Here is a 72,089-nt window from a genome sequence, read left to right as displayed (position 1 = left end):
ATTCGTACATACGTGGTTTCTTTACCGCACTTGTTTCGAAAATTCTTTCGCACTTAGTTATACATACTTATGTGTATGTGCATATATTTTGCATGTACATATGTACCGGTAAGTATTGATGTATGTATATATGTACGAATTTGTGCATTTGCCGAATGGAATTTTCCGCACTCCACTTCACTTATTTCTTTCTTTTTAATTTTTTAAATGTTAAACGTTCATATGCTGGATATTCTTTTCATCCCACTATCACTGCTTATGTACATGCACGTACATACATATATGCACATATGTATTTATATTTTCACTTTCACAGTAATAATTTGTTAAACGAATTTTTTTTGTAAATTTAAGCACGTTTAGTACACTTTTTATTTTAAGTTACTTTTTCTTTTTAAGTTACGTTTGTATGACGACAACCGACAACCGACAATCGTGAAACGAAACGCGCGCGCACAGGCAATTAAATTGAAACCGAAAATTGTATATGTATGTATACGGATATTTGATATCCACGAAAATTGTCTTAAAAATGTTAATAAAAACTTTGAACTTTTCTTTGTTAAACTTTCATCACGCACTATTGTCCCTGCTCGGGCGCCATGAAAAATTTCAAGCTTTTTTGAGAAAACTGATTAATTGGGAATGCGTGAACCGAAGGTACAAAATTGCCTGTGCCGAGAAAATGAAATAGCGACCGCTCGCGAATGTTCTTCTTACACAATTGAATTCTTTATTTCATAAATTTTATGACTTAGCCTAAACCTTAACCTAACGGCTTAAACTAACGGGACGCGTAAATATGTATTTATAAAAAAGGGGTAAGTAGAATTCAATTCGTTACATTATGGTAGAAAATTATGGTGAGTATATAAACAGTAGGATGGAGTCATATGTAGAAGTTCACGCAAGTGAGGAAAGTTCTCTGATCGCCATTCACTTGGGAGTGGCCAGAAACGATTCTTTTACATATGACTCAAGCAGCTCACGACTTCCGGTCTTTGACCAAGTATCCTCTGGGTAGCCTAAGAACATCCGTTTGAAGGCGAGCTAACGTGAGAAGGCGAAATATCCCCTACATAGGGTTGTGCGCTGGGTTTGGGACCCGCCACGTAAAAAAACAACCCCAGCGAATAGCAACAACCAGCCTCGGATGAGAGACCCCCCTTTTGATGACGACCATGGAAAACGAAATAAGGACTACGAATTGAGGGCATGCACCTGGAATGTCCGGTCCCTTAATTGGGAAGGTGCCGCTGCCCAGCTGGTTGATGTCCTCGTGAAAATAAAGGCTGACATCACCGCCGTCCAAGAAATGCGATGGACGGGACAAGGACAAAGACGAGTAGGTCCTTGTGGCATTTACTACAGTGGCCATATAAAGGAGCGCAAGTTTGGTGTTGGATTCGTGGTGGGAGAGAGACTCCGTCGCCGAGTACTATCATTCACTCCGGTGAATGAACGTCTAGCCACGATCCGCATCAAAGCGAGGTTCTTCAACATATCGCTGATTTGCGCCCACGCCCCGACGGAAGAGAAGGACGATGTGACCAAAGATGACTTTTATGAGCGCTTGGAGCTCGCTTATGAGAGCTGCCCCCGCCACGATTTCAAAATCGTGCTTGGCGACTTCAACGCCAGGGTGGGCAAAGAAGGTATCTTTGGCACTACGGTCGGTAAATTCAGCCTCCACGAGGAAACATCCCCAAATGGGTTGAGGCTGATCGACTTCGCCGGGGCCCGAAATATGGTTATCTGTAGTACTAGATTCCAGCATAAGAAGATTCATCAAGCTACCTGGCTGTCTCCGGATCGAAAAACCACCAACCAGATCGATCATGTTGTGATAGATGGAAGACACGTTTCCAGTGTTTTAGATGTGCGTGCGCTCCGAGGTCCTAACATCGACTCGGACCACTATATTGTTGCAGCTAGGATTCGCACCCGCCTCTGTGCAGCAAAAAACGCACGCCAACAAACACAAGGAAGGTTCGACGTCGAGAAGCTGCAATCACAACAGACAGCCGAGCGATTTTCTACTCGGCTTGCACTCCTGCTCTCTGAGAGCACTCGTCAACAACTCGGTATAAGGGAACTGTGGGACGGCATTTCAAACTCCTTACGTACAGCTGCAACCGAAACCATTGGTTTTCGGAAGGTGCAAAAGAACAGCTGGTACGACGAGGAGTGCCGTGTCGCAGCGGAGAGAAAACAGGCTGCCTACCTCGCAACGTTACGATCGACCACAACACGTGCGGGATGGGATAGATACCGAGAGTTGAAGAGGGAAGCGAGACGCATTTGTAGACAGAAAAAGAAAGAGGCCGAAATGCGTGAGTACGAAGAGCTTGATAAGCTGGCCGACAGGGGTAATGCTCGAAAATTCTACCAAAAGATGCGGCGGCTTACAGAAGGTTTCAAGACCGGAGCATACTCATGTAGAACCCCCCAAGGTGATCTAGTCACCGATGCCCAGAGCATACTTGAATTATGGAGGGAACACTTCTCCAGCCTGCTGAATGGCAGTGAACACACAACGCCAGGAGAAGACGAACCCGATTCCCCAATCGATGACGATGGAGCAGACGTTCCATTGCCCGACCAAGAAGAAGTTCGAATAGCAATTACCCGCCTGAAGAACAACAAAGCGGCGGGGGCGGATGGATTGCCAGCCGAGCTATTCAAACACGGCGGCGAAGAACTGATAAGGAGCATGCATCAGCTTCTTTGTAAAATATGGTCGGACGAAAGCATGCCCAACGATTGGAATTTAAGTGTGCTATGCCCAATCCATAAAAAAGGAGACCCCACAATCTGCGCCAACTACCGTGGGATTAGCCTCCTTAATATCGCGTATAAGGTTCTATCGAGCGTATTGTGTGAAAGATTAAAGCCCACCGTCAACAAACTGATTGGACCTTATCAGTGTGGCTTCAGACCTGGTAAATCAACAACCGACCAGATATTCACCATGCGCCAAATCTTGGAAAAGACCCGTGAAAGGAGAATCGACACACATCACCTCTTCGTCGATTTTAAAGCTGCTTTCGACAGTACGAAAAGGAGCTGCCTTTATGCCGCAATGTCTGAATTTGGTATCCCCGCAAAACTAATACGGCTGTGTAAACTGACATTGAGCGGGACCAAAAGCTCCGTCAGGATCGGGAAGGACCTCTCCGAGCCGTTCGATACCAAACGAGGTTTCAGACAAGGCGACTCCATATCGTGCGATTTCTTCAATCTGCTGCTGGAGAAAATAGTTCGAGCTGCAGAACTTAATCGAGCAGGTACAATCTTTTATAAGAGTGTACAGCTGCTGGCGTATGCCGATGGTATTGATATCATCGGTCTCAACACCCGCGCCGTTAGTTCTGCTTTCTCCAGACTGAACAAGGAAGCAACGCAAATGGGTCTGGCAGTGAACGAGGGCAAGACGAAATATCTCCTGTCATCAAACAAACAGTCGTCGCACTCGCGACTTGGCACTCACGTCACTGTTGACAGTCATAACTTTGAAGGTGTAGATAATTTCGTCTATCTTGGAACCAGCGTAAACACCACCAAAAATGTCAGCTTTGAAATCCAACGCAGGATAACTCTTGCCAACAGGTGCTACTTCGGACTAAGTAGGCAATTGAGAAGCAAAGTCCTCTCTCGACGAACAAAAACCAAACTCTATATGTCACTCATAATACCCGTCCTGTTATATGGTGCAGAGGCTTGGACGATGACAACATCTGATGAGTCGACGTTGCGAGTTTTCGAGAGAAAAGTTCTGCGAAAGATTTATGGTCCTTTGCGCGTTGGCCACGGCGAATATCGCATTCGATGGAACGATGAGCTGTACGAGATATACGGCGACATTGACATAGTTCAGCGAATTAAAAGACAGCGGCTACGCTGGCTAGGTCATGTTGTCCGAATGGACGAAAACACTCCAGCTCTGAAAGTATTCGACGCTGTACCCGCCGGGGGAAGCAGAGGAAGAGGAAGACCTCCACTCCGTTGGAAGGACCAAGTGGAGAAGGACCTGGCTTCGCTTGGAATATCCAATTGGCGCCACGTAGCGAAGAGAAGAAACGACTGGCGCGCTGTTGTTGACTCGGCTATAATCGCGTAAGCGGTGTCTACGCCAGTAAAGAAGAAGAAGATATAAACAGTATTATTAGGGTGAGTATAATATAATATAAAATAAACTTTAACATTTTAATTTAAATATTTAATATAAAATTAATTCATAAACATTCGTTTAGTATTATGTTTAAAAATAGTATATATGTTTAAAGGATGTCGCTTGACGCAACAGTTATATTTATGTATAAAATCGATTTTCTTATATATATACATTTAGCAGTCGATATTGAGTTGCTTCAAATCATTAATTTAATATATTTAAGTTAATTAACCTTCTTCATTTTACTAAAGTTGACATAAAGCCATAACGGCAGTGCATTTGGAAGAATTCCGTAATCTTATATTGTATTTAGGTATAAAATAGATTTTCTTGTATATACACATTTATCAATCGATATTGAGTTGCTTCAAATCATTAATTGAACATATTTAAGTTAATTAACCTTCTTCATTTTACTAAAGTTTACATAAAGCCATAACGGCAGTGCATTTGGAAGAATTCCATAATCTTATATTGCATTTAGGTATAAAATCGATTTTCTTGTATATACACATTTAGCAGTCGATATTGAGTTGCTTCAAATCATTAATTTAACATATTTAAGTTTGTTAACCTTCTTCATCTTACTAAAGTTGACATAAAGCCGTTACGGCAGCGAATTAGCAAGAATTCCATAATGTTACATTTAGGTATAAAAGCGTTCTTCTTGTATATACACATTTAGCAGTCGATATTGAGTTGCTTCAAATCATTAATTTAACATATTTAAGTTAATTAACCTTCTTCATCTTACTAAAGTTGACATAAAGCCGTAACGGCAGCGAATCTGCAAGAATTCTATAATGTTATATTTAGGTATAAAATCGATTTTCTTGTATATACACATTTAGCAGTCGATATTGAGTTGCTTCAAATCATTAATTTAACATATTTAAGTTAATTAACCTTCTTCATTTTACTAAAGTTGACATAAAGCCATAACGGCAGTGCATTTGAAGAATTCCATAATCTTATATTGCATTTAGGTATAAAATCCATTTTCTTATATATACACATTTATCAATCGATATTGAGTTGCTTCAAATCATTAATTTAACATATTTAAGTTAATTAACCTTCTTCATTTTACTAAAGTTGACATAAAGCCATAACGGCAGTGCATTTGGAAGAATTCCATAATCTTATATTGCATTTAGGTATGAAATCGATTTTCTTATATATACACATTTAGCAGTCGATATTGTGTTGCTTCAAATCATTAATTTAATATATTTATGTTATTTAACCTTCTTCATCTTACTAAAGTTGACATAAAGCCATAACGGCAGCGAATTTGCAAGAATTCCATAATGTTATATTTAGGTATAAAATCGATTTTCTTGTATATACACATTTATCAGTCGATATTGAGTTGCTTCAAATCATTAATTTAATATATTTATATTATTTAACCTTCTTCATTTTACTAAAGTTGACATAAAGCCATAACGGCAGCGAATTTGCAAGAATTCCGTAATGTTGTATTTAGATATAAAATCGATTTTCTTGTATATACACATTTATCAGTCGATATTGAGTCGCTTTAAATCATTAATTGAACATATTTAAGTTAATTAACCTTCTTCATCTTACTAAAGTTGACATAAAGCTATAACGGCAGTGCATTTGGAAGAATTTCACAATCTTATATTTAAGTATAAAATCGATTTTCTTGTATATACACATTTATCAGTCGATATTGAGTTGCTTCAAATCATTAATTTAATATATTAACGTTAATTAACCTTCTTCGTTTTAGTGAAGTTGACATAAAGTCATAACGGCAGTGCATTTGGAAGAATTCCGTAATCTTATATTGTTTTTAGGTATAAAATCGATTTTCTTGTATATACACATTTATCAATCGATATTGAGTTGCTTCAAATCATTAATTTAACATATTTAAGTTAACTAACCTTCTTTATCTTACTAAAGTTGACATAAAGCCATAACTGCAGCGAATTTGCAAGAATTCCATTATGTTATATTTAGGTATAAAGTCGATTTTCTTGTATATACATACATGTGGTGCTGTTGCATGCTAAATGTACTCTGTTGAGTGGCAAAATAGAGGTTTTCCGCACGCACACATTCTTCTTTGGATGATAGTTACACCAGATGAAATTGATGAAATCATTTTTGCGGAAATTCCTAATCAAGAGATAAATCCAGAATTATACGAAGTGGTGAAAACCAATGTGGTTCATAGACCTTGTGGACAACACAATCTCACTTCGGTTTTTATGTCTGACAATAAATGCACGAAACACTATCAACGCGCTTTTCTTTCGGAAACACAAACTGAAAATGATGGATATCAACTCTATCGGCGTCGCTCACCAGATAACAGAACATTCAGCTTAGAAGAATGAATATCGAAGTTGACAACACATGGATCGTACTATATTCGCCACTATTGTCTAATTCCCATTTAAAACTCATATCGATGTTGAGTATTGCTGTTTGGTAAAATCGATAAAATATGTTTGAAAGTACGTCACCAAAGGAAGCAACATGGCGATTATTGGTTTTGAACGATACGGTCGATACGTGAACTGCGATAAAGCGCTTTGTAGGATATTTACTTTTGCAATTCAAGAACGTTTTCCGACTGTTGTGCGTCTTGCAGTTAATTTGGAGAAAGGCCAAAGAGTGTATTTCACCCCAGAGAATACAGTATAGCCAGTGGAATCATCGCCAGCAACAAAATTAACCTTGACGAATTTTGTCTCAACTTTCATCAGCGATCCGTTTGTGAGAACATTGCTCTATTCAGAAATACCTTAATATTAAGGGTATTCAGACCGCAGCCCGTTAATTTGGTAATTCTTTAGTTAATACTTCGTTAAAAGGCTTAACTGTGAACATACTTTTTGCTCTACCTTGGTAATATGGTAAATTTTATTCCGAAACAGCTGATTCAATTTTATTATAGAGTAAAAATGCCTCAACAAAGTGCAAGATCAAAAATTGTCAGTCTTTTATTTGAAAATTATGTGGAGCAGCTCAAATTTATTACTGGTAAGTACTTTAAATTGATGTACAGAGGAACAGGAGAACGGCTGATGTGATATTACCGAGTAACGAAACAATTATCAAGCTTGCCAGATGGATAGATCGTTACTCGGTAGAACGATAGTCTGTTAATTTTACAAAAACAAAATACATGTAAAAAACTACCGAACAACGACTGATGAATTAACAAGGCTGGTCTGAATACCCCTATTATACATGGAATGCATCGTCTAAGAAATGGTTACGCAGAAAGCAAGGCCAACCATAGATTGATATCCAGTTGTCTTATCAACTTATGCATTAGGACGAATTTACACAATTCACCCGAAAAACGACGAATTACATTTCCTGGAACACGTTAATCGCTGGAATAAAAGTGAAGTTCGCATACTTTTCGATATAAACATCGACATTGCCAAAGACATTTTACATCGTCTTCGCTAAAAATTGGAAATGGTGCAATTTCGGTTGATACTTCCGTTGGTTCGGTATCAATTCCATCTTCACTTTATCAATTCACGAAAGATGAACTTATTACAAATGTTCAGACATTGGCCAAATTATCGTAACTACGATTCCTTAAGTGCACCCGCAATGTTAGCTGCCAAAAATAGCGATGTTGTTGACTTAAACTGGAAGATTCAAAGTCAAATTCAGGGAGACTTGCGCTCATACAAATCGATCAACCGTGCTGACAATGAAGACGACGCCGTGAATTATCCAGTGGTATTTCTAAATTCTTTGGACAGGCTTGGTATGCCACCGCATCATTTGCGTCTCAAAGTAGGATCCGTCGTTATTATGTTTCGCAATCTTCATGCGCCGAAAGTGTGTAATGGAACCTGACTGATTGTGACGCACCTATCGAATACAAGGGGCAGAATGCTTGATTCTACGAATTCCTTTGAGTTCTATCGATTTGCATTTTAGTTCAAACGAATTTCGTTTCTAGTGAAAATTGCATTTGAGATGTCAATCAAGAGGACCTAAAGATAGTCGCATAGTGTGAGGCATAAATTTGGAAATGCTATGGTTTTCACACGGTCGTGGCGTGCTCACGAGTTGGAAAACCATCTTTTCTGTACACCGGAACAGAAACCAAAAAATGTTGCTTATAAAGCTAAGTTACATTGAAAAAAAAAAAACAAAAAAAAAACAAAAAAGAATGAAAAATGTAACTTTTTTTCATTTCAAAATACATAATTTCACGCAGGACAACGACGGGGTCAGCTAGTTATAAACAATAAATAAATGTATATCAGTTCGAAAAAAATAGTGTATACCATATTTAGATATTTTAAGCAAATGAAAGTGCAAATATTTTTGTATGTAAATCTTCCGCAAACATACTTTTTACATTTTTGACAAATATTATTTGTTTTGTTATTGTGACAAAGTCGTATTTGACAAATTTTTCGTTTGGTCGAATCTGTTTTATTTGTAGATGTTGTAGTTGATATGTACTAGTGGGTCTTCCTGTTGTCTTCTCTTTTAGTTCCATAATCGGTGAAAAGCTATTTCTTTTATTATTCCAGGCACTTCGTTATAAAGTATCCAAGCATTTATTGCAGCGAAATCTAAAATATTAAAAAATATTTGGAGGTACCATCTACGAGAACCGGATTTCATAGTATATTTTCTGTAGATTTGATCTGTCATAGCAACTCAAAACTTTGTTTTAGTATAAACTGAATGTTATCAGATAACATTTTTCTATTAATTTTTTTTAATTTTTACACATTTATGCCTAGAACTTAGAATAGCCACTTTGGTTCGGATTGCTTGTATATATTGTAAGGGCAAAACAAAGCATTTTGTCCTTCGATTTTAAAGGGTGATTTTTTAAGAGCTTTTTTTTTTTTTCAAAAAATTATTTTATTTATTGTACCTGCTTTTTCTTAAAGCCTAACAATAAGTAATGAAATCTTAAATCTGTTTAAAAACTAGCCAGACTCAAGCAAGTGATAAAGCTGTTTTGGTGTTACGTCGCTCTTTAATTCGCAGGCATATCTCTTCTTTTAAGTCGTGTTTGATCGCAGGAATGTACCAAAGCATTAGCCAAAGGGTTTGGGTGATCTCGGAGTTTAGATATATATTTAATTATGCTGTCTTCTACTTCTTTTTTTACCATAGGAATACCAAGGCCTTTATGGATATTTTCGTTACGCATGTAACGGGTGATTTTTTTGAGGTTAGGATTTTCATGCATTAGTATTTGACAGATCACGTGGGATTTCAGACATGGTGTCAAAGAGAAAGATGCTCAGTATGCTTTGACATTTCATCATGAATAGACTTACTAACGAGCAACGCTTGCAAATCATTGAATTTTATTACCAAAATCAGTGTTCGGTTCGAAATGTGTTTCGCGACAAATTTTGTTCAGCGATGAGGCTCATTTCTGGTTGAATGGCTACGTAAATAAGCAAAATTGCCGCATTTGGGGTGAAGAGCAACCAGAAGCCGTTCAAGAACTGCCCATGCATCCCGAAAAATGCACTGTTTGGTGTGGTTTGTACGCTGGTGGAATCATTGGACCGTATTTTTTCAAAGATGCTATTGGACGCAACGTTACGGTGAATGGCGATCGCTATCGTTCGATGCTAACAAACTTTTTGTTGCCAAAAATGGAAGAACTGAACTTGGTTGACATGTGGTTTCAACAAGATGGCGCTACATGCCACACAGCTCGCGATTCTATGGCCATTTTGAGGGAAAACTTCGGACAACAATTCATCTCAAGAAATGGACCCGTAAGTTGGCCACCAAGATCATGCGATTTAACGCCTTTAGACTATTTTTTGTGGGGCTACGTCAAGTCTAAAGTCTACAGAAATAAGCCAGCAACTATTCCAGCTTTGGAAGACAACATTTCCGAAGAAATTCGGGCTATTCCGGCCGAAATGCTCGAAAAAGTTGCCCAAAATTGGACTTTCCGAATGGATCACCTAAGACGCAGCCGCGGTCAACATTTAAATGAAATTATCTTCAAAAAGTAAATGTCATGAACCAATCTAACGTTTCAAATAAAGAACCGATGAGATTTTGCAAATTTTATGCGTTTTTTTTTTTAAAAAAGTTATCAAGCTCTTAAAAAATCACCCTTTACCATGGTGAACACGTGATTGTTCTAAGCATTTTTGATTGGAACCTTTGTATTAGATCAATATTAGTTGCACAGGTCGTACCCCACAGTTGAATGCCATACATCCAAATCGGCTTTATGACCGCATTATATAAGAGCACTTTGTTGTCTAGGCTAAGTTTGGAGTTTTTATTTAAAAGCCAATTTAAATTCGCAGCTCTAATCTTCATACATGTTATTCTACTAGATACGTGTTTTCTCCACGTAAGTCTTCTATCTAGGTGAATACCAAGATATGTTACTTCGTTTGCTTGGGGAACTAAAATTTTGTTTATTTAAACTGCCGGGCACATCTTTGGTCTTAGCGAGAAAGTAATATGCTTACACTTCTGTTCATTCACATTTATACGCCAGTTCGCTAGCCATTCTTCGACAGAACTTAAATGCTCCGTTAATATTCTTGATGCTAAAATGTGGCATTTGTTACGGCTCACTATTGCTGTATCGTCCGCAAAAGTTGAAGTTAATACATTGTTAGCTGTTGGAAGATCTGCTGTATATATGATGTATAGTGTTGGGCCTAAAACACTGCCCTGGGGTACACCAGCCCTTATCTGACGTTCATCAGATATGAAATCTCCCACTTTTACCGTAAATTTTCTATTGCTTAAATAAGACTCCAATGTTTTCTACAATTCTAAAGGTAAACTTTTTTTAATCTTATATGAAAGACTTCGTGCCACACCTTATCAAGCGCCTTAGCTACATCTAGAAATATTGCTGAACAGTACTCTCTGTGCCCAAATGCTTTTCTTATCTCGTTAGTAATTCTATTTACTTGTTCTATTGTGCCATGTGTCGCACGAAATCCGAATTGATGCATTGGTATTGTGTTATTTTCGTGGAGGAAAGGAGACATCTTTGATAGTAATACTTTTTCAAATACTTTTGAAAGACAGGGTAGAAGACTGATTGGTCTGTATGAAGACGGCTGTGTTAAGTCTTTCCCAGGTTTATCTATCAAGATAATCTGCGACTTTTTCCATGAAATTGGATAGTATCCGAAACTAAGAATTGCATTGAAGAGCAAAGAGAGCACCTCTACAGCAATAATTGGTAACTCAATTAGCATTTTTGGGGAAATTTTATCATGTCCCGGCGACTTTTTTGGATTAAGTTCTTTGATGATACCAATGATTTCTGAAGGTGAAGTCATAAGAGGCTCGAGCGACTCTTTAGCTGTGTTGGGTAAGATTGACAGCTTAAAGTTGTTCTTTGGCAAATTGGGTTGAAATACCTTTTCTAGGTGATTTGCAAAGCAATTAGCCTTTTCCTCGTCACTTCGAGCCCAATTTCCTCCCAAGTCTCGTATAGGCATGTTGGAGTCAGTTGGTGGCTTCACGGACTTTTGGGCTTTCCAAAGGGAATTTTGCTTGTTTGAATTCGGACACAGCTTCTTTATATACATTTCGGTGTTCAATTCTTCCTCACGTTTAAGCGCGTTTTTTAATTTACGCACAGCAGATTTTAATTGAAGCTGAGTGGAAGGGGAACGATTTATCTGCCATTCACGTCTTGCACGCCTTTTTACATTTACAAGCATTTCTATTTCTCTATTAGAGATTTTTCTGAAACCAAGCGGCTTATAGCTTTTGTTTGGTGTTGCTAAGACAGCTGCGCTGGTTATTATATCATTGACTTCTCTTATACTTTCGTCAATATCTCTTCCTGTATTTATTTTGTACTCAATATTAATGTGGCTACTGACGTATTTTCTATATTTTAGCCAATTTGTTTTATAAGAAGTTAGACCCACTTTTGGATTAACGAATATGGGTTGTTCACATAATTTTATTAGTACCGGAGAGTGATCAGAAGATAGATCAGTACATGTATCTGCTGTTATGTGCGATTTATCTATATTTTTGATAACAGCAAAATCAATTAAATCTGGTATTTTCTTCCGATCACTAGGCCAATATGTCGGCTTACCAGGAGATATTATTTCAAGGTTATTGTGCCTATTTATAACAGTTTGATACAGCTGTCGTCCTTTCGGATTAATAAGACGTGAGCCCCAGTACGTGTGTTTTGCGTTGTAATCTCCACCTGCTAGAAATCTTTGGCCTAGAGTTCCAAAAAAGTCTTTAAATTCGATTTCTGTAATTTTAAAACGAGGTGGACAGTATATAGCCGTAAGGTTTAAGTCACAACCCCGATTTTTTAGTGATATTGTTGTAAAGGGTGATTTTTTAAGAGCTTGATAACTTTTTTAAAAAAAAAAACGCATAAAATTTGCAAAATCTCATCGGTTCTTTATTTGAAACGTTAGATTGGTTCATGACATTTACTTTTTGAAGATAATTTCATTTAAATGTTGACCGCGGCTGCGTCTTAGGTGGTCCATTCGGAAAGTCCAATTTTGGGCAACTTTTTCGAGCATTTCGGCCGGAATAGCCCGAATTTCTTCGGAAATGTTGTCTTCCAAAGCTGGAATAGTTGCTGGCTTATTTCTGTAGACTTTAGACTTGACGTAGCCCCACAAAAAATAGTCTAAAGGCGTTAAATCGCATGATCTTGGTGGCCAACTTACGGGTCCATTTCTTGAGATGAATTGTTGTCCGAAGTTTTCCCTCAAAATGGCCATAGAATCGCGAGCTGTGTGGCATGTAGCGCCATCTTGTTGAAACCACATGTCAACCAAGTTCAGTTCTTCCATTTTTGGCAACAAAAAGTTTGTTAGCATCGAACGATAGCGATCGCCATTCACCGTAACGTTGCGTCCAACAGCATCTTTGAAAAAATACGGTCCAATGATTCCACCAGCGTACAAACCACACCAAACAGTGCATTTTTCGGGATGCATGGGCAGTTCTTGAACGGCTTCTGGTTGCTCTTCACCCCAAATGCGGCAATTTTGCTTATTTACGTAGCCATTCAACCAGAAATGAGCCTCATCGCTGAACAAAACACGCGCGCGAAACACATTTCGAACCGAACACTGATTTTGGTAATAAAATTCAATGATTTGCAAGCGTTGCTCGTTAGTAAGTCTATTCATGATGAAATGTCAAAGCATACTGAGCATCTTTCTCTTTGACACCATGTCTGAAATCCCACGTGATCTGTCAAATACTAATGCATGAAAATCCTAACCTCAAAAAAATCACCCGTTAGCTTGTAACTGTATTGTAGCATGAGATTCTGGAGCATTGTGGTTTAAACGATTTCTAATCAACGCTGTCGTGCCACCATGTGCTTTTCCAACCGAATGATTTGTAATATAACTGTAACTAAATCCCGCTATATTGAAATTATTTTTATTTGTTAGGTGAGTTTCTGATATAAGCATTACATCTATATTTTTTCAGACAGAAATCTAATAATCTGAAATTTATGTTGGTTAACACCGTTAGCATTCTATATACAGACATTTAGTAAGCTCATTTTTTCATTAATAAATTTTGCAGCATTTGATTTTGTGATTTTATTAAATCTTGGATCATGTTTTGCATGGTAGACATAAATTGTGTCATACACTGTGTAAGATTTATAATCATAGTCTCAATACCTCCATTTGGAGGATTTTGCGGGAGTTGCATTTGCACAGTGTTGCCTTTTACTACATTTGCATAGCTTCCTTGCATATTATTATTGTTAGAAGTAATTGGATTTGTACTTTTTTCTGAGGTTGCTATAATTTCATTACGGGGCGTTTGTAACATTTGGTTACGACGTGCTTGAATTCCCTGTGACAACTTAGATTTCAGGTCTTTATATACAGGGCAACCTCTGTAGTTAGCAGTGTGATTCCCTCCGCAATTGCTGCATTTTTTATTTAACTCTTCTTTCTTAAGGGTGCATTTAGAAGTGGGATGTAAATCACCACATACCACACAAACACTGCGTAGAGTGCAGTATGATTTAGTATGCCCATATTCTTGGCAGTTAGTACATTGTACCGGACCGTTTCTTTTATGTGGTTCTTCCACAGTTACTCTACGATGCAGCAAATATTTCAAATTATAAATGGGATGGGTCTCATTTTTTTTAAGTTTATTCGAATTCGGCAACAGTTCAATTTTAAACATTGGCTGTGGTATTTTGTTTCTATTAAATATATTTACAACTGTTTTAATTCCAAAACCACATTCTTCCAATGCTTCTTTGACTTCACTAGAGTCTACGGCGGACTCTATACCCTTGATTACAACAACTAGGCCCTTAGAGCTCTTCAATTGATACGAATAATAATTTTTGTTTTTATTTGACAAAAATTTAACTATGTCCATAAAACTTTTTTCAGTGTAGGACTGAATTTTTGTTTCATCTATATTGCCTTTTTTCAAAGGCACTATATGGAAATTGTTAGTACCTACAATTTTAGTTATTTCAGCAACGAGAGCATTACTGCTACGTTCGCGCAAATATATTGGAGGTGGTTTGGCATTAACGACTGTGGTGGTACCCTTGGCATCGTCGTCTGTTCCATTGCTTAGTAAGGCAAACCTATTGCCATTTAAAACTTCTGTTTTATTCTTAATTGGTGTACCGCCTTGGAATTTCTTGGGATTGACCGCTGACTTTGAAGGACTTAATTTCCTTTTTATGTTAATGTAGCGGTCAATGCCAGTTTGTACAGACTGGCCTTTTTTTATTGGTACATTCTCACCTTGCTTTATGTTGTTCTTCGCTGCCTGCGAACTTGCTGGTACCTGTTTAGTTGGTGTGATCATGCTTGTTGCTGGCCGTTGTTGACTGCCGTTCTCTCCCGCTTTAGTTTTTTGTAAGCTCTGCTTATTTTGCTGCTCAGTTGGTCGCTGCGATGACTCATCCTTCTCACCGTTGCCTTGTTTGTTGGTAGGAGCTGAACTCGCAGGCTCGACAAAGCTGAAGTAGGCATTCAGAGAATGCCTACGGCCTTGTTGGTGGGGCTGCGCTGCGCTCATGCCTTTGTATTTTTTTTTTTTGTTTTTTTTTTTCCACTTATTATTTGTTATTTTGTTATGTTTTTTTGTTTACAAACAGTTTGTGGTTTTTTATGTTTTGATTTGTACTTTCGGCGTTATTGCCTAACGTTTGCACTGAATGCACTTTTTTAATATTTGTTTATTTTGTTTTATTTTAGTTTTTTTCGAAAGTTTCTACGGAGCGCATGAAAAACACGTCCGTATAGGTTGAAGTTCGAACTCAGATTTGATTTTAGGAGCTTGATAACTTTTAAAAAAAAAAAAAACGCATAAAATTTGCAAAATCTCATCGGTTCTTTATTTGAAACGTTAGATTGGTTCATGACATTTACTTTTTGAAGATAATTTCATTTAAATGTTGACCGCGGCTGCGTCTTAGGTGGTCCATTCGGAAAGTCCAATTTTGGGCAACTTTTTCGAGCATTTCGGCCGGAATAGCCCGAATTTCTTCGGAAATGTTGTCTTCCAAAGCTGGAATAGTTGCTGGCTTATTTCTGTAGACTTTAGACTTGACGTAGCCCCACAAAAAATAGTCTAAAGGCGTTAAATCGCATGATCTTGGTGGCCAACTTACGGGTCCATTTCTTGAGATGAATTGTTGTCCGAAGTTTTCCCTCAAAATGGCCATAGAATCGCGAGCTGTGTGGCATGTAGCGCCATCTTGTTGAAACCACATGTCAACCAAGTTCAGTTCTTCCATTTTTGGCAACAAAAAGTTTGTTAGCATCGAACGATAGCGATCGCCATTCACCGTAACGTTGCGTCCAACAGCATCTTTGAAAAAATACGGTCCAATGATTCCACCAGCGTACAAACCACACCAAACAGTGCATTTTTCGGGATGCATGGGCAGTTCTTGAACGGCTTCTGGTTGCTCTTCACCCCAAATGCGGCAATTTTGCTTATTTACGTAGCCATTCAACCAGAAATGAGCCTCATCGCTGAACAAAATTTGTCCGAAAAAAAAAAAAACCGAACACTGATTTTGGTAATAAAATTCAATGATTTGCAAGCGTTGCTCGTTAGTAAGTCTATTCATGATGAAATGTCAAAGCATACTGAGCATCTTTCTCTTTGACACCATGTCTGAAATCCCACGTGATCTGTCAAATACTAATGCATGAAAATCCTAACCTCAAAAAAATCACCCGTTATTTCCTCTAATAGTTCCAACTACTGTAGTTTTTTGGGCAATAATTTCGTCGAAGGCTGCCGAATAGATATCACGACCGACAATTTTTTTATCAGTAACATGCTGACACAGCTACAGTGAACCGTAACAAATTCCACATTATTTCATCAAAAATATTAGCGGAGCACTTGAGTTCTGTCGAAGAATGGCTAGCCAACTGGTGTATAAATGTGAATGAACAAAAGTTAAGTATGCCGGCAATAAAATCAATATTTAGTACCCCAAGCGAATGAAGTAATATTTCTTGGGATTCACCTAGATAGAAAACGTACGTGGAGAAAACAGATAGCGAGTAAAATAACTTGAATGAAAATAAGAGCTACAAATTTAAATTGGCTTTTAAATAAAAACTCCAAGAGCCAAGCTAGACAATAAAGTGCTTTTATATAATGCAGTCATAAAACCGATTTGAATGTATGGCATTCAACTTTGGATGTGCAACTAATAGTGATATAATACAAAGGTTCCAATCAAAGTTAATTAGAACAATCACGTGTTCACTATGGTACATGCGGAATGAAAATATCCATAAAGATCTTGGCATTCCTATGGTAAAGAAATAAGTAGATGACAGTACAATTAAATATATATCTAAACTGCGATATCACCCAAACCCTTTGGCTAATGCTTTTGGTTTCCTGCGATTAAACACGTCTAAAAAAGAGATATGCCTGCCTCCTGAAGAGCAACGTATCACTAAAACAGTTTAATCACTTGCTTGAGTTTGTCTGTTTTTTAAATAGATTTAAGATTTTATAACTTATTGTTAGGCTTTTAAAACAAAAAGCAGATTCAATAAATAAAGAAATATTGCAAACTAAAAACAAACTAACAAAAAACTTCAACACCTACCTGCTAGTAATGTCTGATGCAAATCAGAATTTGATGCCAAATTTATTCGATTTATTAGGCATATTTTGTACTTGCACGTAGCTTTTGTTCGAAATAATTGTTCGTCAACTGTTATGTTTTGCCCTGGTTGATATTTCCGAAGCCAAGGCAAATTTATTTTTTCGGATGCGTGCACTTCTTTCAGTCCATTTGTCAAAACGAATAAATCGTAGAATTTGCTTAAATACTGACAAGATTATTTACCATAACGTTTCTTTTTGCTTAGTTTATTGGCCCTGTCACACCCTTTAAAATTCACGTAGGTAGTAGCCTTCCGGGAATACCGCCTTTGTCAAATTTCGGTTTCCTGAGAGGTATTTCAGTTTCTTCTGGATTTCGCAATAAGATGAACTTTTGGCGCGATCAGCTCAGGAAATGCACAAAAAAAAAACCGCGGTCATCCCAAAACAACTCTGGCAGAGGAGAATGGATGTAGTCCATCTCCAACGACTTCTAGACAAAATCATGAAGCAACGCCACCTGTTTATTTGCGTTGTAATGGATTTTAACATTAGCTAGAACATACAAAAGACCAACGGAGATGTAAAACCAAAGACTTTAGGGATATTCGAGGTATTTGCGTTCAAAAAGCCAACGTTCATTCATGCACGCTCAATTGAAAAAGTGATTGCTTTAAAACCTATCACAGTCTTAATAAAGGGTTTGTCCGGAAAGTAATAAAACTAAGTCGATTTAAAAAAGTGTATTGAACCAGTCGTTACAATCCTTTAAAAACTTTTAAAATAGGCTCCCTCTGTGTCGATGCAGCGCTGACAGCGAGATTTCCAAGCATTGAGGGCGTCACAGAAGGCATTCTCCGGTATAGCCTAGAGAGCCGAGGTGCATGCTGCTTGGATACCCTCTGTCGTCTCAAAATGCTTGCCTTAAAGATACTCAAAATCAATGGCTCTTCACCTGTGATTACGTTATTCAAAAATTTGGGGTCATTTTCTTGGCACACTTCCACTTGCCGCAATTTCCGGTCGTCAGTGAGCACTTTTGGGATCATCTTCGCGCACACCTTGCGCATGTTTAAGTGCATGTCAAGAACCACAGATTTTGATAAATCTAACATCTGGGCAATTAAACAAATATTTAGTCGGCTGTCTGAGTTCAAAACTTTGCGCAAACGTGTCACACGATGGCTGCATTTTTGGCTTGCACTACTCATAGAAACACATCGCTCGAAAATGTTTGTTCTGACTCTCCAAGTGCTCGGAGACAACTGACCAGCCACACCAGTCGATGCGCGCACACTCCGAAGTACAGTCGCGGCGGAAGAAATTCAGTCCTATTACTTTCCGGACATACTCTGTAATTAAGTAGCAGAAACATGGAAGTAAGTAAGTGTCATAAATTTTTAAACAATGTGTTCTAATTTTATATAGCTTTATTAATATCTCCATATTTATTTTATATAATTTTGAATTTTTATATAAGTATTACTTATGTATGCATGTATGTGAACATAACTTTTAATCGATTTTGCTTAAGTATATTATTAACTGTTTATTTAAAACTGTAATGTAAACCTTAAACATGTCTTGTATTTCTACCACTTAAGGAAATTTACCATATAGCCACATTCTCTAAATCATTCGGAATAAAAAAAAACTAACATTTTAAATTTTTTGGAACTATTAAGATAAAAGTTGACAATTATATGACTAAATATGATTTTCAGATCTGAAAACGAAAAGGACGAAGCGAAAGGCTTAAATAAATATATGTTGAAAAAATAAAATTAATTATTTTTGTTGAAACTACGTATATATCTAACCTTTGAATAAACTCGTTGAAGGCTCTCATAAATTGTTTTTAAGACTTCGAGCAGGAATACACCCTAGAAATTCTTAAAAAAAAATAAAATTTCTGAATTCACTGTCGTCGTCATCCCACATCATATTGTTTAGTAAATGTTCCTCCAAATCGTGCTCCATCCTTTTAAATAAAAATATATAAAAATACATTTAAAAACAAATTTCGAACGATGTTAATGTGAAGTAAATTATCTTGTTATTAATAACGGTTTCATCCAATATTTTTGAAGTTATACTTCTTATACGACGCCGGAAAAGGTTGCAATAGATTCTGGTTGCGCAACCTTCCATATAAAAGTAACGCAAAGTTGCGCAACCTCGCTCCATCCATATGAATGTAACGCAACCTTGTCTGCGAAGATGTGCGAGCAGCAAGCGAAGCGGTGACAATCGGCGATCGTTTGTTCGTTTCTTTCGGCACAGCTCGGCCGACACAACAACACAACACAATGTTCCATGCCAAGAATGATAGAAACAAGATTGCGCAATGACGAGTTCAAATTTTGTTCGTTCTGCGCATCTACGTCACACGGCTCATAAATTTCGTGAAATAGCTTGAGTAGCAAGTAAACATTGCTTGTTAACAAGAATGTTAGAGTAGTATAGCTTATAGCTGTAAAATTTTTTACTGCGCCGTGTGACGTCAGAATTGTATGTTTAGTATAACGGACCTGCGCAATGCGTAATCTCTTTTCTATCATTCTTGGTTCCATGCTTATGCTGTTGTTGTTTTTGTAGAACAATGTTTCAATTTTTGGTTGGTGACATATTCACATGTGTGCGCATATGTATGTTTGTATGCTTGTGCATTATTGAAGTTATACTTCTTTTTCTTTCGTTTGTCTTTCATTTCTGCGAATTCTCAACTATTTTACGTATGTTTTGGTTGAAATACTCTGCGTTGGCCTTTCAGAATCACACAGAATCATTTCTGTGGTTTTTGAAACTGACCCACGAGGACGAGGTATATGGTTTTATCTGGAAGCGTGAGATTTAAGAAAATCGCTCGCTTACAAGGGATAAAATGACTTCTGAGTGGCGATTTTAATGAATAAATTCACAGAATCATTTCTGTGCTTTTGGAAATCTATACTAATAAATATTTTTTTCTTACTAATAGAAAATAAATTTATCACAGCAATATACATAAACATATACATAATATTGCTGTGATAAATTTAATTTCTATCAGTAAGCAAAAAATTAATAATAAATTTATTAAGACTATACTTCTCAGGGCATCACAGCAATGTTATGTATATGTATATACATGTGATAAATTTATTGCGAAAGCAAATGTTCTACAAAGTATGTATATTTCTATACTTAAACAAAATTATTAGAACCATCGTATGTTTCTTGCATTCATAACCACATCATACTTAAGTCAGCGCAACCTAATTGTCAATGGTGGTGTTGGTGGTAAGCGCTTGGAAGGTCAAGATGCTAACACAGATCCCAGGTTCGAATCCCGACAGAATAAATTTTTACTTTTTTGCTTTTAACATCGTATACTATACAAATTAATATTTTTCTTACTAATAGAAATTAAATTTATCACAGCAATATTATGTATATGTATATACATATTATGTATATGTATATTGCTGTGATAAATTTATTGCGAAAGCAAATGTTCTACAAAGTATGTATATTTCTATACTTAAACAAAATTATTAGAACCATCGTATGTTTCTTGCATTCATAACCACATCATACTTAAGTCAGCGCAACCTAATTGTCAATGGTGGTGTTGGTGGTAAGCGCTTGGAAGGTCAAGATGCTAACACAGGTCCCAGGTTCGAATCCCGACAGAATAAATTTTTAATTTTTTGCTTTTAACATCGTATACTATAAAAATAAATATAATTCTTTATTTTAATTTCTATTAGTAAGAAAAATATTTATTTGTATAGTATACGATGTTAAAAGGCATACATCTTCTATCCTATCTTGTGTATCTGCACATGCTCATATGAGTGTATGTATACGCATGTGCGCGCATTGACTTGCATGTTCATACATTCATATATACTTATATGTACATATATTTGCATACATTGCCGAACAAATAAATCACAAGCATACAAACATACATATGCGTACACATATGAATATGTCACCAACAAAAAATTGATCTTCACAAGTCAATCCGGCAGCCAAATTGGAGAAGAACAAAAGAGAGATGATTACGCTGCATATTCTCTTCCGCAACGAAGAGACGGAACTACTTTCTGAGTCAAAATTCATTCATTTAGACTTTGCTTTATTCTTCATTTTATGTGCATAATAAATTTATAAAATGTGAATTTAAGTTTTCTAGTTTTCTTTCATACAAAATGATATGCATTTCTGAATATCACTAAGAAGTATAACTTCATCCGCGCGTAGGGACTCCACGCACCTTTTTTTTTATACACTTTGTATCCTTTTCCATTAAATTATTGAAACTAAAATTGATTATCAAATACTTACAACCTAAGTCACGGCTTACAATTTTCATAATTTTGACGTGTGATCAACTTGAACTGCAGCGTTAACCATTTTCAGATATAGTCATTAAGAAAATTTATTTAAACGGAAGAAAGTGATCAAGCAATGAACTTGGTTTTGACAGTTACGGGGGTGAAGATACAAATTCACCGTTAAACGAATGAGGTAAATTAAAAATTTTACAGGTATTTTACTACTAAATTCAGGAAAATTATCTTTGTAATAAGTTATAATTTATTTATTGTATAATCTGTTGCTTTTCCATAATATACAAACAGAAGCCAAGAGTAGCTTAGCTAAATTATATGCGCTTTAAAAGTCGGATGTTGGAAACCTCTCATATACTTAAATACATCCATTGTACCCAAACCCTAACAAAAATAAATATGCAATATATGTATATGGGCGTAAAAAAGTCAAATTATTTAAAAAATAAATATAAAAAGAAAAAAACGATCACAAGATTTGAAAGATGTTAAAAAAATAAAAGTCAGAGGAAAATTGGAGAAATAATAAATAAACGTAATTCTACTAAATTCCCTAAAAATAATAGGGAATAAAAACAACAGGGGAATTCGAAAAATAAGGAGAAATATGGACGATAAAAAATGTTTGATAATATGGAGCAGCGTATTATCATACACAAGATATACTCGTAAGCTAACCAGAAGAAAAGTACAACAAAAGGGCGTACAGAAATTGAAAATAAAACTGGTAAAACCTGCGATCCTCAAACTATTCGCCGAGTGCTGTATGATGTGGTAACCAGTTCGTAAAAAGCCATTCTTAAGCAACACTAACAATAAAAAAAGATTGAGGTTTGTGAAAGGGCTATATGATGATGCTATGATGGACATTATGATCATAGCATCATCATATATAAAATGTCATTTATAGGCAAAACCAACAGACAAAAAAAGATTGAATAATGTGAATAAGCACAAAAGTAAAGATGAACTCAAATTTTGTTATTTTCTCGGATTAAAGTAAGTATAATATTTTTTGGCTCAGATGGACATGAAAAAGTATGGAGAAACGTAAATATAGAGTTTGATCCATGTAATATGGCTGCCATGGTGGTTGATCGCTCATTTGGCAATATTACGATTTTTCCGGCGCCGCGATTTGATGGTACGGATGGATAGAGGAGGTCCTCAGCATTAAAAAATGTATACTCATATACGGTCCTCAGACCCATAGTTTTCGAGATATTTCACTTTAAAGTTCAAAAATTTGTAAAAACAATGCTCGTTATTTCACTATGTTTAACCCACTTTTCACATATTTTTTAATTAATATATATTTAATTACACTGTACACATTCGTATTTATCAAAAATTTACACTAATTGTATATTTTTTAAGAAAATAAATATACTTTAAAAATTATTTTGCACATTCAAAGTTTCAAGTGATTTGCGTGTTTACATTTAAGACAAATAGCAGTGTTGCCATACTTTGTGTCCTGAAAATATAATCAAAAATGTGTATATTATATATTAAATAGAAAAAACGTATTATAGAATGGAAAGTTTTGCAGTTTTTCTCTCTTTTTGATTAAAATAGGTGTTCGATCGATGAGGGTTATTTTTTTTTCTTGAAGCGCGGCCGAAGGCCTCCAGTGCAGAAAGTAGTTCGACACAAAGGAACTATGAATACCCCGTTCGATCGATGAGGGTTATTTTTTTGAAGCGCGGCCGAAGGCCGCCAGTACAGAAAGTAGTTCGACACAAAGGAACTATGAATACCCCGTTCGATCGATGAGGGTTATTTTTTTGAAGCGCGGCCGAAGGCCGCCATTGCAGAAAGTAGTTCGACACAAAGGGATGTTATTTTTTATCTTTATTTATCAATTAACATAAGATACAAAAACCATTTGTACCATTTTCTTTATAAATGTTAAATAGAAAAAATTTTCATAGTTTCTTTAAAATACAATATGTGGTAACACTGGTACTTGTAATGACATGTGAAGAAAAACAAAACAAAACAAAATAGGACTAAATTGCATGTAAAGTTGTGGAACTTTAAAGTGAAATATCTCGGAAACTATGAGTCTGAGGACGGTATATGTGTATACATTTTTTAATCCTGAGGACCTCCTCTATCCATTAGTACCATCAAATCGCGGCGCCGGAAAAATCGTAATCCCACACATCGCATCAATCAATGGATTTATTGAGAGAACACTTCGGTGAGCAGAGGATTTCACGCATTGGCCGGTCGATTACCCACCAAAATAGTTGTTGTTTCTCCGTTAGACTTGAGTCAAAACGTCATTCGCAAGTTATCAATCGAAATGCTCGAACGAGTCAACGAAAGTTGGACTCAAAGGATGGACCATCTGAGACGTAGCAGCGGCCAACATTTGAAAGGTATAATCTTTAAAAGATAAATGTCATAGAATGTTCTATAGAATGATAATAAACATTCCCCATTAAAATTAAAATTTCTGTGTTTTTTTCTTTAAAAAAGAAGAGAACCTCGAAGTGGATCACCCAATTTCTCTGTATTCATTTAACGAAATATTTTTCTAACGTCGACTGTAATTTACCACTACATTTCAAATATAGGTTTTAACTATTTCATAAAAACAAATCATAATATTGGGATTCTTTTACGCCATTTATCTATACTACGTTTCTAATTCAAACCAAATAAAATAATTAAACAATTTGATTTATTAACAAGTAATATACAAGTCTAAAGCAATATATTTTATTTCCTTACTCCCCATTTTTACAACTTTTACGCCATAATATCATATTAAGATCATATGAATTTCTTCTGCAGCGCAACGTGAGTAATCCTTGTGTAAGATGCGGTGACCAAATAGTGTGGGGGTCATGACTAAATGAGTGGAAGCTTCAACGGAGCCACTCCGAGGCTATTCGACTTCGCAACGGCCTGAAATATGGTTTTTTGTAGAAATAGATTCCAGCGTAAGAAAATTCATTAAGCTTCCTAGCTATTTTCGGATCGAAAAGTTCGAAACCAGATCGATCATTTTGTAATAGATGGGCGAGATGTCTGCAGCGTCCATGATGGGCGGGCGCTTCGAAGACTTAACATCGACTTGAACCACTATCTTGTTGTAGCGAAAATATTCGCCTGCCTCTGTACAGGCAAATCCCGCCCGTCAACGAACACAGAGAACGTACGACGTTGATAATCTACTATCAGAACCGACAGCGAAACGGTTTTCTACTCGACTTGCACTCCTGTTGTCTGGGAGCACTCTTGAGAAACCCGATATAAGGGAACTACGGGGCTTCATTTCAAGCTCTTTACGTACAGCTGCAAGCGAAACCTTTGGGTTTTGTAAAGGTCGAAAGAACAGCTGGTACGATAAGAACTGTCGTATCGTAGTTGAAGGAAAGCCTACCTTGAAAAGTTGCGAATGACCATAGCACGAGCACAGTGAAAGTGTAAAATCTGGAGATGACGAACCCTATTCCCTAATCGATGACGATGGAATAGATGTTCCATTGTCCTAATATGGTTAGGTTAGGTAAGATGGCTTATCTAAGATCCCACGTAGACTAACAATTAGTCCTTTGTGATGCTATTGAAAAGGAACTCCCGTGTTCGGACTTACAGATTGGCGAAACGCTTTGTAGCCAATACATGCTTACACAGACGCTTAACATCAACACCCGCCAGTTCGGTGGGGTGTCCAAAGGTATGCGTCCCCAAGTGTCTGAGTCTTGACCTCCCAAAAGCGGGACAGTCTAGCAGGAAGTGCTGGTTTGTTTCTACCGCATCTTCTTCCAAACAGCTTCTGCAATCGGTATCCGGTAAGATTCCCATTCTTACCGCATGTAGGCCAATAGGCCAATAGGCCTGTTAAAAGACCCACTAACAATGAGAGGTTAGCCTTGCTGAGGGCTAAGAGATCATTGGATCTCCGACGATCTATCCTGGGCCAGAAGACTTTTGCAACCGCACAGGTGCCGGTGCTGGCCCAGCGTTGGACGAGCATCCGCGTGGCCCAACTATCTAGTAGTAGACCACAAGAAGAAACAGGAGCACCGATCCGTTCCCATTCTACCGATAATGATTCTAGGGTACCTTCCTTTGCTAACTCATCAGCTTTGCAATTGCCTACAATTCCGCTATGGCCCGGTACCCACACCAGTCTAATCGCAAAAAATCTAGCTGCTAGAGATAACGACGTTAGACATTCTTCGACCTGCCCTGAACGCACTGCGAATGAGTTCAAGGCTAGTATAGCCGCTCTACTATCTGAGTGAATAGTCACTTCTCTGAAGGTGGATGCACTCCGTAGCAGCAAATCAGCTGCTACCTTGATGGCTGCGACCTCAGCCTGGAATACACTACAGTAGTCGGGAAGTCTGAAACAGGAGTTGATGGAGAGCTCCCGACAGTAGACCCCCCCCACCAACCTTCCCCCCAAGCTTTGACCCATCCGTGAAGAAGCTTGCTGCCCCTCTCCTCCAACGGCTTCTTCCCACCCACATCTCCCTCGTCGGTATATGGGCAGAGAAGGAGCCGCCAGAGTTCGGTATGGCGACTCCATGATCCAGATGATCCGGTATGCAGTCAAAGTTTGTAAGGATATCCGAATGACCAGATGCACGTTCCTTTAAGAAACCAGATTCTCTGAGTCTGATAGCCACCTTCGCGGCTATGCACCTACCGGCAATGTCCACCGGCGTTATGTTCAAAATTGCATTAAGTGCAATGGTTGGGGTAGATCTTAATGCACCACATATGCTAATTAGCGCAGCCCGTTGAACGCTTTCGAGTTTCTTGGCCAGTGTGGTCTTCCCTAATGCCCTCGACCACATGAAGACACCACAGAACAAGATGGGCTTTACTATGGTGTCATAGAGCCAGAGGACCACTTTCGGTGAGAGACCCCATCTTTTGCCAATAGCTCCTCTGCAGCAGTATAAGGCTATAGATGCCTTCTTTGCTCTCTCCTCGATATTCGGCTTCCATGAAAGCTTCTTATCCAGGATGAGCCCTAAATATTTCACCGTATCCGCCGGTTGCAGGCGAATATCTCCCATCTGCGGCAACGGTGCCGCTGGGATTTTATAATTTCGGCTGAATAAAACCATTTCTGTTTTGTTTGGATTAATGGCGAGCCCACTTCCGACCGCCCACTTTGTTACACCGCTGAGATATCCCTGCGTTAACTCGTTTCCTTTGACCATAAGTGCTACATCGTCTGCGTAGGCAATCACCCGACAGCCGCGATCCTCTAGTTTTTTGAGCAATTCGTCAACGACTAGGATCCATAAAAGAGGAGAGTGAACCCCACCTTGTGGTGTTCCCCTACTCGCACTCGCGCTGCCCCATTCCGTTTCGATCACTCTGTCGCACAGAAGACTGAGAATGAGGCACTTGAGGTTCGATTCAACCCCAAGACCGTCAAGATCAGTTACTACTGCCTCAGGCAGGACGTTGTTGAAAGCTCCCTCGATATCGAGGAAGGTCCCAACAGCGAAGTCCTTGGCTTCAATGGCTTCTTCGAGCTATGACACGATAGTATGCAAGGCAGTGTCCACTGACCTGCCTTTTCGATAGGCATGTTGTGCTTTTGACAAATAGTCTCTCGGAATGCTCTTCCTTATATGCCAGTCCATCAGCCTCTCCAGAGTCTTTAACAAGAAGGAGGAGAGGCTGATTGGCCTGAAATCTTTGGCCGTGACATGGGAGCCCCTGCCAGCCTTCGGGATGAACGTAACCTTGACTCGTCTCCAGGCCCCCGGGATGTAACCTAATCTGATGCAGCTCGCATAGATAGGTGCCAACCAGCTGCATGACACCTTAACAGCCTGTTGCAGCTGCGCTGGTGTGATGCCGTCTGGTCCCGGGGACTTGAATGGTTTGAACGAGTTAATCGCCCACGTCAAGTGTCGCTCATCCAGGATGCTGACAAAGGCCGTGCAATCGTCATGCGGCACCCCGAGAGATCCCCTCACAGAGGACATGTTGCTCGGGAAGTGAGCGTCGAGAAGCATTTGAAGTGTTTCTTCACTACTCAGGGTCCACTTCCCATTTTCGTCCTTGAGATACCCCAGGGACACTGGGGTTTTTGCGAGAATACGCCTAAATCTCGAGGACTCGTGACAGGCTTCCACTTTTTCACAGAAGGACTTCCACGAGGTCCTCTTGGCCTTCCTTAACTCGGACTTATATATTGCAAGTCCTGCTTTATACAAAGTCCAGTCCTCAGATAACCCACTTCTGCGGGCCTTGTTGAAAAGCCGTCTAGAAGACGCCCTGATATCTGAGAGCTCCGTAGTCCACTATAGAGGTTTCTCTTTGCCTTTTAGCGATCTCAGTGGACAAGACCTCTCCAGCGCAGCCTTGCACGCCGAGCTGAAGACTTCAACCCACTCCTCCACCGCATCGGTAGTGGCCAACGAGTCCACCCCCGGTGCGCGTGGGAGAGTTTGCCGAAGCCTCCTGCGGTAACCCTCCCAGTCTGTGTTCCTAGGGTTCCTAAAAGATTTCCTAGGCGGACCTTCTCCAGCTAGACTAAACTCGATGTACCTGTGATCCGAAAAGGAGTGATCGTCGAGGACCCTCCAATTCGATATCAGCGGGGCAATTGCTTGTGAGGTTAGGGTGAGATCGAGAACCTCCTCCCTGCCTGCGGTCACAAAAGTAGGAGAGTTTCCTCTATTACAAATGCGAAGATCTTCGCCAATAATGAAATCAAAAAGCGACTCACCTCTACTGTTAGTATCCGAGCTTCCCCAGATCTGATGCCGCGAGTTAGCGTCGGAACCGATGATGACGTCAGTGCCAGTCTTAGACGCTTTGGCTAAGGTTCTCCTCAGTAGTAAGCGAGGTGGCTCCACCACATCATCGTGTGGCATGTATGCGGAGATAAGCCAGAAATCTCCGGTGTCGCACTCCAATTTCGCTGTCACTATGTCAGCGCTGCTGAAATTAGGTAAAAGAAGTACCGTTAATTCATTCCTTACCAGCATACAGGCTCTGTTCCTACCTGCATCCTTGGCCGTCAGGAGCCTATGGCGATTTCGCTAAAGGTTGGCGCCTTTCCTGTTCGCGGCTTCTTAACAAGGGAGGTTTCTCCCTCGTGCGTCCTCTGCCGCTTGACCGCCGGTTCTGTCCTGCTGGTTTCCGGTCCTTCCCTATTGTCTTCGCTCAGCACTTTCTTGGCCCACTCAAGTGTACTAGCATGTTGCTCAGAAACCTGGCCAACATGCTTGTCACCGTAGCGTTCCACGATTTTGGCCGTCAATCGACGGTCCGACTTTAGCTTTCTAGCTAAAGCTGCTTTGCTTTTGCCCCCTGTGGGTCCCTTCATAACTCTAGCTGAGCTTCCCCTGCTAGTGCTGCCGATTCCGCCGCGTATGAAGGATCCCCCCTTCGCTACTTCTGTTGCCGGCGGTTTAGCGCCGGTTACCCCCAGTCTGCTACCTGAGGAGACACCTACTGGTGTCTTTGTCGTGTTGCTGCCATTTCTCGGCGACGGTTTCGTCGCCATAGGAGCAGCATACCCGCCTGGGTTGGATCTAGGTGCCGATTTCGACAGCCCTTCACCTCCTTTCGTCGCTCTTCCGTCATTTTTTAAATTGTTTAAATTGTCCATGCAAGAAGGGTCTCCACTCAGAGCCGCTATCCGTCCTCGGAAAGGTAGTCGCCTTTTATGGTCCCAAGGTTGTCTCGATGATGAGGCCAAGGCGAGGGTTGACGTACGCCCTTATGAGGCAATACGTTCAAAGCCGACCAGCGCAAAGAAGGAGTCATCTCAACATACACCTACCACGTCAACTTAACGACGACGGGGGGGACCGTACTCTGAGGCCTGCCAGGGTTTTAACGGGACGGGGGCAGTTGCGACATTAGCCTGTCAGCTATTTCTGATGAGTGTCACCTCATCATACTCAGGTGTCAGAATGCCGCCACCACCAGCCCAGGGTTCTACGAAATCCAATAAAAAGTTTCTCAAAAACCAGTCCAAAGCCAAAGTCGTCCAGGGAGTTTGTTAGGCCGTGAAGGCCGCAGGTCATTTAGCGTTACCCAGGATGCACCAGCTTGGAGGCGACCTGCCTTACATCCCTTGTCCTACTATGGTAGAGTTTAAATAAAAATTACCCACCTAAAGAAAAACAGAACGCCAAGGGCCGATGGATTAACAACCCAGCTACTCAAATACGGCGGTGAAATATATCATCGGATGAAAGCATGCCCAACGATTGGAATTTGAGTGTGCTCTGCCCAATCCATAAAAAAGGAGACCCCACAATCTGCGCCAACTACCGTGGGTTAAGCCTCCTAAACATCGCATATGAGGTCTTATCGAGCATAGTGTGTTAAAGATTAAAGCCCACCGTCAACAAACTGATAGGACTTATGAATGAGGCTTTATATAATACCTGGAATTAATGAAATTTTATACCGGAATTTCACCATGCGCCAAGTCTTGGAAAAGACCCGTGAAAGGATGATCGACACACGCCAGCTAATCGTCGATTTCAAAACTGCTTTTGACAGCACGAAAAAGAGCTGTCTGTTGAGCCACAACAAAAGTTCCGTAAGTATCGGTAAGGACCTCTCCGAACCGTTCGATACCAAACGAGGTTTCAGACAAGGCTATTTCGCGTGACTTCTTCAACCTACTTCTAGAGAAAATTTTACTATCTTCTACAAGAGTGTATAACAGTTGGCGTATGCTGCTTATATTGATATCATTGACGTCAACAACTGCGCCTTCTCCAGACTGGATGAGGATGAGAAGCGCATGGGTCTGATTGTGAGCGAAAACAAGACAAAATACATCCTGTCACCAAACAAACGGACATCACATTTCGACTTGACTCGCACGTCATGGTTTTCAATCATAACTTTGAAGTCACAAAAAAATTCCATCTATCTCAGAACCAGTAACAACTCCAACCACAATATCAGCCTTGAAATCTGACGCAGATTCTTTCTTCCCAACAGGTGCTACTTTACACTGAGTAGGCAATTAAAAGTAAAGTCCTCTCTCGACAAACAAAGACCAAAGTCCAGCATAAAGAACGATGAGATATGAGGTCTGTATCCAGATCTTAAGTAATTGCTCAAAAAAATCCTTATTTCTTGAGCTGTAGTTATGTAATTTTGACAGCTGATTACGCATTGTGAATGATGCAGATTAGAAGAGCAAGAGAAAATAAATAAAAAAAAGGTGCGTGAAGGCCCCACGCGCGGATGAAGTTATACTTCTTAGTGATATTCAGAAATGAATATCATTTAGTATAAAAGAAAACTTAAATTCACATTTTATAAATTTATTATGTGTTTGTATGCTTGTGCATTATTTGCTCGGCAATGTATGCAAATATATGTACATATAAGTATATATGAATGTATGAACATGCAAGTCAATGCGCTCACATGTAATAAGTATATTGATAAATGATGAAAATATGATTTCAATTTCTGAACGCGCACATGCGTATACATACACTCGTATGAGCATGTGCAGATACACAAGATAGGATAGAAGATGTATGCCTTTTAACATCGTATACTATACAAATAAATATTTTTCTTACTAATAGAAATTAAATTTATCACAGCAATATTATGTATATGTATATTATGTATATGTATATTATGTATATAAATAAAATTAAAAATTTATTCTGTCGAGATTCGAACCTGTGGTACTCGTGGCATCTTGGCTTTCCAAGCGCTTACCACCAACACCACCATTGACACTTAGGTTGCACTGACTTAAGTATGGTTTGGTTATGCATGTAAGAAACATACATCTGGTTCTAATAATTTTGTTTAAGTTTTTGTTGATGACATATTCATATGTGTACGCATATGTATGTTTGTATGCTTGTGCATTATTTGTTCGGCAATGTATGCAAATATATCGCACTTGTTACGTTAAAGTGTAACAACTCAAAATTTGAACATTTTCAGTAGAGACGAAAAACTGTTTCCGTAAATATTAATAATATATTACAAAGAAAAAACAATGTAATTGCACGAAAATATCATTAAAAATAATATAACCGTTGTTTCGTTTTTATTTGTCTAGTATTTGCACGAAAATAACAAATTTTTGAGTTATTACTCTTTTCCTGAAATTTTTTTATATACATAGTGGTATTATTTTGAGTTGTCTCTGTATAACAATTCAAAATGTTACACTTTATGTGCTACACTAACGAACCAATTTGATAAAATACTTGGAGACAACTAAAAATGTAACTCTTTAGTTGAGTCGAAAGAAGTCATTCTGAAAACAAAGAGAGAGTCATAACGGTTTTTTTAACGAAAGACTAGACAAATCACTGAACGATTTTTACACTGGGTAGAGATGACCACTGCACATTATTTTCTTGCAAAAAACTAAAATTTGGAAATTTTGAGTTGTTACACTTTAACGTAATGTACATGGGGTATTCCATACCAAATCGACCACTTTTGAACCCGACCCCTTTAGATTTTGCTGAAACTTATCCATCCTTTTCTACCCTTTGAAAAACATTTATGAGAATTTTTTCAAAATTTTTTGTCCAACTTCAAAAAAGTTATGAATTTTGCTACGTTTTTGCTAAAAAATGGCTTTTTTATATTCAAATAGCCATAACCGTTGTAGAAATTGACTTTTGGGGACAATTTTTTATTTCATTTTTGTTTTTGAATGAACTTTTCGAAAAAATACTCGAAAAAAATTTAACACGATCAACTATATAAAATAATCGGTTTTTTTAAGTAAAATCATAATTTTTTTTTTGGAAGTTCGCCTTTTTTTCCCCCTCAAAAAAAACTTCAATTAAAATGACAACTATCCCTGCTAATCCCGGATTGGGCCGATTTTTTTTGTATTTTTTTTATTTAAAAAATTAAACAAATTTTTAAATAAATAAAAAAAATATTTAAAAAAAAGTACATATCTCGTAAACTACTAAAGCTATGTTAACCAAACTCTATCAGGCATTTCCGTATACAGTTCAAAAATGGAAGAAATCGGATAATAACCACACCCACCTCCGACAAACACTAACCGACAAACAAAAAACGTCTGAAACACTAAATTTTACGGAAGAAATGGCAGAAGGAAGTTGCACCCAGGCTTTTTTTAAAAATTGAAAATGGGCGTGGCGTCGCCCACTTATGGACCAAAAACCATATCTCAAGAACTACGAATCTAATTCATTTTACAGCAAAATAAAAAATATGTAAATGACGGATAATGAGATCTCGATTATCACTTTATCATGCGAGAGTATAAAATGTTCGGTGACAGCCGAACTTAGCCCTTCCTTACTTGTGAAGTCTCAATTTGTGACAAGTTACTATTCACAACACAGTTTCTAGTCTTTAGTCAAAATATTGTCTAAAATTTGTCACCTAGTAGTCAACAGGTCACAAAACTAAAAAGAACTTTTGTTTTCCATTTTGTATACATATACATACTGACAAGTCACTTTTAGAGATCATCATAGATATTAATCGATAGTCGTCTTTTTATATTTTGCAAGCAACTCCAACACGAAAAGTCAAAACTAAATATATGTATATCACATAAGTTTATTGGTAATTTTGCTTTTTGACTATGTTATACAAAATTTAATAATTGTTACTGACTTGTTTATTTTCAATCAAGTATAAATACATCTTTAAATAAAGAAATGTAGGGACTGACTTGACCTGTTAAGAAATTCTGATGTTTGTCACCTACTGAATTGCAGATTCGTCTCAAATCACAAAAATTGCCTTAAATTTAAAATCTCAATTTTAGAGACTTTTGACTGTATCACAGCACAGAATTAGTGATAGGTATTAGTTACTCCTAACCTTTAAAAATAGCATGTTTAAATTTGAAAGCTGTCAGGCCATTCGTTTGTGAATTATATCATTTTGAGTGAAGCAGCTTTTGTTATTGTGAAAAATTGGAATGCCGAGTGTTGATAAAATATTGCTTTTTGAGGGGAGAAATACGGTTGAAACTAAAACATAGCTAAATGACGAGTTTTCGGACACTGCCTCAGAAAAATTAACTATCAAGAAGGTAGGCTAAGTTTAAATGTAGCGATGCTCATCAAAAACGGAGAACGCAGGGGACGTCCAAAAGAGGTTGTTACCGACGAAAACATCAAAAAAGTCCACAAAACAATTTTGAAGTAGCGTAAAGTGAAGTTGTTTGAGATAGCAGGTACTCTAAGATATGTACGTGTACATCATATCATTCACGAATATTTGGGTATGAGAAAGCTCGGACAAAGTGTGTACCGCTCAAGCATGGGTGATTCGGAACAGTGTTTTAAGATATTCAAGCGTATTAAGTCCAAATTTTTGTATCGATGAAGCATGACTCAATCATTTCACTCCGATTTATGAATTGGAGTTCGAATTGCTTGCACAAAACCCCATTAAACGAAAACTTACAAAATCCCATAACCAAGCACTGAATTCAGATATAAAACTGTAATTTGGCAAAGGGGATTCTGTAGCAAGGGGCACTTGTGGCCTAAAAGTTTTGACAGCGTGGCCTCGCCCTCTAAGGAGCTTAAACCATTTAAAGCACTATAATTAAACTTTCTAAGTACAAATCTTTTAATCATCCGTAATGATAAACTGGAAATCGCTCTAGCAGCCGATACATCCCGGAATGACATCATATAATCATCAGTTGAGAATTGTTCGATTAATAATACATTCAGTGCAATTTCAATTCAACTCAATTAACACGATTGGTAATCAAAAAAATAGCTGGAAATATTATTGTAGCAACCATTTTTCTGTCCGTCTATTCACCCGTACACGCGATAACTTGGTAAAAATTAAAATATCTTTATCGAGCTTGGTTCACGAATTTCGTGGCAAAAAATTGAGAACGAATTCGTAAATGGGCACAATCGGACCACTGCCATGCTAACAAAACAAATCGAAAAACCTACAAGTATGACATACATTAGCACTAAATTAAGATATAAATCTGTAATTTTATACAGAGGATTGAAATAACAAGGAAAACCTATCGGCCATAAATTTTGAAAAAATGTGCATGGCCCTTTAACAGATTAAATGTACATATCTTCAAAGCCACTAAAACTACAATACCCAAATTCGCTCCTATAAGAACTCCTATCAAGAGTGTGAAAATGGATGAAATGGCGTTACAACCCTTCGTTCTCCTATATAACGGTTTTGTTAACTACTGTTACTTACGGGGGTATTCTACTGTAGAATATTTAAAAATTCGATTTTTTTTCATATATTTAAAGTTTAGACCCTTAAGAACATATCCTTCAAAGGATTTTTAAAAATTAAAATTATTTTAAGGGCTACAGTTACTTTAGTGACGCAGTACCTAGCCCGGTAGGTAGGTAGACTCACTTTTTTTAAACGCGTTTTTCTCGAAACTACTTTTTTCCACACGGTACCGGCATTGTCTCAAGTTCTATACAACCGATTTACTTGAAATTTTATGTGAACCTTCTTTATATAATCCTTTATCTTTATATAATCCTTAATCCTTTGTTTTTAATATTTTATAAAAATTCAGGAATTTCAAAAAAAGCGTAAAAAATTATTTTTATTTTCAGGCAGTCGCCATTTTTCAAAAAAAAAAATTTTCGTAACTATACAGCATCAGGATCAATGCCACCAGGATGCGCCATTTGCTTTTACACCTGTCTCTCCCGTCTCTAATTATTTTAATTTTTAATATTTTTTTATAAATTTTTTTTCTGTATTCTTAAGATATCAACAAAAAACACCATTAAAAATGGATAGTAAAAATATTTTTGGTTTTTTTTTAATAAAATTCAAAAAACTGCCCAAATATTTGATTTCTAGAGTAGAATACACCCTTAAAGCGAGAGAAATCCATAACCAATTGTGCCAGAGGCATTTTTATATGCAGGATGGTATAAAAAGACATTATGGAAGCCGAGGTCATATTAAAACGATGGGCGCCGCATCGTCCAAATTTATTTATATCATATTTAATTTTCGTATTTAATTTCATCTTGACATCCCTCGTGGGAAAATGGGTGAAATACGTCTACAATTACGCCTACTTCCCATATACCACAATTTTAAACTCCATATTATTCCTTCCCTTTCCAGTACACAAATCAAGCAACATTGAATATATTCGGATAAAACTTAATTCTAATCGCAGTGCGTATGGTAACTTTTTACCGAAAATATCGGACTATGTTATATCGGTTATGTTATTAAAATACGGGAAAAATGTTTCTTTGTTAATAATATATACATGTCCGTATGTCAATTAACTTAAGTTGACTTTATGCCAGATATATCGGCCAACAGGAATTGTTCGGTTCGGGTGTAACTTAGCCATCCTTACTTGTTTTTGTTTTTAGTTTACACTTCTTTGCTAATTTTTTTTTTGTCTGAAATGATCATTTAAGCTGATATTGAGCTTTGTTTTGAGGTAAATATAGCATGTGTACTCGTATACAACTCGAATGTGTATTATACATATGTATGTAATAAAGTATTTTGCCATAAGTGACTGCTGTAATATGAATTGAATTTTATTTTACCATAAAATAAGACTTTCTACGTCATCAACCCATCAGCCGGTTTGGAAATATGTAGTACTGCAATAGTACCACTCAACAAATGTGAATAAAATCTGAATTGCTGCTGATATGATAAGAGGTCTATGGGGGTATTTAAGATGTCCTGATTACGAATTGGAATTCAAAGATGCTCCATCACATCCAGATTGTGTTACAGAATAAACGTTTATTCTGCAATTTTCGTATCATTTATACTGTGAGTTGAAATCAAAAAGTGATTTTAAGAGTAACGGGTTTTATTTAGCCATTCTGCTAAATATATTTATACTAAATCTTTTGTAAACAATTTTTTCGCAAATACTGGTTTTGGCTTATACTGCTGATCGCTCACCTAACATATTATATCACAACTGACGCACCACAGCGACAACGACGTGAAAAGATCAAGGTTAATTGTCACGAACGAGAACAGAAGACATCTTATATTTTACAACACATGTGCCTTAGCAGAGTAATTTGCAGGGATAATTTCTGTTGTACATAAACATTCCATTCAGCCCAATTACCTCCTTCTATTTAAGATAAGTATATTTTTTGGAGAATTTAGGAATCAGATATCGTGACTAATAACACCCTTAGGTAAATTAAACTTTACTCGTATTATGGTAAGTAAGGAGTATATGGCCATAACTACAGGTACATATGTATGCTCCTATTTATGAACATGTTTACCGAAAATGTATTCTTTTATTTTATTTAGGAAATATAGGAACACAAATTTATTATTATTTTTAAATTTTACAATTCGTATCTGAAATTTACGCTTTGCATCGATTATTTTTTGCTGTGGCTGTTGACTCTGTCGGTAGCTTTGTGTAAAAATTAAATCAAGTTCGACGACTTTCTCCAAAACCATTTTTTGCGCGTTCATTATTTTATAAGCTTCTGTTTATGAAAAAGTGGTCGCTTGACATATAATCAACTTTTGCATGTAGGTCTTTAGTCCGAAGATGATCAATGAACTCCCTCCAGGGAATTGGTTCTCTTCACAAGGGTTGGCTTTGAAGCAGAATTTTCATGAGCTTATAAATAAATAATATAAATAATGTGGGTATATTCAATATTTATGTAAAGTTCATCGCATAAATGTATGAAAATAAGAACATATTACCTTTCTTTGTGAAAAATAAAGCTTTTATATAACTTGAGATTAGAATCTACAACTTATTGAATTGTGCTATTTTTATATCTCATGTCAGTACAGTATTTCGCAGATTTATCGCGTTATTACAACTAATTTTTCGGAATTAAAAAATAAACTTTTTCAAATACTGTTTAATAATATATCTATTATATTCTGAATGTTAAAGAAAATGTATGATTGCAAAAGTATCCTTTATTTAACCTAACCCTTCGAGTTTGTTATAATTTGCATTTATTTAGAGTTCCAGTAAAACATGTATTTACAGAGTTTCCCAAGTATGCAAACAAATTTATATTTTAACGAGCTTGCAAATTTCGTGTTCTTTCATTTTGAACCAAAGCTCGCAGAAAATCATTATCTTCAATTCTTTATAGCAGGGGTGACCAAAAAGATTAGATCCCGAGCCACACGCAAGAACATAGATAAAACCCAATGGTAACACACCGGACCCAAATGGAACGACTTGATCTTGTTTGGAGTTAAAAGGAGCCATGGTGTGGGAACCCCTTCTCCAAAGCATTAGTTCACGAACTTAAACTAATTATTTATTTTTAATAAATTTTAATTTCGATTATAGGATTTGAAAATATTATTGATATTTCCTAAAGAAGTGAGGGAGAACGAAGTTTGGATGTAACAGAAAATTTTAAACTCTCGCAATTTGCAAGGATTAAAAACGGAGAAAATCAATCAGTCTTGGCAAAACTTTACTTTATAAAAAGTTACGAAATTATTTAAGTTTCACTATTAGACGAAAACTTAAAAAAAAGTATATTAACTTATATATATTGTAGAAGATGGACCAACTTATATTTATTGCTATATTTTATTTCGTTTTAGCAATAAATATATTATGTAGTATGACTATCAAATGAGGTACCTCATCAAGTGCAAAAAAATGAGTTTGTAAATCGGTTAAGAAAATAGTTTGGGAAAAGAGAACTTTTACAATTAATATAATTCATTACTCATTTATTTCCAACCGATATGATATGTGGCGTCATCATCATTTTTTTCCATATAATAATTTATATGTATTTAAGAGTAATCTTGAAATATTGGGTTGTCAAAACAGTCTTGCGGTATTTTTATTGAATCAATTCGTGTGGCACCCATACATCGAGCTTTTCAGTGACTCCAAACTTCTTCAAATGGTTTATAACGGCTTGATGACTACTATACCAGTCTCTTTCGACCAATTCAGCGATTTTCGCAATTTTCGACGACAGGCCTTCCGGAGCGTGGCGCATCTTCGACTACCTCTACACCAGAACGAAAACGTTGAAACCATCGTTGTGCGGTGGAAATGGAAACTGTATCGGGTCCATAAACTGCACAAATTTTATTGGCGGCTTGAGATGCATTTTTGCCTTTATCGTATAATATACCGTATTTTCTGTTTATTTTGCTCCATGTTTGCGACGCTATAACTCACGAACGACTTAAAAGAAACGACAATCAATCAAACATGTGTTAGCGCGTCAAATGAGCTTTCCAAAAAGGTATAGCATGACCCGATGCGACGAATAAAACTAGAACTACGCGCTTTCAGCGCCAACTAGCGAAAATACCGCAAGACTTTTTTGACAACCCAATATAATAAGCTTAAAATATATCCATAATTGTAATCAATGTATAATAAAGATAAAAGGGGTTAATTTCACCAATTTTTTCAGTATGTGTATCTCTTACTTTCCTGTTAAAGCGAGAAAAACAGGTAAACACATACCTACACATATATTTATATACATATACAAATTTATATAATGTAAAATTGTAATAACCTGTTATTAACTTTTGGCGCACACTTCCACATATAAATATAAATGTGCATACATTTCTCACGTTTATATCATTTAAAATGAGTAGAGTGCATGCAAAGTTGAAAGTCTGTACACATGAACTTGATCAGCTTTAACAAAATCACCGTTCACGTTTGATTGTTTCAAATAATATAAAATATATCTATGTACTATATGTATACATGGTACATTAGATCGGGTTGATTTACAGGGAGGCAAAAAAACGGGCAAATCGTGAAATTTTCTTCGGACTAGTATTACTTAAAACCGGTATCAAATCAGCAATTTTTAAAGCGAAGTGTTTAGGGATGATAAAAATTTGTTCATCAATTTTTGAGATATCCGAATGAAACTTTATACGTATGTGCATTTTTATATTCTATTGATCGTAATGGGTACAACCCATACAACCGATAATTCATATTTTTAAACTTCGCCTACTGAACCTATTTTCTTTAAATTTAGCACGCTGTATTCAATTTAAAAAGTTGGTTCATACAAAACAAAAATAAATACATAAACTTTAAATATTGATATATCAATATAACTATCCACATGTGTTTTAAATTAAAAATAATTCGAATTTGTTTAAAGTTGCTGATACTCTATTTTAATACTTTTATCAACTATTCTATTTTTGTTTGAAGTGATTTGATAATTGAAGATAAAAATAAAAAACCCAAATATTTGGTAGTGTGAATTTTTCACACAATTTTCATAAATTTTGAGATTGTGTGAGAAAAGTGTGTATGCAGAAGTTAAAGATCTTTTCAATAATAAAGTCTTTGCAATATAATATTTTTCTATAGGACTTGTAGTTTACCGAAAATCGATGTAAACCATTCAGTAATTTAGCTACGCCCTCCTTTTCCCGACCTCAGATCGCCCGGAAATAATCTTATCCTTAATCTGATACGCCCATCTACGATACGGACCTTACTTTTTTTCCAAGGAACATGTGTCCCAAGTTTCATCATGATATATTAATTTTTACTCAATTTGCAGTTTGCACAGGGAAACAGACGGACAGACAGTCTTCCGGATTTCAAATCGTCTCGTTATTCGTTTCACCATTTATATATATTTAACTCTATATCTAACTCGATTAGTTTTAGGCAATACACACAACTGATAGGTGACCATAATATTACTCTCTGTAGCAACATGTTGCAAGAATATTAAAACGCACTTGATGCTTAAGTTTTGGCAGATACATTCATATGTATGTAGGTAAAAAGTAATTTATATGTGAATATTTCAATAGTAACTTTAAGTATATAATCAATTCAAAAGAAGGATTCATGCTTATTTACAAATATGCAAAAAAAAGATATGCAAATTTTTACTAATGTATCGAATTACTTGAATCTATTAGAGACATATGCAATAGTATGTACTATATGACTTTACGCATTTACTTATATGTGTGTAAGAATTTCTATGTAGATTAATAGATTGAACGGACTTCGAACGACAACTGAACATACAAGTAGATATGAACAGACAGATCCTGAGTTATAGTGAGAACATTTAACCACCGAACCACTTTGGTCGCCAAGATTAACACAGCTGTTTATAATAGAAAATCGTTTAACTTATACATACACTTATGAATGTATAAGAATATAATAACTTGTATTTATGCAAATTGAAATGTAATGAAGGCCGTTTGTTGATCCTTTTCGAGCAGAATTCGAACTTAACTAGATCTAATGAAAAACAAGCAAAAAACATACATACTTTTGAACTTAATTTGATATATTATATATAGTATGGATATACATATGTATTTACGGCTGATTTATAGCTTTTCAGTTGAAATATGGATAGCTTATACATATGAATTTCATCTAAAATTTCAAATAGTCAGAAAAAGATATTTCAGGTGTCGCCAAGACTTCAAAAAGGCTGACACGAGCTTTCTCGATAATGCTAAAAACGCACAAAACTGTCGTAACCTCTAATATTTATCACACTTCCCTGTTATTTTTAATACTTATGTAGTAGGAGGTATTTACGTAAAAATGGTATTACATTTCTTTCATTTTATTATTAAAAATTTTAGAGTAATAAGTAAGAGTTAATTTGTACTAAGTTTTTCGAAAAGACTCAATTTGATATAACTACAAACAAAATATTACTTTAACACAGTAATTAAATATAAACTGCCGAAGAATTTCAATTATAGTAAATTTGTATTTAATTATTTATTTGTATATGTTCTTTTAGAATAATTTTGTTTCAAAGCCATACAAATATTTTTATAATAATCCATGTTTAAATTTTTCAGAAAAAATTATCAATACTTTTGAATATATTTGCATGTATTGATTTGCTTATAAATTTCATTTATTTACACTTTTCAAATTTTAAAATGATTTTGAAACAAAAAAAATTAAAATCGATTTTAAATCTTATTCGTTTTCTTCATATTGAATGAATAATCAGCAGATTTAAACCAAAAATCCAAAAATTGATTTATAGTTACTTCATACATACATATGTATATTTCTATGTGTGGAGTCCCGTATTAATTCAGTGGATATTATCTTAACCGAAAACACAAAAAATATTTGAATTGAAGAAGGCTCTGATGACCATCACGACGGAGGATTTTTCCAAGTGCTATGATGACTGGAAAATTCGTTGGCATAAGTGTATTGCGGCGGAAGGGGATTACGTTGAAGGAAATGAAATGACCAGAGCCTGTTAACGCGGGTCAATTTTTATACTCTTTTAACATATTCCTACATAGTTTAATAGTATATTTAAAATGGAATTGTAATTTGTTTGTATTAATTCTGGTTCAACAGTAACGTGGGAGCCTAGTGCGACGACTACCAGACCCATTTGCTTCGCTTCCTTATCCAGTCTTGAGAAAGCAGAGCTAATGACGAGGATGATGAAGCCAATGAGCCAGCAGCTTTGCACTCTTAAAGAAGATTGTACCTGCCTGCTACGGGATAGGCAATCATCGCTATAAACTTGTTTCGTTAATTGAACTATAGACATGTCTTCCTGTCACAACATTATCAATCTGGTTGGTGGCTTTCCGCTCCGAATACACCCGCTTGCTTAATGAATTTTCTTATACTGGAATCTAGTACTACAGATAACCATATTTCGAACCCCGGCGAAGTCGATCAGGCTCAACCCATTTGGGGATCTTTCCTCGAGGAGGCTGAACTTACCAACTATTGTACCAAAGATACCTTCTTTGCCCACCCTAGCGTTAAAGTCGCCAAGCACGATTTTGACATCGTGGCATCTTTGGCTAGAGATTCTCATACACTGGGGTGAATTCCAGGATTCGATGACTTAGTCGCTCTCCCACCACGAATCCCACACCGAATTTGCGCTCCTTTATATAGTCACTGTAGTAAATGCGACAAGAACCTACTCGCCATAGTCCGTGATCCGTCCATCGCATTTCTTGGACGGCGGCGATGTTAGCCTTTACTTTAAAGAGGACATCAAACAGGTGGGCAGCGGTTGAGCCATATGTAAAAAACTCGTATCAGGCCACTCCCAAGTGAATGGCGATCAGAGAACTTTCCTACGCGTGAACTTCTACATATGACTCTATCGTCCTAAAGCTACATCAACCAAATTCGCCAGGCGCAAATATTATAAGAACTCCTACCGGCAGTGTGGAAATATATGTGAAATGGGGTGATAGTCAAACCCCCTTCCCCATATAATGGTAAATGGAAAAATTACTAAAAACACGATAACTGAAGAATTCAGAAACATTAAGTTTTACGTGGATGGTAAAAATTAATTATGTCACAGTGTGAAAATGGACGAAATCGAATATTTTAAAATGCATTTGAAACTTTCATTTTCTATTATACGAATCAAGAATGATTAATGTATGCGGATAAAACTGTGCACGATAATGCATTTGCGGTGTGCCACCTTGTAAATAACAATTATGCAAATCGAAATAAAACTGTTCTAACCCCTAGATATCGAATACGTGGTCCTAGTGCTTATAGTTGACGATTTACTGTAAATATAAGTAGGTCAATATGTATGTAAGATATACTCGTATAATTGAAATTCAAAGAGAATCCTTTTTTTTAGTAGTAAGTATGTTTGCAACAAATGGGTTAAATAGGGTCAATACTCTTATACCATCAATAACCTTAGTCCCCATATATGTAAATATTATAAAGAATTACGAACTTCCGTGTGACTTTATACCGCATACCGATATATGTAAGTTATCTTAATAAAATTCTTTCTTATAACGGTGCATCTTTCTGCTTAAAATTAATAAAATCGGGTCAAAACTTGCCCTAGATCCCATATACGAGTATATAACTAACAAGCCTTATGTTCATGAAGGTACTTCCCAGCTTCAATTCTTATAAGTTGCAACGGTATGAAATGTGCTTAACTTAGCTCTTCCTTACTTGTTTGCTAAAAAAATTGCGTATACGGAAATTGTTCTACGTATAATCTCAAAATTCACCCATTTATTGAATTTCATTCAGATATCTCAAAAACTGTTTGCAGATCTAATCAGATTTTCGGTGAAAAACTAAATTTTATTCATATGTGACCAAATTTACCAATCTATTGTACATACATATGTATTCCTATAGGGTATTTAATCGCGTATTCGAAGATCAGAACTACTTTAAAATAAATTTTCCAAAAAATATGTTGATTATGTATGTATAGGTATTTTTGAATAAATAAATATGTACATATACACCACTTTTAAGTACAAATATTCAAACGCACATATATGTACACATACGTACGTATGTATATTCTTAAGCGAAAACAAACAGAATCATAACGTTATCAATGTGACTCGAATATACATATACATACTACATTTATTTTCTTTCTTTTGCAGTTCTCTTGTGAGGAATTCTCGCGCACTCTCGAAGCAACAGCTGACAGCAAATGCCGCGTTAATGCCATACCTCCACTGCTAGTTACACCAGTGCCACCAGTCAGTACTTCGCTAACTGCCATCGCCTTCGCATTTGTCGATATTGGTGTCGACACCGAATCATCGCCTACATTGGCCACCACGTCCGCGTACGTTGTCTACCTGTACTTTTATTACGATTAGCTAGTTTGACGTTTGGTAAATATTTTACATATTCCAAATATTTCCTGCTTTTCGTGTGTACCCCCAACACAGAAAGAGTGTAAAATAGTAGGGGCATTTTGTTGATTGCATTTTCTGTTCAAGCATTTTAAAAAAGTGAAGTTTTTTTGTTTAATTTTGGTGCGTTTGGTGTTGCCACTGAAGTTAACGTAATTTTAACATTTCTTTCCTCCAAAATTTTAGTAAAATTACATTTCCTTACGTCCAACAAGTTGGTCGAAATATTGTGAAAAAGTGCAGTGATATTTGTGGAGAAGTGCTCGTTCGTTCGCACCAATACCCTTACTATACAAAGCGGCAAGTAAGTACAATTTTCAGTGAAAAATACTTGTCATAACTGGTAAAGTTGAAGAAAACGTGCATTCGATTTATAAAAGTTTGTATAAAAGCTGTTCTTAGCGATGAGATGTGCGTGATGGCTGCCCAGACAGTGTTAAATTGTGAAATAATATGTATGCCAATAAATTCTTACTTAATGAAACAGAAAAAATACACAGCTGAGCATTTTCCGTGTATCGCGGTTCATGATTTTTGTACTTTATATACATACTATACATATACAAAATACAAATGTGGGAAGTTTTTGATCAGGAAAATATGTAAAAATATGTGTTACTTAATTGATATGCCTATTATATTTTTAATTGAAATATTATTTTCCATTTGTATCCTCTATATATCTGAATGAATCACATAATGTGGCACGTGTATGGTCGCTTTACACAAATGATGATTTGTGCATGTCTACCTACAATATGTCTAGGTACATATATACATACTTGCATATTATACGAATTGATACACTATGTATGTACATATGTACATATATACCAATATGAGCATAGACATACTTACGTGCAAATATACAGCAGAGCCTACTTATTTGACTCGGCAGCACTAATGAATATATTGTATTGAATTCCGTTACTGCGTTCATAGGAAATGCATAATAAGTTGTTAAAAAGAATATACTTACATAGATACCTTTAGAATTAACAAACTCAGTTCACTGGTTGCTAAAGTATGTACAGATACTTGTAAGAAACAACATCTGAAATCGTTAATGCTCATATTTAAATATTTGTATTCTCCGGCTGTATTGAAAAGCGCTCTGCGGCAGTTTGTGGCGTAAGCAATGCGCAAATACATACACATACATACATATGTACCATAAATACGACTATATATACTATATTTGTGCACTTTAATATGTATGTATTATAAAAGTCAGTCTGTACAAACGTATGATAGGGCAAGGGTACCTTTTGTTCTTTAAATACATGTAAATAATTTCTACTTTAATATTTACTTACTTTTGTCGCGGGAATGCCACTGCTGCTAAATTTATCTTTATAAAATATATGACTACGTGATATGTAGATGAAAATTGCTAAAGTTTTCTAATGAATTAAATTAAAAATATTGAAACACATAATTTATGACCCCTTTATGTGAATTTTCCTTATACTTCAAACATTTCGAACTTAACTATGTACTTAAAATATAAGGCAAGTAATCAACCTGGTGGATCGTCCTATAACTATAGTAACTAACCAGTTTTCCAGATCACCTACATAAAAATCTACAAAGTTGAGTGAATTTAAGAGGTCAAACTCTTAAACAAAGCATTGCAATTTGTTGGTGCCATTTTACTAGTCCTTTACTATTGTATGTTAATAAGTAAAGATTAGAATTTTTAGAAATATACTTTTTGAGGTCATATTTTCCCTACTAAAAAATGAAATTGCGCTTGTTCAGACCAAGCCCTGTCTTAACGCTTAGGGCATCAGCCATAAATGATGCTATCTCTTTCATAATGCTTTTTCACACACAATCCATTACGCCAGTGCTTCTTGATGTGAGTCGTTGGAAGGTGTGAAGAAAACTACGCCATTATTCAGTGAAATTGCTGTGTTTCAGAGTTTTATTTATTTAAATGAAACCTTTAATTTGGACCCCTTGTACCATACTCGTAAAATATTTTGAACTAACTCATTTTAACTCCATTCGCCCAATGTCTTACATGGCTTCATATCAAGATCAAGAAGAGCTGATGCCCCGCCCATTTGATTCTGAATGGTAACTGTCTGTACAGCTAATATTAGAATTTAGAAATACAAAATGAATACCATTGTGCGATATCATTAAAAATATTTATAATTTGTGAATTCAGTGCTGGTTAAAATACTTACTTAAATAGACCTGAAAAAACTTCTGAAGAATTCAAGCCAACCTGTAACTTACAGTTCTTCTAATTACACAGCTGTTTCAATGCTTATCAGAAATAAAATGGCGTAAAAGCATTAAATGGTTCTACTCTTATAAAATATTTCATAAGTAAGAACAGCTCAATTTAAAATTGGAAAGTAAATGTGTATAGTTGTTTTGACTGCATCAACTGTTGGCATAAAACATGTTAAATTTTTACATTGACATATAATGACCTCGTTGACCCCGATTAAAATTTTCAACCTAACGGAATGATGTGGACTTTCAGTATGTTACTTTTAACATACTTGAACATATTGTAAATTGACTGGGATATTTTAGCAGTGATTTATTTAAACGTTTATAATAATTATATTTAGTTTCAATTGTCGTTAAGTTTGCGATTTGTTTCGCGTAGATGGCTTTGAATGAGTCAGAGGTTTATATAGTATTGCATTTGCGAAAAATTTGATTTAATACAAATGTGCATAAAAATTATAATATGTCAACCACAAATTACATTCAATTATGTAAATATTATTTTAATAAAAGTGTATAAAATATAACATACATTTTTGTAACAGTATTACAGTTAAAACGTTTTAAGATCCAATAAATCTACATATATGTATGGTATCAGACTATTTTTTAATCAAGTATTTTGACTTTGATATAATGTTAAATACATTCACGTACTTTAAAATCAATTTTCACACACATTCATTTATGTGTGTCATCCATCTATCCAATCAATAATTCTAGGAATGTGGAAAGCAAAAGTACAAAGTTATCACATTTCTTTTATTTGTCTGGCAAGTATTCTCTTCAATCAATCAATCAATGTTTACTAAAACTTGAAGAAATGCTCAATTAATCAACCGCCAAACCGGAAGTTAAAACTATCTCATCCATAGATCAAAATGCAAATAGCTGAATACATATGTAATGGTGTCAGATCCTTAAAGTGCATTTCGACCAAAATATGGTTATTCAATAAATTCTCCTTAAATAATAGAGAAGGCAGAAATGTTAGTTATTCTAAAATGTAAATACATAAAATCGAACAACGAAAAAGCGCAACTTCGATATTAAAAATACACCATATCATAAAAAAACATTTTCAGCTTTATAAAAGAACACTATAAAATACATATATCACTCTAAAAAGGAACAAAGTAAAATTTTACCATCATGAAAACAAATTTCTCAACCGTTTCCTCATTGGGAAAATTAGAATAACAAAAATGTATGTATGGTTTGACGAATATGAAAATTAAATTAAAATATCAATTAATAAAAAATTGTTTATAAAAATTAAAAAAGAATAAACTTAAAGCTGTGCTAGGATTTGAACTTAGGCAAAATGTTGATAAATATTGCAAAATTTTAATTAAAATAATGAAAATGGAAATAAAAAGTAACGCAGACAATGTTAAATTCACGAAGTTTAATGCTATCTTTTTTTCTTAGTGCAACGGGCATTTTAATATATTTATTGTGACAAAAAAACACCCGGAAATTGTTATCAAATTCCCCGGAAAAAATGTTTTTTACCAAAACCTACCCGTTCCAGGAAAGTTTGGACAAATGTTATCATTTTGGCAGAAGCAACATAACATCAACAATATAATGTAGCTCCCGTTCGACTCCGAACGAACTCGCCGTTACTTCCACGGTTTGCCACTGAGCATATCCTCTAAGTTTTTATTCTTCTTCGTTAATGGCGTAGACATTCCAAGCGAAACCAGGTCCTTCTTCATCTGCTCTTTCCAACGGAGTACAGGATTTCCTCTTCTTCCCCCGGCGGATACTGCGTCGAATACTTTTAGAGTTGGAGTGTTTTCGTCCATTCGGACGACATGACCTAGCCAGCATAGCTGCTATCTTTTAATTCGCTAAACTAGTTCAACGTCGTCGTATATCTCAGACAGCTCTTCTTTTCATCGAATGCGATATTCGCCTTTGCCTCTGCATCTTATAGCAGGACGGGAATAATGAGTGACTTATAGAGTTTGGTCTTGGCTCGCCGAGAGAGGAATTTAGTTCTTAATTGCCTACGAAATCCGAAGCTGCACCTGTTGGCAAAAGTTATTATGCTTTCGTTTTCTAGACGTGCATAGTGGTTGGTGTTAATACTGGTTCCAAGATAGACGAAATTATCTACAACTTTGAATGATATCAATGTCATCTAAGTTTTTACACTAAGTTTTTTATTAGAAATAATAAATTGTAGAAATACTGATAAATTTAGGGTTTATTTTCGTAATATTATAACTAATAACCGAATACTTGCACTTCCAGGGTTAAAGCCGGGAAAATGTGTACCTTCAGCTGTTGGCAAAAGTTTTTTTTAAATGTTGCGAAGGAATTTAACATTCATTATTCAACGAAATAGTAAATGAAATCCTCCAAAATTTGTATCTTATTAACTTATATTATATAGTATGTCATGGACTAATTTAGTTTTATTACTATGTTTTACTTTCCGTCAGCGAAATATATTTCATCATTAAACAAGACGTATCTGACATAAACTCAATTAAAGAGTTGAGATTGAAATGATGTGCAAAAAGTCAACGAGAGAATCGGAATTCATTAGGGATATAAGGTTCGCTCCAAAATAGAAATCGATTTCGTTTACATTAAGCGCTAAACCACATAATTTTTAAGCAAGAATTTTCACATAATTTCACTAAAACGCCACATATTTAAACCAACCTTAACGGTTTAAGACGAGGTGGGAAGTGATATTCCGATTACTGAAAAGGGTATATTGAGCGCGGAAAAGGTTAGGCTGATTGCACAAACTTATGACATCACTCAGGTATACTCGAGAATATATTTTCAATTCTATATTTATTATAACTCATGCACTGAGTAATATTTGCGCCTTTTCTATTCATTAAAATCATCTGATTTAGGTAAGGAACTCCCCACCAACGGCACTTCGAACGCATATTTTAACGAAAATACATACATTTAGCATGCAATAATGTTAAAATATAGTTCAGAAGCTTAACTGGATGGGACAGTCGCGGTATAGACCCTTGTAATGCACCTTAATTATATTCACAAAGCAAATCAAATCTTTACGATACGGTAACATAGCAGGCACAGCTTAAAGTATTGCTGGTTTTGATCATTGATCCCTTAACTAAATATTCACAGAGGTTTTTTAATGCACATAAAATAGTGAACCGTTTGATGTAAACGTATGAGTATTTATCGCTCACCTCATTCGAATTCACTATCACAATTTCATTACTTTTTTATACTCTTGCAACATATTGATAAAGAGTATAATAATTTTATTCATCTTACGGGGGTTGTATCATCTAAAACTAATCGAGATATGACGAGGAAAATTGAAATCGTAATGAAACTTGATAGACGTGTTCCCTGGCTAAAAAAAGACGAGTTCTTAGATGGGGACGGACAACTGTAACGTTCACAAACGCCATTAATCGAAGGCATATAAAGTGCCATAAGTAAGTTCCACAATAACGTATAAGATTGTAATTTAGTGCAACGATTGTATAAGCGAGGGACCTCTATGGTAAATTTTCTCTCAAATAAGTTTAATATACATATGCACACATGCATGAATATAGACATTTATTTCTATATTCGTCTATTGCGTATGCAAACCTTTGATTCAATGTATTTTTAAGTAAATAACTCAAGTATAACGCAAACCATATACTATACATACATTTTTTGTAAGTATGTCGCAATAAGATTCATTCATATTGCAGACGGAGTACAGAACTATGTAGAAAGCTCGTAAAATACTCTGTGTTTGAGTATGTTTATTGTAATATTACTGTTATGAAACTTAGTCATTAACACTGAGCGTATCAAAGCAATGATGGTAAAATAAGGAATCATTATCTTTCGTGAATATCACTCACTTCTGCTGTCATATGACGCCAGAGGTACACGCGTAAGGCTGATTGCTTCCTATCCATATACCCAAATCGATAAGATTTAAATTATAATAAATGAAAAGGAATCTATTTCAATTTTAGTAGACATCAATCTTTATCATCACTATAAGCTACGTCATTTCTTTCCTGCTCTTACTAGGCATAGATTACGCATTTTATTAGTAGTTGACACACAAATCAGACTATAATCAATTTTTATACAAAGATATATAAATAAATGACATCAGTAAGTAAATGTTTGGGTAATCAAATGTACATATGCATATGTACCACAAGTCACCAGTTTTAAATATCAGTTTAAAAGATCTCGAATAGATCATACGTTTCGCCAATTATATATACATACAGTATATCTCATACAGTATATCTCTGTTTTTGTGTACAAGTACGAGTATAATTGGTTTACAATCTTATCAATGCGTATTCATTCGGCCAAATATAAGTGTTGAAAATAAAATTACTCTGCTGCGTTAGCAACAATTGAAAAAATAAACTGGATTTATTGATAATACACTAAATGAAAAATTTTAATAATAATGTCATATATTTGGCACCAAGTTTATTATTAACTGTGTATGAGGTGATATTTCAATCACCGAAAATTAGCATGCTCAACTTTAGAAGGCTCTTTAAAACGCGTGTGCCAACTCTATTGCATAATACTTGGTACGCAGAATTAATGATAAAGGAAATTAATTAAATTTTAAATGATTTCTTTCTTATCTCATAATTAAAAAATGCTTTCAATGTGTTATTAAGATGTGTATTTTTTAATGTTTTACTCAAATTTATTCTTGAAAGACTTTGGAAACACGTTTAATACTTATGACGGTGGCAATATTACTTCAAATAGTAGCCCTTAATTAAGGTGTGATAATAATAAGGGTAATAATAAGGAAATTCTCAATTTAAATTTTTAATGACTTGTTATCAATCGATAATTTCTTGACTTCGAACATGAGGCTGCCACATTATTTATATTTAGTGGTTCTATTGATTTTATTGATTTATAAAACTAAGATGATCGATTTTTTTAAAGTGCGAACAGTTGAAAACAATGTTATTACTTTTAATTTGGTAGAATTGTCATAACCTCAATAAAGGAAATTTATGGAATCACTTTTTTTTAATTTCTGATATGCCTAAAATGACGAGATGTTTTTAAGCAGACGACTGAAAATATGGATGTTTTGACGTCAATCTAGCGAAAGCTAGATAATTGAATAGGATTTCCCTGTGTTTTTTGTTAACTTTCTTGAGTGGTGTGGATAGGTATTATCAGTTAAAAATAATTTTACTTTTATATAGTCTTGTTTCGATGTTGAACAAAAATTCTTATTTCTTTGTATACCAGCAAAAAAGTTTATGACAATTTTATGACCATAACAACATTCTAACAAACGGTAATTGTAAAATTCCGGCTCGAAATAAAATGCACAATCCATATAGATCGATAGATAACTTGTGATTAGCCTCAACGGTATAATAATCCATCTAAAAGTACTTAGCACCTAGAGTCAAATTTGAAAAAAGGAATATTTACACTTCGTAATTTTTGTTCACAATAGTATGAACACACCCGAATGGCTTAGTATGAATCTGATTGATTCATAAAACTTAGTCTCGTAGAGTCAAGTTATAAATTTCGAAGTACTTCTGGGCTTTTATATGAGTTTTTATGGTTTGTTATCACAGCAATGTTTCTGTGTTAACCAGATCGGCAGATAAAAGTTTCTACCTGTGTCATATTTTAATTAGTAATTCTTTGCCGAATAAAGTTACTATAATTATTTTTAGTTTTAATTCACATTTTAGATAGATTTAAGTCATCCAAAATCTGAGGAGTTTAAATATGTAGTCTTACCTTACGTCAATTATGCCGGCTCATGTGCTTTGCATTCTGTGGTATATAGATTTCAATTAGCCTATACAAAAAGTTTAAATATTATCTGAGTGTGTAAATCGGGATTCTAATAACAAGTCTATTCCCAGTACAAAATCCAAACCTTTTAATATTTACGTCCACTCAAAAGCAATCAAAAATTTCGTGCCATAAAAACAATCAGTAGGTTTTGAAATGTCGATGATACGAACATTTAAGGTTATTAAAGAGGTCGCAATTGAGATTGATAACTGAACTGAATTGAGTATATACCACATGTTTATAAATATATAAATATTTCTTTGCGTTTTTTGTCCGTATGAGCTGCCATTCATCGAACACATTAATTGTACTTAGGGAGGAAGGTTATCGACAGCATAAAATATTGATAAATAGCGCCATATTCAAGCCATTACAGTTACAATACTTACCACACATAGTATGCTTACCTGTATCTGTATCTGTAATTACTTAATGCAATATATAAAATTGATCCCTAATTATTGGTTAACGAATGAGTAGAACAATTTCGTGAGACTGAAAATTGTGTTTACCAAAATGAGGTGTACAAGTACGAGAAACATATATGCTACGAAGGTTAAGCGACTGTAGGTTCTTTTCAGATCTGAATAGTGAAATACTTGTAGTGTCAATAGTATGGTAATCACATATACTGTGGCCTATTTTGAAGCAAATAGTTATATGCAAATGGAATACTTCTATAATCGGTGTATCAATATTACAACAATTTCAAAATTGTTCTTACTCAAAGGATTTTCAAGAAGAAAACAAACCATATTTTTTAATAATTATATTACCATTAGCAGTGTTACAAATAAAGCTAAGATACAATACATTAATCACCTTTGCGTTTTATAATTATTTTTATTTTTATTGCCCATTGGTAGCTATTTTCACATTTTCCATTTCGATCAATTTGTGAGGTCTAGTATTGAAATTTGGAAAACATATTTTTATGAAAACAGAATGCAGTTTATGTCAGAAATGGGTAAAATTGGGTAAAGAGTTTTCCTAATATACGAATTTTCAAACGTTCGCTTGATTTTATATTACACTGGTATACAGGAAATTTGTTGACCTAAATTAGGGATACAAGTTAAAAATATACATCGATGTTTTTCCCGATATGATGCATCGGAATATTGCATCGATGCATTTCGATATGTCGTATAAATACATCGATATTTTCAATGCATCGAATAAAATTACCGAAAAATTCTTTCAATAAAAATAAATACAATAAAGTATTTTGTTTATTTACATATATAGTATATAAATCCCACCTTTTTTTTGGCCAAGCTTTGTAGAAATAAAATTTTGTTTACACGTTTTGCCTGCAGTCTATTTCGCTGTTGACTTAACACATGAGAAGCCTTCGTAAAAAGTCTTTCAGAAGATACTGATGTCGCGACAATCGTTAAATGCTTATACGCTATGTAAAATAGCTTTGAAAACTGCTGTTTAAGATCTGACCAAATCTGCAAAGGATTATCATTTAACCGACCAAGCGAAGTGACTTTCAAGTAGACTTTTGATAATTGTGTAAAAAGCAGATCGCCTCAGTCCAATCATACCCATTTTAATCCTGAAATCGTAGGATGGTATACTAAAGCCGACTCCGTTGCTATCCTCTTACTTTTTAATTTAAGTACTAACTTCTGTTATGAGCTCCTCCAATGGAAAGTTGTCCTGCTGTATGGGCACTATGAACTTTGTGTCGCGCTAAAAATTGTCCAAATTTTTTTTTTCTAATTTTATTGGTCTGCCAATCCTAGCGCGATCTTAGTAATAAAGTGCAAGCAGTTATAGATGTAATATAATGTTGTAAACGTTGCTATCCTCTTACTCTTTTATTGAAGTATTAATTTCTAGTATATGCTGCTCCAAATATTTTTCAAAAGACTTTAAAATTATCTCCTTATCACAAGCCAATGAGTTAGAATCTGCTATCTTTACCGACTGTCTAGTGAGAATTTCATGACTTGGAAGTGAAGTAATTGTGTTTTAAGTGTCAGTATGTTTGTGTTATCGATGCGAAAATGAGCATCGAACAAAGAGCCAACATTAAATTTTGTTTTAAAATTGGTAAAACTTTACCGAAACGTTTCAATTGATGAAATTAATTTATGGCGATGATTGCCTATCCCGTAGCAGAGTGCACGAGTGGTTTCAACATTTTCAAAGTGGTCGTGAGCACGTAAATCTCGATCAATATGTCGGCCAATCAAAAAACGTGATCACCGGAAATTCCATCGAAACTGTGCATGAATTCATCAAACAATCAGCCGAAATCATCATTGAAATTCATAACAAATTTACTGACGACCACAAATTGCTCAGATCGATTATTTGACCAATAATCACATTTAAACCATTAACCACTCCCCGTATTCACTTGACATGGCACCGTGCGACTTCTTTCTTTACGGAAAAATGCATTTGCTCATGAAAGGAAAGCGTTATGCAGACGTAGAGGCCATTCAAAAGGCTTCCACCGGCATACTGCCGACCAGACCGGCAAACGAGCTAAAACACTCATTCGACATGCTTTTGAACTGTGCAAAAACCTGTATTGAAGCAGAAGGAGACTATTTTGAATAAAATGTACTATTATAGATTTTGTAAGATTGGCTCTGGTTTATTTTTATACTCTTAGAACATTTTGCTACAGAGTATAGTAGTTTTGTTCACCTAATGGTTGTACGTACTTGTATCACCTAAACCTAGATACAGGGTTATATACTACTGTATATACACTTGTGCCAACGAATTTTCCAGTCATCATACCACTTGGCCATCAGAGCCTTCTTCGTTTTAGCTTTTATATCTTCAATTGAGTCAAAACGGTATACTTGGAGTGGTTATGTGAATTCGCTGAATAGCCAGAAGTTACAGGAACCAATGCAGTAGGAGATGGTGTATTATTGCACTTCTTTGTTCAATAAATTCAGATAGTACTAACAGTACTACCAACTTACAGAAAAAAAATGATCGTTTCGAAAAACACGCGAAGTATAAATTAAAAACTCACCTTTCAATTTGATCACAGTAGTATAAAATTAGCGAAAACTAGACCTAGCCCCTATATGACTAATATCAGGATTTTCGAATATCCGACTGACTTTACTTGATACGATTAATATTTGTATTTGAGGTAGTTTATGAAATCCAAGAAAAAATAGTTTTAGTTTATGGCATGTTAATAGTAAAAACAGATTAAATCGGGTCGATACTACCCCGACTCCCACATACTTACTACATATAATGGTTTTCGCTTTTCTAACAAACCTTAGGTCGAATATGTCGGTCAGTGTATGAATTATAAAAGAATATATGTATATACTACACTGAAGTATTTCCCTGGCTTTGATTTCTGCAAGTTGCAAGAGTATAAAATCTTCGGTTGCACCGTTACTTAGCCCTTCCTTACTTGTTACGTTAGCTCTTTGAAGAAAAGCTACGATGAAAATTATGGCTTTTTCATTGCTTTGTTATCGTTGCTTATTGAACGGCAAACAATGAGTGCTAAATCCATCATTTTTCTTCAACGCAAATATCTGCATTAACTCCTGAAATAATCCTAATTAATACAGTTAATCTGGATTAACGCTGCCGTCAGTCATTGCTATAAATCAATAGAAAACTTCTAGTCAAGGAGCAAAAAATGTTTCTTCAATTCTTTTCGAAATTTTACACCCTTCCGTTCATATAAGGTTTGTCATGTCCAGCATAATAACGCAATCGACTGCTATTTTATTTTGCAACTTTTTTGATATCTCTTTTCCCACGATTCAAACGTAAGAGCACTTACATTGCTCCCTTTAACTCCGCCGGTCAAATTAATCCAGTGTTGATATATGTAACTTATTTCAGTACGTTTTGTACCCTTCTTAACACTATCCAATTATTTACAGTAATCAGCAACTAATTGGTAACACCGCGAAGCAAAGTGCATTCTATTCTTAGTTGGTTTGTATTGTTTACTAAACACTCCCTCTGCACATAACAAGCCTTTTTTCTATCTATTCATGAAGCAATTTCCAAAACAATATCTTAACAATTTTTACTAAGCTGACAGCAGCCATATCTATTAGCACACTTAAATAAATAAATATATACATATTCATATATACAAATTTTGTCATGTGCGTAATCGACGTTCCAATGGGCATCAGCTTTGTTCAGTTACGTAACCCTTTAAAAACATTCACTAATACTAAACTGACCGTCTGATATTTGTCTTAATATTTTTATTTTTACTTTTTATACCGCCTGCGTAAATATAGCAACTGATTGTCCTCGCTGCTGGTGGTGAGTGTTCTTAGTTAAGTATTTTCGATCTGAGTTTTTTACGCGTTTGCCACCGTCATCCATTGATTATATAATCATTCAAAATAAAAATATAAGAAGTTATGTGCGTGCAGTGTATTTTATACACTTATGTATATGTATCTTCTTATATACTTTCATATTTTATCGTATGAGCATTCTTGTAGATATGTCGTTTTTAAAACTCACTCGGTATTAGATCCGTGAGCAGGTGTCAACAGATATACATAACAAGTGATATGCTTATACAACATATTGGAACCGATGTGGCGACTAAATGGTCACGCGCTGTAAATATTTACACATGTATATAAAAGTATGTACACATTTCGGTGCGGCTGATATAAGTAAGTGGGTTTTCACTAGTGATTTTACATCTAAAAAATAACTAGTGCAGTCAGTAGTTCACGAGAGAGAATGAACGAACATATCGTTATGTTTTATATAAACTCTCAATAACTCATAAAAAATGGGAATAATATCGACAGAGTACGTGACAGTTAGTACAAATTGCGGAAAGCAATTGCATAACTACTCCATTTAAATATACATACATATGTGGGGCATTTAAAGCATTACTCACTATATTAAAAAATGGAGACTTCAGAATTGAGAAGTTAATTTCTTTTAAACGGGGTAAAAAATAATAAAGTCAAAGTAGGTACATAAACAAGGAAAGAAAGGAAACCAGTGGTGGTTCACTGTTCAGCCATACTGGCGGGGTACCTATCTAAATGTACATACGTACTTAGCTGACTATCCACTATGCCTTGTACGCACATGTGACAACTAGCACGAAACAAATAAATTAATACAATATTACCGAAGTTTTTATATACATATATATGTATTTGTATGTAAATATGTCTATATTTTTGTAAATATGTATGTAGTTATCTATATGCAATGCATTTAAATTTAAAAAATGGAATATACATTCGTTCATTCATTTAAATTAAATACTGCTTTCAATTATCACAGAATGGAGCTAAGTTATATGCAGTTAAGTTTATTTAGCGTTATACACATGTACATTCATACATACATATGTATGTAAAATATGCGTCTATATTTGTCGCGATATTTTTGCCACTGGTCAATAAATTGGTTTGTGATTGAAAAAAATTCCGATCGAAAGCCCAATTAAGATGACCTTAATGAATAATTGTGGGAATTTAAATATATCTACACATAAAGCAACACATGCGTTCATATGTATGAACATAAGTATATGTATGTTTGGAAATTCATATAAATTTTTCTAAATACAATCGAAATATATAAAAAAAAATATTAATACTATAGTGTTAGGCTGTATGTTATCTCGCTTCCGATTTTTTGCTCTTTATTCAATGCTCTATAAAAAGTTTTACAGTGATCGGATTAGGTTCAAATATACACCATTTCGTTCACTAATATGTTTCTATCTAAACGGCAACTTCATACTACCCCCCTCGTAGAAGCCCCCCTTCTTATTTGCGAAGAACTCGGACAGCCAGACAGCTTTTCACAAGCCTCTTTTGAGTTCAACTTTACATAACAAGAGCGTACGCCATGGACAGGAACAGTTGGTTATCACTTGGCGCTATGTCCGGGCTATATGGTGGATGCGATAACGCCTTCCATTCGAGCTTCCCTAGCTTCTGACGAGTCATCAACGAAGTGTGTGGTCTGGCGTTGTCCTGGTGGAACACTACACCCTTTCTGTTGGCCAATTCTGGACGCTTCTGGTCGATCATCTGTTTCAAGCGGTCCAGCTGTTGACAGGAGATGGTAAAATTAAGCGTCTGACTATATGCGAGCATCTCATAGTGGATTATTCCCTTCCAATCCCATCAAATACACAGCAAAACCTTCCTGGCCGTCAATCCCGGCTTGGTCACTGTTTGAGACGATTCACCGTCCTTCGACCACAACCGTTTTCGCTCGATTTTGTCGTATGTGATCCATTTTTCGTCGCCAGTCACCATCCGCTTCAAAAATGGGTCGAGAACGCTCCGTTTCAGCAGCATATCGCAGGCGTTGATTCGGTCCAGAAAGTTCTTTGCGGTCCAGAAAGTTCATGCGGCACCCAAACATCAAGCTTTTTTGTGTATCCAGCCTTCTGCAGATGGTTTAATATGGTTTGGTTACTAACTCCCATCTTCTGGGCGATGTCAAGAGATGCCACATGCCGGTCTAACTCGATATTTTCCATGATTTGACGGTATTCGTCAGCACGGGTCTTCCGCCGACTGGCTTATCCATAGTGTCGTTTTCACCCGCTCCGATTCGTCGAAACTATTCCTCCGCAGTTCGAAGTGATAGAGTACCATCCCCCAAAACACCATTAATCTCACGGAAAGTTTTTCTAACAGATTTGCCTTTAACGTAGGAAGGAACTTTAAAATAGCGCGAATTTCGGCGTTAGTGAACTTCATGTTTACACGTCATAACTGTTGAACGGAATATCCAAGCTAATCATGCATAGCGTCGTTTTGTAGGTTATGTCAAGACCTTTCAAAGATGTATAGTATTGCCAAATACGAGCTCTCTTTATACATAACCGCGAAATTCAAAAGACAAAAAGGCGGAAGGTAGATATTTGACAACCTAATATATATTCAGTCATTGAATAAAATTCGCATTTTGGAGACTAGTTAAAATTCACCAATAACCAGAAGGAAAAAGTCAAAAAATAGTGATATTCCTATTGATATCTTCGATAATAACCTCTATTGTTTCGCAAACTTGTATATCTAGACTTTAGAGTAAACAAACATTTTTTACTTGATGTGATGAAAACTGAGACGTTTGCACTAACCTTAAGGGAGTGGGCCAAACAACGGAGACACATTGATAAGTTCTTTATTTCAGGCATGTAATATATAATACATACGTATGCTTGTTGTTGAACGTATAAGAAAAATTTTATATTGATATTTTGATAACAAAATGGTGGCTACTCGACGGCAAATTATAAATGAGATAGCATAAGATTTGCTGGTAGAGTCATTCCGTTTTTTCGATTTTTAACAACGAATGGACAGACAGTCACTCAGAATTCAGCTATGTGAAAACTTTAGTTTAAAGTTGAAATATTATGTTATTGCTAAGTTTGTTGTTAATTATATTCTTTGGCCACACGGTCCTTTCGTTTAACCTTTGTAAGCATGACAAAAGGCAAGAGAAAATAATTTAAATAAACTCATCTTGTTAGATCCATCAAAGCCCAAAGAGAAATATGATTTTCAATATTTATCAATTTCACCAAATAAATAATCTATACTGGTTTAACAATAATATATTGATAGAAATGATAAGCCACTGAATTTTAAGAAATATAAAACTACGTACTTTGCACGTATATTTTTGAACCCTCCTCCCTATGTTATATTTACATATGAATATAGCTGATGGCGTGCTTATTTTTGTTGAGATCCGAATGTTTATAACTTTAGTTAAGTCTGTATTGGAAAATGGCTTTGTGGTATGGAAAGTTAGTTATTAAATCCAGTCTAACAAATTTACGTTTTGCATTTACGATGGAATTCTAGGTTATATTCTAGTCATTTAGAACTTCTAAATGTACATAGTTCTTAATATTCGTGGACAAATGCTTGGCGTAATATTCTTAGTGAAACACTTCCAAGGATTAATTTGTAGTTCTTTACTCTTGTCTTAAGTTAAGTTTAATATCCCCCTGGTCACATTTTGCTTTCAATTAAACGACTCGGTCATTGGCTACTCGAGCCAAAGGTTTTTTGAGATACTCCAAATTTGTTCAGATCATGTTCTCCAACTCTGACCATAAACTTGAGTCCTATAAATTCAAATTTGAAGTCCCAGACAGGTAAAAATCTTTTAAAATCAAGCCAAAAACTACAATGAGATATGGAGTATATGAAAAAACGTCAACCAAATAAACGGACGTCACTATAATAGGTATGGGAGGTTTAGGCCAAGGTCTTGACAGAATCGATTCATATTTAACACTAAAGTACAGTATTTAACATTTTACTCTAGTTATCGCTTGCACTGACAGTCGGACAGACGGACGAACAGTCAGTCACTCGGATTTCAACTCGTCTCCTTATCCTGACCATTTATATATGTATGTAGATATAATTCGATAGCTTCTTCTTCTTTACTGGCGTAGACGCCGCTTACGCGACTATAGCCGAGTCAACAACAGCGCTCCAGTCGTTTCTTCTCTTCGCTACGTGGCGCCAATTGGATATTCCAAGCGAATCCAGGTCCTTCTCCACTTGGTCCTTCCAACGGAGTGGAGGTCTTCCTCTTCCTCTGCTTCCCGCGACGGGTACTGCGTCGAATACTTTCAAAGCTGGAGTGTGTTCATCCGGGAGGATGGAGTCATGTGTAGAAGTTCACGCAAGTTAGGAAAGTTCTCTGATGGCCATTCACCTGGGAGTGGCCAGAAACGATTCTTTTACATATGACTCAAGCAACTCACGACTTCCGGACTTTGACCAAGTATCCTCTGGGTAGCCTAAGAACATCCGTTTGAAGGCGAGCTAAAGTAAGATGGCGAAATATCCCCCTGCATAGGGTTGTGCGCTGGGTTTGGGACGCGCCACGTAAAAAACACCCCCAATGAAAAACCACCAACAGCCTCGGATGAGAGGCCCCCCTTTTGATAACGACCATGGCAAACGAATTAATTCGATAGCTATGTCGATTAATTATATGTCTCACAAACAACAGTTAAGTGTGCTAATATTTAATAATCTTTAGCAAAATGTAGCGAGAGTAGAATAAAGATAACACGTTGAAGAAATTTTCTTCTAAAATGTCAGTGTTAATATTTGGCTGTATGATTTTCTTTCTTTTCTTATGTAACGCTTAAAGGGGGGGAGCCTGATTTAGAAGCTTCAAAAAATTAATTTTTTTTTTGCTTAAATCTCTTTAAAAAATATCTAAGAATATGTCCCCAAAGTTATAAATGAAGCTAGAAGGGAAAGCGAAAACTTCGACGCGCGATTTCTCGGTTCGTCATTTTTACGATTTTACTGAATTGGCGGGCAAGATAGAAAAAAAACTAAACGTCGGATCGAATTGGGTCGAAATTTATTATCTTTGGCATTAAATTATCTTTTATTTAAACTAAACAAAATTAGAAAAGTCATGTCTGAACATATTTTTAAACAACATAAAGTGGAAAATTATTGGCCAAAACCCAATTTTTTTTCAAGTTTTAAAAAATTCGGGCAATTGCTTCCTAAGAGCCGAATATAAAAGATTTTGTACTCAAACAATGTGAGAATGATGTTTAAATATATAACTATAAATCTCAGAAATTTCGTTTTAATCTATTAATTCTTTCCCTCCTAAAGACATCCTCAAAAAAACGATTTGTTGAAGCTTCTAACTCAGACTTTAGCCTTAAGTCTTCAAAATTTTCTTAAAAAATTATCTGACAGCTAGCTAAATTAGCAATACACGTCGTATTGTCATCCTCATAATTTACTACTATAATAAAAAAAATAGAAAGACTTTGATAATAATTTTAAAAGTCTTAATTTATTCTTAAAAATTTGTGTCCTTCCCCTCAAAGTAATCTCCTTGGACCCAATACATTTAGGTCGACGTCTTTCCCAAACCTGGAAAAAGCTAAAAGTAAATTTTTGGAATAGCCTTCAATGCGTATAACGATTAACGTTTTATGTCTTCAATCGACTCAAAACGAGTTCCCGGAGCAGTCGTTTGAGTTTGCTGAATCGCCAGAAGTCACGCGGCCTCATTTTACGAATAGCTTCGCGATAATGACACTCAAATAGTATTCCTTATTGACAGTTTTGCCGGTCAAAAGGAATTTGGAGGGCACTACACCTCGATAATCAAGGAAAACTGTCAGCATAACCTTGATTTCTGACCTGCCAAGACTCATCGCCATTAATAATTCGTTTCATGATGTGCTGGTAGTCACATAGCGTTGTTTCACAGACATTCACGAAATTTTTCGAAAAAATTTAGTGATTTTAAAACCAATCGGTTATTCCCTTTTCTTAGGCCCAAATGATCTTTCATAACGGTTTTTACTGATCCTTCCGATATTCCAACAATGCCAGTAAGATTTCTGTTCTGTTAGTCATCGATTCCTCCATTTTATTTACTTGTTAATCATCAGTTGATGTTGATGGCTGTCCTGAATAACTTGTACCAATTAAAAATTTTTGCTCGCGATAAACAACATTATAAACGTTTGGCACCAGAAATTTGATTTCGCGAACAAAATTTAATGGATCTTCTTTGTTGAAGAATTCAACTCATCGCAAAAGTCGTCGAATGCACTTTATGTACTTCATTGTGCCCTAAAACTTCAATTGCAAAAGCACGAGTTAACAGTTTTACATACGTGCTGAAGTTTACTAACCCAAGCGTTTTGACACTACAGCAAGGAAAAACGTTTGTAATTCAAATTCTACAAATTAATAATGTTTTGGGTTTCTTCTGAAGTGTAGTTATTTCCAAAAAACTGTGGAAAATTCATCATTCTTGGAGTATTTTCATTTAATATTCAATATCTACTAGTTATACGAGGGCTGCCATATATATATCTGGCCTAATAATGAAAATAGGAATATTTATCAACAAAAATGGTTTTATTGGTTTTCAAAATATTCTCCATCAAGATTTATACACTTTTGCATGCGCTCAAACCAATTTTCGAAGCACTTTTTCCACTCCGATTGAGACACCTCCAAAACATGGTTTTTGAATGCTTCAACAGCATCGAATTTCTCCGAAGACTTCAGGCAAACAAATGGTGGTGTACCACTCAGAATTGACCGTCCTACGTTGCTCAAGTGGAAAAGTCGCCACATGACCAGTTTTGCCGAAGAAACAGGCGACCATTTGCTTCGAAGTGCTTCTTCCACGAACAACTTTCGTTGGATTTGGCTCGTCTTGGAAGACCAACACGGTCGATTGCTGTTTTGTTTCGGGCTCATACGCATGGATCCATGATTCGTCACCTGTGACGATTTTATAAACGTCTTTGAAGCACCGCGATCGTATTTTTTCAGCATTTCTTTACACCAATCCACACGAGCCTTTTTTTGAGCGATTGTCAAATTGTGCGGGATCCAACGAGAACAAACCTTTTTTAGGGCCAGGTGTTCATGCAATATCGAATGTATGCTGGTGGGAGAAATACATAGGCATGCCTCTATCTGAAGGTATGTTACATGACGGTCTTGCATCATTAGTTCACGTCAGTTGAGCGAGCGTCGGCCACGATTGAATTCGTTGTAATAGTTTTTCACAGTGCTATATAGGATGGTGCTTCATAGCCATACAAAGATTTTAGTTCATCGATGCACTCTTGTCGTGATAATCCACGTTGAAAGTTGTGAAAAATGATCGCACGAAAATGTTCACGAGTTAATTCTATTTTTTGGCCGAGATGAATTTTTTAATTCCCTGTAAATAAAACAATTCACGATTAAATGACAAAACGTTCTGAGTAATGTTATGCTAAAAAATGTTAAACTTTCCAATGGAAATGTCAGATTGCACCTGGCAACACTTAGTGCTGCCTAGGCCAGAAAAATATACAGCAGCGGTCGTACTATACAATACTTATGACAGATATTCGAATAACTTTACCAACTACACATATTATCATATGCAAGCTTTGTGTCATTTGCATTCAATATTTAATAATGTATCTTTTTTCTCTTTTTAGGATCAAAACCTGGGGATTATAAATGCTCAAAATGGAAATGTAATATTCGCTTATATTTTACTTGTATCTCAATTAAATATCTGAATATCATTTATAATATTATTACAGTGAAGTGGGGAATCCCTCAACGCCCCCTACCACATATAGCGAAAATGCCAAAAATTTCTTCTCGTTTCACTGGAAGGGTTTAGTCGTATTCCTAACACCACTCCTTGCCCTCCCTGTCATGCTGATGGACAACACGCCGGTAAGTAAAATTAAAAGTTTAATAATCTTCTCCGGAAATTATGTTTCCATTGGTAAGAAAGTGTGCTTAAAATAAAGTAGTTTGTTTCAAACTACTATAAAACACAAAAGGGGAATAACCAACCTCGACTCTTCTAGGCATATCGCTGCATGTATTTGCTGTTGGTTATGGCAGTTTATTGGGTTACTGAGGCATTACCACTTTACGTCACCTCTATGATCCCAATAGTCGCATTTCCCATTATGGGGATAATGGTAAGTAATATTCAAAAGAATGTATGCCATTGCTCTATAATTCGTTTTAATTCTAGAGCTCAGACCAGACTTGCCGATTGTATTTCAAGGATACCTTAGTGATGTTCATGGGTGGCATTATGGTGGCTCTTGCAGTCGAGTATTCAAATTTACATAAACGCTTGGCATTACGAGTTATTCAGTTGGTTGGTTGCAGTCCAAGAAGGTATGCATGCGTGTGATATAATTAGTAAACTGTGTAAATGTAAACCAAAATGTGTCAAATGATAACTCTGATAATAAAAATGTTCGCCTGCAAATAAGTTATGAGTAATATGGTTATTTAAACGATTTATTTAAAGATTACATTTTGGGCTTATTGCCGTGACAATGTTTATATCGATGTGGATTTCCAATGCTGCCTGCACAGCAATGATGTGCCCAATTATACAAGCTGTTTTGGAAGAACTTCAAGCGGTAATACTTATTAAATACAAATGAATACTTAATATACATATGTATGTGTTTTGGATTTCGCAATCAGCAAGGATTATGTAAAATGACACAGGAGCCTAAATATCAAATTGTCGGAAAAAAGAATAATACTGCAGAAGAAGAGTAAGTTCAAAACATGTTTTAAACTGAAGATTCCATGATTATAATAATACGAGTAAATATAAATAATATCATTATTTTTGCTACCCAGTACCATATACTAGTTTTGTCCACCCAATGATTGTATGTATCACCTAAAACTAATCGAGTAAAGTATAGGAGTATACATATGTATATATGAACGGGATGAATGAATGATTCAATCAAGATAAATCCTATTAGAAACTCTACCGACAGTGTGAAAACGAATGAAATCGGATATCACCCCTCATAATGTTATAAACTACCAAAAGCGCGATAAATTAATAATCAAAAACTCTAGAGATATTGAATTGTACAACCAAGAAAGTATTAAACAGCTTTATAAGAACCAGTGTCAAAATCGGACAATGGGCGTGGCACGGTCATCTTTTAAGCGAAATCCATATCTCGGGATCTGCTCTACCAATTTCAACCAAACTCGATACCTGGCATTACTTTAACACTCTTATGTCAAAATGTAAAAGTGGCGAAATCGGACTACAGCCACACCTACTTCCCATATAACAAAATTTTAAATTCCACCAACTTTCACTTTCCAGTATAAAAATCAGGAATGAACTAATTAATATATCAAGAGAAAACTTTACACGAATAGTGCATTTGAGCTGAGCCACCTTATAACTAAAAATTGCGTAAGTCAAACTAAATTTGTTCAAGCCCCTAAGTACTGAATATGTAGAACCCGAACTCCCGAGTGACTTTATAGCGCATATATCGGCCAATATGTGAGTTATCTTAATAAAAATAAGAGAGAATGTTGTTCTTATAACGGTGCATATTTGTACTTAGAATGAAGAAATTGATCTTAAACCCTTATAAATAAGAGGCCTTATATACCTGAAGGTACTTCCCAGCCTTTGATCTTTGCAAGTTGCAAGAATTGTTCGGTAACACCCGAATTTAGTCCTGCCTTACTTGTTAACTGCTGATTAATGCATTGTACTATACTTAGCTACATATATTTGTGAGCATATTGCAATCTGTTTAAATTTGTTTCATTTAACCCTTTCAGACCACCATACCCATCGAAAATGACATTGTGCTACTTTTTGGGTATCGCTTATGCTTCGTCTATGGGAGGATGTGGCACTATTATTGGCACAGCAACAAATTTAACTTTTAAAGGCATTTATGATGGGTAAACATTGCATGTTTGGCCTGTTTTTGAAACCTTTTTTCATTTATAATTTTTAAAATGTCCACTTCACAGTCGTTTTCCAACATCTTCGGAGCAAATGGACTTCCCCACATTCATGTTCTATTCAGTACCCTCAATGTTGGTATACACGGGTCTGACATTCGTTTGGCTACAATGGCACTTTATGGGGTTATTCCGACCAAAAAGCAAAGAAGCTGAGGAAGTTAGAATGGGTCAGAATGGCGCTGATGTTGCAAAAAAAGTTATCGATCAACGTTATAAGGAATTGGGTCCAATGAAAGCGCATGAAATTCAAGTTATGATTCTTTTTATCTTCATGGTTGTTATGTATTTTACACGTAAGCCCGGAATCTTCCCTGGTTGGGCTGACTGGCTCAACGCAAAGTAATTGAACTTTTACATATAATAAAACAAAAATGCCTTACTATTTTTTATCTTCTCAGAGATATTCGTAATTCGATGCCGACGATATTTGTAGTAGTCATGTGTTTCGTTTTGCCAGCAAATTATGCTTTCTTACGTTATTGCCTATGCAAACGTAAGTTAATTAGTTTCTTGTAGATAAATATACATACTTTCAAGTTATCTTTAATTAACAGGTCCGTTCACTACTGCTCCCACGCCATCGTTGGTTACATGGAAATTTATTCAATCAAAGGTACCATGGGGTCTTATTTTCTTGCTTGGTAAGTTTTTTATTGGAAGTTATACTTTCCAAAATATTACTTATGTGCAATTAATTTATACACGTAGCCAAAAAAAAGATGAATATTACAACCGATCTTTGTATTTAAGGTATCATACTTACATAAACGCTTACGTATATTTCATACATAGGTGGCGGTTTCGCACTCGCTGAGGGTAGCAAAGTCAGCGGTATGGCCTCCATGATTGGCAACGCCCTGGTTGTGTTAAAGAACCTTCCCCATCCCGTTCTGCTATTGGTAGTGATTTTAGTGGCTGTGTTTTTGACGGCGTTCAGCTCTAACGTAGCAATCGCAAATATTATTATTCCCGTATTAGCTGAAATGGTAAAAGCATCGATCTGTTTAAAGGGCACACCTAACATGACATCCTAAAAAAGGGAAAATTTGTGAAACAAAAAAACTACTGTATCAATTGTTTTAAAGTTTTAAGGGTACATTTATAGGTACATAGTTTAAGAATGCACACTAAAATTCGAGGTAAATGGTTCGTTGATGAAACCAAATATATATGGTTGTTATGTATATATATATATCTATATATACATATATGCCTTCAAAAAAAAGTTAAAATTTACCAAAAATTTGATAGTTTTTGCCCTATCAAAATTCGATTTTTATCAGATAAACAAAATGGAAGAGCAGGGCTATATACCAAAAAATTATAGTGACCAACCCAACAAATTCGAAAAATGCAATTTTCAGAAAAATTTTTTTAAAAATAGACCGTTTCGTTGAATTGAAAATTGGCAGCTACACCTTTAGTGTTTAAAGGTGTGTAGCTAAAAAAATACTTTACATAAAAATTTAAAATTATAGTATGTTATTTTTCAATGTTGAGATTATCTATATGTGTATAAAAAAAAATCGAAGTTTCACACTAGGTGTGCCCCTTAAAAAAATTATAAAATCCTTAGGTATATAAAAATTCCATGTTTTTAGTCAGTGGCAATTAAAGTCCATCCTCTGTACTTGATATTACCGGCTGGTCTTGCCTGCAGTATGGCTTTCCATTTGCCAGTGAGTACACCACCTAATGCACTGGTTGCCGGCTATGCTAATATTAGATCAAAAGACATGGTAAGTAATAAAAGTTATCACATTAGTATTATTATTTAATAAAGCTTGTTTTAAATTAAATATTAGGTTGTCAAAAAAGTCTTACGGTATTTTTATTGAATTATTTTTTTTTTTATGGAAATTGAAATGAATTTTTGATGACTCATGCCCAGCTCTTGACCGGCTGCTACTATGCCGGTCTCTTTCGACCAATTCAGCGATTTTATCGCAATTTTCGACGACAGACCTTCCGGAGCGTGGCGCATCTTCGATCACTTCTACACCAGAACGAAAACGTTGAAACCATCGTTGTGCGGTGGAAATGGAAACTGTATCGGGTCCATAAACTGCACAAATTTTATTGGCGGCTTGAGATGCATTTTTGCCTTTATCGTAGTAGTACTGTAAAATATGCCGTATTTTCTCTTTATTTAATCGATGCTCCATGTTTGCGACGCTGTAACTCACGAATGTGACAAATAAAACTAGAACTACGCGCTTTCAGCTCCAACTAGCGAAAATACTGCAAGACTTTTTTGACAACCTAATATATCAAATATCTAATGAATAGTTCTATATATTATAACTTCAATTTTTATACAATAATTATAGGGCAAGCTTTGATGTGAATTCATTTTCGAATTTGCTAATTAATCGAGCAAATTTAACATCTCACTCTCTTAACACTCGATTTTTAATACTTCCATTATTTTTTGTCTTAATACATGCTTAGCAATATGTTCATATGCGTTCATTATTCCATTGAACAACTTTATAGTTTATTGTCCCTTCTAAATAAATTATGAAAATTATGAATATTTATAAGTCAAGGATTAAATATTTCAGTGAAGAGGCGCTTATTATAAGAATTAAATATTGCTATACAATGTTTTAATTAAAATTAAAATGAGTTTAAATTTGTACAGGCAATCGCTGGTATTGGTCCAACAGTCATCAGTATAGTCGTGTTGTACGTTTTCAGTCTCACGTGGGGTGCGGTGGTGTACCCTAACTTGAATTCATTCCCCGATTGGGCGATCACACCGGTTTTAAATGCAACTACACATTAATCGTCTACGCTGCCAGTTGGGAGCAGATTTTGTAGTATGCGATGTATACATATTATCTAAATTTTCAAAAAAAATATTTATATCAAATATACAAAATGAGACGTCATTAAGTAACTGAAAGAAAATAAGTGTCTACAGGAAGCTACCGCATAAACAAAAGTGCCTGCATATTGATGTCACCTTAATCCTCGTTATGCAAAGCAATTAAATACCGATTATGCCAACAATTTTGAATTTGAGGTTTTCAAGTTCTTAAGATCTGTTTTATCTGATATCCAAATTGATAAAAATAAAATTTGATCTAAACAGATTGCAGCAATTATTTATATAATAAATATTTTATATGAATTTGGATACTTAAATGAAAGTTAAACTTATACCGATATTTACATATATGTATGTATGTTATATTAGTATATAATGCTGTATATATTGAAAAAGTTGTTCTGATAATTATACATCCAGTTTTAAAACAAAAAGAACAACGCCATCAAATTGTGACTTCTATAAACCTCATATCTATGTTACTTACGCGTTTACACTGCATTTATAGTAGAAAAATTTGAAAGTACGAATAGTTTTATAATGAATAGTCAAATGTGAAAATATAAAATACTTTTATAATATTTACATTTTATATTTAAACGTAAGGGATCTTGGAATTGACAAAATGCAACAAGTGTACTAATTATTGGCAATATATATGTGTGTGTTACAAATATTTATATGTAGACTGTATATAAAAAAATAGACTGAAAAATGGTGCAAAAGAGTCTAAAATTGGAAGATATTTGTTATAGTACAGGATACAAAATTATTTTATTTTCGCACAACATTGTACTTATAAATTTTTGTCAAAATTCTAAATTTGTAAGTATTGTAATCGTTATATATTCAGTCATAATATTAAACAACAAATAAAGGCACAAAAACTATTTTCTAATTACTTACTCAGAATTATTTATTTAGTTGATCGGAGTATCAAAACCCGATGGAACATATATTTTATAAAAGACAAGACTTTTCAACTCGTCACCGTAAAATAATAGACACGATAAAGCTTCATCTGGGAAGAAAACAATGCAATAAGTATATTCTTTGAGTACACAAGTGAAGAAGCGCCAAATAAGATCGGTTTAAATCGAAAATTTATTTTCTCATAATTTGGAGGATCAAAAATGAAAAAATACGTTCAGGTGTAGACCAAATTTTAGATTAAATAAGTAAGGAAGAGCTAAGTCGTGGGGTAACCGAACATTTTATACATTCATATTTTACTATCAAAGCCGGGCAACTATTTTCAGATTTTGGAAAAACTGTATATTCAAACAAGTAAGGAAGGGCTAAGTTCGGGTGTCACCGAACATTTTATACTCTCGCATGATAAAGTGATAATCGAGATTTCATTATCCGTCATTTACATATTTTTTTATTTTGCTGTAAAATTAATTAGAATTAAATTCTAAGAGATTTACCGATATTTTCGGTGAAAAATTAGGTTAGGTTAGGTTAGGCACTGAGTTCTTCGTGTTCGATATCAGGGACCTTGAAAAGTTATAGTCCGATCACGACAATTTTTTCACAAGGGATACCTCAGCTCAAATACCGTATTCGTGTAAAGTTTTATTCCGCTATCATCATTGGTTCCTAATGTATATATTATACAGAGAAGGCATCAGATGGAATTCAAAATAGCGTTATATTGGAAGAAGGCGTGGTTGTTAACCGATTTCACTCATATTTCGTACATGTCATCACGGTGTCAAGAAAATATTATATACCGAATTTCATTGAAATCGGTGGAGTAGTTCCTGAGATATGGTTTTTGGTCCATAAGTGGGCGACGGCACGCCCATTTTCAATTTAAAAAAAAAAAACCTGGATGCAGCTTTGTTCTACCATTTCTTCCGTAAAATTTTGTGTTTCTGACGTTTTTTGTTAGTCGGTTGACGCACTTTTAGTGATTTTCAACATAGCCATTGTATGGGAGGTGGGCGTGGTTATTGTCCGATTTCTTCCATTTTTGAACTGTATATGGAAATGCCTGAAGAAAACGATTCTGTAGAGTTTGGTTGACATAGCTATAGTAGTTTCCGAGATATGTACAAAAAACTTAGTAGGGGGCGGGGCCACGCCCACTTTTCCAAAAAAATTACTTCCAAATATGCCCCTCCCTAATGCGATCCTTTGTGCCAAATATCTTTAATATCTTTATTTATGGCTTAGTTATCACACTTTATAGGTTTTCGGTTTCCGCCATTTTGTGGGCGTGGCAGTGGGCCGATTTTGCCCATCTTCGACCTTAACCTTCTTATGGAGCCAAGAAATACGTGTACCATCACGATATCTCAATTTTTACTCAAGTTACAGCTTGTACGGACGGACGGACGGACGAACAGACAGACATCCGGATTTCAACTCTACTCGTCACCCTAATCACTTTGGTATATATAACCCTATATCTGACTCTTTTAGTTTTAGGACTTACAAACAACCGTTATGTGAACAAAACTATAATGCTCTCTTTAGCAACTTTGTTGCGAGAGTATAACAACTAAGGAAAGGGGATGGTCGGTTGTAACCGATCATATTATACTCTT

General features: G+C 35.6%; 1 protein-coding gene, 1 long non-coding RNA gene and 1 pseudogene across 8 annotated transcripts; 2 read left to right on the top strand and 1 right to left on the bottom strand.

The window, feature by feature from the left end:
* Positions 1-16,916: 16,916 nt before the first annotated feature.
* Positions 16,917-29,692, bottom strand: LOC125778814 (uncharacterized). Of its 3 annotated transcripts, XR_007422952.1 has the most exons (4): positions 28,628-29,692; positions 28,349-28,560; positions 19,108-19,268; positions 16,917-18,639 (listed from the first exon to the last, which is right to left on the bottom strand). It is a non-coding gene; the product is annotated as an uncharacterized LOC125778814 (long non-coding RNA). The 3 variants fall into 3 exon arrangements; XR_007422951.1 differs by lacking the exons at positions 16,917-18,639; positions 19,108-19,268 and adding an exon at positions 23,843-24,546 and having other exon boundaries at positions 28,349-28,563; XR_007422950.1 differs by lacking the exons at positions 16,917-18,639; positions 19,108-19,268 and adding an exon at positions 23,843-24,546.
* Positions 20,058-20,187, top strand: LOC125779078 (small nucleolar RNA U3; annotated as a pseudogene).
* A 14,362-nt stretch (positions 29,693-44,054) lies between the features above and the next one.
* LOC105227708 (protein I'm not dead yet) lies at positions 44,055-70,435 on the top strand. 5 transcript variants are annotated; one of them, XM_011207200.4, is made up of 15 exons: positions 44,055-44,262; positions 44,470-44,587; positions 64,361-64,399; positions 64,469-64,607; positions 64,745-64,861; positions 64,918-65,066; positions 65,203-65,317; positions 65,385-65,458; positions 66,510-66,635; positions 66,708-67,040; positions 67,100-67,194; positions 67,256-67,342; positions 67,494-67,687; positions 68,303-68,440; positions 69,346-70,435. In XM_011207200.4, exons 3-15 carry the CDS (start codon positions 64,383-64,385, stop codon positions 69,487-69,489), a joined length of 1,728 nt encoding a protein of 575 aa, XP_011205502.1. In that variant the 5' UTR covers positions 44,055-44,262; positions 44,470-44,587; positions 64,361-64,382; the 3' UTR covers positions 69,490-70,435. The 5 variants fall into 5 exon arrangements, with proteins under 5 accessions (XP_011205502.1, XP_029407736.1, XP_049314057.1 ...); XM_029551876.2 differs by having other exon boundaries at positions 44,059-44,213; XM_019991059.3 differs by lacking the exon at positions 44,055-44,262 and adding an exon at positions 44,299-44,406.
* The last annotated feature ends 1,654 nt before the right edge of the window (positions 70,436-72,089 follow it).

This window comes from Bactrocera dorsalis, chromosome 5 (assembly GCF_023373825.1).
Source record: "Bactrocera dorsalis isolate Fly_Bdor chromosome 5, ASM2337382v1, whole genome shotgun sequence".
NCBI classification, from domain to species: Eukaryota; Metazoa; Arthropoda; class Insecta; order Diptera; family Tephritidae; genus Bactrocera; species Bactrocera dorsalis.
This window is presented reverse-complemented; position numbering and strand designations above follow the sequence as displayed.

Bases quoted from the DNA above. Each gene is read 5' to 3' on its own strand.
- LOC105227708 (XM_011207200.4), top strand. The intron at 65,067-65,202 runs GTATGCATGCGT...ATTTATTTAAAG, and splicing joins GTTGGTTGCAGTCCAAGAAG to ATTACATTTTGGGCTTATTG. The intron at 67,041-67,099 runs GTAATTGAACTT...TTATCTTCTCAG, and splicing joins GCTGACTGGCTCAACGCAAA to AGATATTCGTAATTCGATGC.